Source organism: Cyprinus carpio, chromosome B12 (assembly GCF_018340385.1).
Source record: "Cyprinus carpio isolate SPL01 chromosome B12, ASM1834038v1, whole genome shotgun sequence".
NCBI lineage: Eukaryota > Metazoa > Chordata > Actinopteri > Cypriniformes > Cyprinidae > Cyprinus > Cyprinus carpio.
The window spans coordinates 22863374-22935462 of NC_056608.1; the positions used below are offsets into that span (position 1 = coordinate 22863374).

Below are 72089 nucleotides of genomic sequence, written 5' to 3' on the forward strand. Positions count from 1 at the left end.
CAGCAGCGAAATGAATTGTCAGAACAGGATCAGGTCCAGATTGCCCATTACTGAGTGTCTGCTTAATTTCAGGTGTTGTGGCTTGAGTGATATGTGTAATTATAGCTGTCAGTCCATCCTGATGTGCTGTCACCCATGTGACAGTCCACATAAGCAGACTGCTGTTGTCCTCAATGAATTGTGATGAAGGTTTGATTTAGAGTCTCGCTGCAGCATAATGGATTTGAATACAAAACACAGATGAGTGTGATCAAGTCTCTAAACAAATATTAAAAGAAAAGTTCACACAAAAATTAAAATTTGCTGAAAAAAGTACTCACCCTCAGGTCATCCAATATGTAGATAAGAACAGACTTGGAGAAATGCAGCATTCCATCACTTGTTCATCAGTGGATCCTCTGCAGTGAATGAGTCCAAACAGCTGATAAAAATGTCAAAATAATCCACAAGTAATCCACATAACTCCAGTCTATCGATTAATGTATTTTTAAGTGAAAAATTGCATGTTTCTGAAAAACAAATCCATCATTAAGACGTTTTACTTTAAACCATTGTTTCCGGCTAAAATGTGATGTCATAATAATACTTTATAATAAATCTTCTTCCAGTGAAAAAAGTAGTCTTGTCTGAATCATTTAAGAAATATGCACAGATCAAGCACTATTTACAAGCCAAAACTGCTCTAAACAAATATGTGGGTGGATTTTGATGTCAGAGGACATCAGGGAATGGACTTTTTCTCTGCAGGGAGCGCTATTATGGAATGTGGACTAATTTTTTGGGCTAGAAGTGACGGTTTAAAGTAAAAAAAAAAAACCTCAATGGATGTGTTTCTTACAAATACACAGATGTTAATTGATGGCCTGGAGTGATGTGGATTACTTGTGGATTATTATGATGTTTTTATCAGCTCATTGGATTCTGACGGCACCCATTCACTGCAGAGGATCCACTGGTGAGCAAGTGATGCGATGCTGAATTTCTCCAAATCAGCTCTGATGAAGAAACAAACTCTTCTAGAAACAAACTAATCTACATCTTTGATGGCCTGAGGGTAAGTACATTTACAAATAATGCAATATTTGCAATGCAATATCTGAATATAAAATATGCAATATATGGGTAATTTTATTATATTAGCAATGAGCAGAACAAACCTTTGTGTATTCTAAATATTTAGAAAAAGCATTCTAATGTAATGTAAAAAAAAAAAAAAAAAATCCTTTCTGCTTATATTTTTATTCTTAGAGAATTCCCTTTTAGCATCCTTATTCTGATGCCATCGGAAGGTCTTTATATAAAATACAAAGACAAATTGATATGAAACGCTAATTAAGTAAAAAAAAAATAAATATATATTATATATATATATATATATATATATATACTGCACTTAACAGTGTCTGCATTATGGGGCTTTGAGCGCCACGGGACGGCTGTTCATATTGTGCTGAAAGGGAGTCTGTTTGGATTACTGTACAGTTGTCCTGAACAACAAATGGGGTTTCCAGCAGCTACGCTGCATGCTAAGCTACACCGCTATTGAAATCCGCACTAGCTGTTTTGCCCTGGTGCCAAAAGAAATCAAGTTTTGCCCACATGGCAGGCTATGAAAGACTATGAACTATGGGAGAAACCTACTGTGACGTGTGTCGCCTGCATATGAGATCAAATGAACATGCATTCAAAAGAACTTCTCCAGGTAGATTTATCGACAGGGGGAAAAAATGCCATGATGAGACTGACTCAATCATGATCACTTTGATGTTGGAGGGGGGCGAACCATCACGGCCTGGATAGAAGTACAATTATTCTCTCTGTCTCTCTGTCTCTCTCTCTCTCTCTCTCTCTCTCTCTCTCTCTAATGGGTTTAGCATTCATGCTTTATAATGGCTTTAACAGTTTGAATAGAGTACAGGCATGTTGTTTATTCACTATTTTTACTCAAACACTCACACTACACCTCTTCATCACGATTTGTTTTTGTAGTTTCTTTGCCCTTGAACTTGTACAGTGAGGTTTACTTTCTAGACATCTAAGGATCTGATAATTATTTTATTATTATTTTTTTAATTTTTGCTTTACTAGCAGAGCAACTCCAAGATAATATACAACCATCAGAATACATGATTATTTCACCAGTACAATATTTCTTTAGTTTAGCTAAATATTTTTTCATAAAACAGACTAAAAAATGCCACACTATTTTCCTAACAATCATATTGGAGAATCATTTATTCATCCTTTTTTTTTTAAACAAGAAAACAGATTCAATAAATCAATAAAATTTTCCACTGCTTATCGTAATTGGTTGTAGTCAGTGTTCATTTAGTATTATTTATTATATTGATATTTTTTATTAATTAATTTTTAATTGTATTTATGTTTAATTTTTAATTTTTTTTAAGTTAAAGTTTTAAATTATATTTGCGTTTAATATTTATAGTTATAGTATAGTCATTTTAATACTTCACCATCAACATTTCATTCAATTTTCATTCAATTTTTCTAAAGTTATTTCAGCTCTATTTTTCTATTTGACAAAAATAAAATAAATTAAAAAAATATATATTTAGTTAGTTTTTAATAACAAAACTAGTTGTTTTTAAACATTTTAAATCAATACCAATTAGCTATTGGCTATTTTTATTCTTAAACTGATCCCTTTAGATCACAATCAAAGAAAATCTTGAGGTTCTTGCTAGTATGACGTTCTTATGTCTGCTTAAAAATATGATCATTCAGCATAAATGTAATGATAAGTGAAAAGATATTAATTTGCCAGGCTTTCGTCTGAGGTTTAGTCTTGAGAGGACTACCTTTCTTGGGTCAGGGTAATTCGGAAAGCATTTCTTGTGTGGCTTCTCCAAGCTGCTTTAGATCAATAGCATGTACTTGCTAGAGGTTAACGTCAGGTCTGCTCTCTTTAAAAGCCATAAAACTGAAACTAAACAAGCCTCGGAAAGCTCTAAGCGCTACTTCGCCCTCCTCCAACCCGACGCTTCCAGGTGTTCTCGGATCCGAGCAGTAATTGCGATCACATCAGTCCAGCCATAAAAAGCAGGCCTATGTAATGAAGCTGGTCTTAATAAGGTGCTTATGTTTTATTCTGGCCTATTAGAGGCACTGAGACCATCTCTGAGAGCAGAATGACTTTTACAGTTCTCTCCTCTACCTGCTGTTTGGCAGAGGTTGGAGAGACGGCATGCAGGCCAACACTTTCTGACAAGGTTAACACCCACAGAGGTTTCCTGCAGCTGTTTTTTACCCGACGCCCACTTCTGCTCCAACTTTCACGATATACTCGCTGGACAATGAATTTGGCTAACCAGAACCAGACGGCTCTAGATGCCTCATTGAAACACTGGCCATTAATGAGGGGACAACGACATGGTCAGAACGGCTGTAAAACTGCAACCCTTTCAGTTCAACTCTTTCGGGAATCCATGTAATAGTTCATTACTTGAATTTTAACAGGTGTAATTACGTTATCATATTTATTTAATTATCCTGTGATCGGGAGCATCCGGTGTTGGTGGTAACATTGTAGAAATAATCATTTGTAAATTAAATGTCGTAATGACTAGCAACATAATTAGTTACTTTTGCCAAAAAGTCTAGTAGTGTAAAAAGTAACGTTTTTGTTTTTCTCATGAGGTCTGTTTCTGCTATTGTATAACTTCTGTGTTTTGTTTTATTAATTGGATTTTATACTTTCTTACTGTATTTTTGTTGGTGTTGTTCCTTCCCATCTGTTTACACTTGTCCTTTTTCTGCATGAAAAAACAAACAAACAAACAAAAAAACGTATAGAAACCATTTTCACTCAATAATTCCTAGTAAATTTCACAAATAGAAATTGCTTAGAATAAATTGCTTGAAATGCCAACAGAATGCTACAAAGAAATAATGTGAATGTAAAAATCTAATGTAGAAAACCTGAAATAGTATTTTTTTTTTTCTTGTAAAGCAGTTTTTATTGCCACTAAATAAAATAAATATAAATAAATGCCGGCCATTGTTCTCTCATATTTTCTCATATTCCTTTACTATGCTTTATAAAGTGACCTTGAGGTAAATAACAAAACATATATATTATATATATATATATATATATATATATATATATATATATTATACAGAGTTTTGTTTATAGAATTGTTTGTATATATATATATATATATATTTTGTTTTTTATTTATTTAATTAAAAACAAAAGTAACTTAAATAAATTAAATAATTGATAATGATAAAGAATTGTTTATTATTTTGTTTATATATATATATATATATATATATATAATTGTGTTTTAAAGTATATCTATAACACATAGTTTTCATTATAAAAAATATCAATAATGTAATATCGCTTTTAAAAGTAACCCCAACACTGATCACTGTTACACAATACTATGGAATTATCCTGTAGAAATGAGCTGCTTGTGTAATATTTCAGACATATACTGTAGTCTATTCTAAGGTCATCATTTACATAGGAGGAAAGTTGACTGATATTCTGAATGATTTATAAGTATGCTAACACACTTTCCTCCTGAGGTGTGTGTGTGTAAGTGCTGAGGCGTTGGGGGGTTCATCTGACACTCAGGGGTCCAGACCCCAAACTCTGGTTCATGTCTTAACAGCAGGCAGAGCAGCAGGTCAGGCCACCGATGGGAGGCAGTCCTGGGCCACACCTCCACGGACCAGAAGCCCGTACAAATCTCTGAACGTTCGTCAAATGTCAGTTCTGTGGCCTTGGACTTACACGGCCGCTCTGACATACAGATTTACCCAGAGCTGCTTACATTGGCAAGACCCAGACCTTCTGAGAGCCCAAAACCAAATCAAAATATGGATTAATGCTGTATTTTTTTGAAGGCCGTATCTGCGCTAATGCTTGCACGTCATGCTGAAAGATGGATCCAGTGACAGTCTTAAACATTTATAATGGTGTATTTGCCTTGGATCATTTTGTCTAGATGGTTTTAAAAGATTCATGTTTGCTTCTGCAGACTATTACAGGAGCATCTCAATGACACCGTCAGTAAATCCACAAAATCGTGTTTGTGGTTTCCTCATGTCAAATTCAAAATACTCCAGTTCATCTTCACTCCTTGAGATATTTGCAGTCGTTTTCACATGCCACATCAGTCTTGTCTTTCCTTTTTTCTTTTTTTAATATAAAATGTTTTTAAATATTTGAAGCCTATTTTCTCGGGTTGTACTGTCACATTATAACAGCAGAAGACTTATCCTCATGTTGTAAAAAATGCAAAGCTTTTTTTTTTCTGTTTTACAGTCATATTTTACATTTTATATTTAACAATTTTTTTTTTTTTTTTTTTTTTTTTTTGTTTGTTTGTTTTTTTGTGCATTTATTTCACATTGCTGTCTTTTTTATGCAAAAATGTAAAGTGTTTATTAAGGCTAGGTTTGGGAATTGGTAATTCAGAAGAACGGCAAAAAAAAAAAATAAAAAAAAATAAAAAATAAATAAATATTGTAGTAATGGTGTTTTTTTCTTTTGTTAAATGGCCCTTAAAAAAAAGAAAAAGAAAAAAGAAACAAACACAAATGAAATAATGTAAAAATGTAACAAATGCAATAAATAAACAAAATTATTAAGCAGCACAACTGATTTTTACACTGATAATAATAGCATATTAGAATGATTTCTGAAGGATCATGTGACTCAAAAGACTGGAATAATGATGCTGAAAATCAGCTTTGCATCTCAGGACTAAATTACTGTACATTTTAAAATATAAAGAAATAGAATACTGTTATTTTAAATAGTAATCTTTTTCCACAGTATTCATGTTTTTACGGTATTTTTGATCAAATAAATGCGGCTGGTGAGCAGAAGAGACTTTTTTATTCAAAAACAAAACTCTTTCTAGGCCTTAATATACTATATATATATCTATATATATATATACTATATATATATATATATAGATTATATATTATATATATATATATATATAAAATAAGGACCAATGACTCCCTCAAAAGTGCTAAGAGAATTGTTATAGTTTTAGAATTGCTAAATCCCTGCATGCAATGAATTGGCAATGCATGAGTGAATGTGGGTCACAGGACATCGCACTAGAACTGTTACGAGGTGCTGATGTTGAGCAGAGATCATCCGTTCAGCCCAGATGGTAATTGACTCGACACCAGACCCCTGCGTCTCGTTCTATTTCTCTTCCTGGGACATCAGAACTTTTCCTTTGCAGGTTTTTGGAGGCTTTGAAATCCAGACTCAGAAGTGGAGGTGGATCCCAGCAGGAACATGGCCCATCTCTCTGCCCCAGAGGAGACGTACTGCCACAGGGTCCAGAGATGAGCCTTTGCCTGTCCGCTCTGGTAGGTGTTCATTTACGATAAATATTTCATTTCCTTGCAAAACAAACAGCTACACATCATTTCTTCCCTAAGCTTTGTTGTCGACGGAGACGTGGCGGGTAGTTTGTGATGGTTGTGGTGGAGAAAAATGGCTTGTTGAGAACAATCATAACTCAGCACGTCACAGAAAAAACCTGACCGCAGCGGTCAGAGTCCCTCATTGGGAAGTGTTGTGACAGGGAGTTTGTGCCTTTCTGAGGCCTGATGGATAACTCAAATCTGCAGTGCAGTCGAAAAGCAAGCGTTTTTATACTGAGTGTAGAAATTACCATGATACCACAACTCCCATCTCTATTTCAGCTGAATGGAGACCATGGAGCAACATGATTTGTTGAGCGTTTCCTAAATCACTTTCCTTTGCCTTTTTAGTTGCATGTGCAGTGTATGCATTAAACACGCACTGTTGATATGGAGCAATTCCTACATGATCTGCACCTTTTATCAGACCTAAAAAAAGAAAACAGTGATAATATATATACAGTACAGGTCAAAAGTTTGGAAACATTACTATTTTTAAGGTGTTTTTGAAAGAAGTCTCTTCCTGCGTCTGCTCATCAAGCCTGCATTTATTTTGATCAAAAATACAGAAAAAAACAGTAATATTGTGATAAATATTATTACAACTTGAAAATAAAATAATAGTTTTCTATTTGACAATATCCTAAAAAAAAATAATTATTCCTGTGATGCAAAGCTGAAATTTTGCAGCATCATTACTCCAGCCTTCAGTGTCGCATGTAACATCCATTCTATCACATGATCATTTAGAATATCATTCTGATATTCCTGATTTATTATGAGTGTTGGAAACAGTTCTGCTGTCTAAGTATATTTGATGCGATAAAAGGTTAAAAGAACTGCATTTTATTAAAAAAAAAAAAAAAAAAAAATCTAATATATAGATTCTAATAATATATTTTATTTACTATAACTTTTTTATCAATTTAACACATCCTTGCTAGAATAAAAAGTTATTGAGTTTATTTAAAAGAAAGAAAGAAAAAAAAATTACTGACCCCCAAATTACTGACCAGTAGTGTACGTATTGTTATTACAAAATATGTATAGTTTATTCTTCTTCTTTTTTTTTTTTACTTTTTATTCATCAAAGTATCCTAAAAAACGTATCACATGGTTCTGAAAAAAATATTAAGCAGCAGAACTGTTTTCCAACTTGATAATGAATCTATCAATATTAGAATGATTTCTAAAGGATCATGTGCTAATGATCCTAAAAATTCAGCTTTGCATCACAGAAATAAATGATAATTTAAAGTATAATAAATTTAAAAACAATTATTTTAAATTGTAATAATATATCACAATATTACATTTTTTTTTCTGTAATGTTTTAATCAAATAAAATGCCAGCTTGATGAGCAGACGGAAACTACGTTCAAAAACATTAAAATAGTAATGTTTTCCAAACTTTTGACCTGTACAATATATATATATATATCTCTATATAGCTATATATATATATATATATATTATAAACTGTGATCATGAGTAAACAGTGTAACTGATCATAGAGTCACAGCGCTCACTATACTTCAAGCTATAGATGACATATGAAGCTAACTGAGGGTGGCAATGGCATGTCACCCACGGCGGCGGCGGCTGAAGATTTTTTTTTTGTTCCTGCCTGTATTTCATCAAGAGCTCCTCATTACTGCTTCTTTTGCATGTTTTAGTGTGTGTGTGAGGTGTGTGTCCCTTTAAACCTGTCAGTTAATGAGCGCTTCTCTCTCATACATTCCGTGCCTGTGTTTTAATCACAAAGATGAGAGACCATCCGAACATCAGCATTACTTATTACAAGGCTTCTTTCATCCAGACCGTCCGTCTGATACTCGCCTAGCAAGTCAAGGAGGTTAAAACCTGCCAATTATATTATCCTCTCCTCGCCTCCTCCAAATTCTCACACATTTCCTCCCCCGCTAAGTCTCTCCGCAGCGACAGGCCCCTGCCTTCGTGCTTTTGAAGTCCGAACTTCTTAACTCAGTGTAGTACAATGGTAAGGAGAAATTAGACGAACGCTTCTGAAGAGAAACAGAGCATGTGAGAAGGAGTGAGATGGACAGATGAAGGACAGTTTTTTTTCTCAGTCGTTGCTCTTTCAAGGCTCAGGAAAACTACTGAAGTTTGCAGCTGTATTTCATTTAGGTATTAACTTTGTCTTGGATGTTTCTCGTAAAAAGTCCTTAGGAGAAATAACATTTCTGGGTTTTGATTGTGGACTTTGGGGTCTTTTTTGGAATTGTCAGGAGAACTTTTTTCCACCTGAAAAGCAGCAAAATTTTTACACAACTCAGACATTAATGAGATGTTCCTATGGGTTCTTTGAAAAGTCAAGGATTTTTTTTTTTTTTTTTTCTGTTATATTTTATTTAAAATATTAACTCGATGTTCCTCCTAAATTCCTGAATGAAAGTTTAAAAAAATGGAAACATATGAGACAAATTCTGACATACAGGAAGAATTTAGATATAAAATTAATGTTGATAGTGGGTCAGATCTTTTTTTTTTTGTTGTTGTTGTTGTTGCTATGTTTATATCTTGGTAAATGTGTCCCCACTTTAAGACATCACTTTCTGAATCTCTAGATGAGATTTATTTGTTTTTATTCTATTTATTATATATATAAATATATATATATATATATATATATATCGTATATATAGATATATATATTATATATATGTATATATATATATAATATATATATATAGATAGTATATCTATATATATATATATATATATATACTGTATATATATATATATTTTTTAAGGATACTTCAATTTCAAGTTTTTATTTGTATAGCACTTTTTTAACGATACAAAATCATTGCAAAGCAACTTTACCGAAAATTAAATTTCTACAGTATTTAGTAGTAGCTTATCAGTGGTGACTGTCAGTTTATGTGCATACGGCAGAGACTGTTCGGAAAAATCAATAAAAGACGTAAACAAAACAGAAGATTAACACTATTAACAACAGCAATTATGCAAATCAAACTTAGAGCAAAATATGTAGTAGTTATGTAGTGTTGTTTCAGGGTTAGCATCATCTGAGGCTCCTCTGAGGGTGTTGGCAACACATCTCTTCTCAGGTGGTTCTGGATCCAGACTGGAGCTTGTGTAAGTCCTAGTTACATCCCGTGGCAAACAGAGAAACAAATAGAGACATAATTAGCATAGCTGTGCTGTTCCAGCCAAGTAAAATTAATTAGTTTAACCCAAGCTAAAGAATAATAAATGTGCATTTGATCAGATATACGGCAGTGCAGTCCAAGATTATGTAGATGCATTATTTGAATGCTTGGCCAAAGAGGTGTGTTTTTTCATCTAGATTTTAAACAGGGAAAGTCTGTCGGTGACCCCGAACATTATCAGTGAGGCTATTCCGAGTTTGGGAGCCAAATGCGAAAAAGCTCTACCTCCTTTAGTGGACTTTGCTATCCTAGGTACTATCAAAAGTCCCTTCTTCTCTGGTTAATATCTCCATTGAACATCATTGCCACCTAGAAAAAGAAATAACTGAGATATTATATTGATATATTTGAATTCTGAATAAATATCTGTGTTCAAAAAAGATGAGTATTGTGTAGAACAAGGAGTTCATGAACTCAGCCACTTGATTTTGAGCAGGTTACTTCCAAGCCTATTCTTAGAATCAGCAGGTTAAATAACTTGTCTAAATCATCTTTATTATATTTTATGAAGGATGTTTATATCCTCTAATCTGCTTTGCTGCTTTTGTAGTAATAGGCCAAAAAACTTTGCCTTAATCCGGTTTCTGCCATGTGGCCTTACCTCCAAAATATGCATGTCATGATCAAATCACTTCCCAGCAAAGCCATCATTAAAATGAATTTATGCACTTTGGAATTGGACGTGATCCCTGATGCACTGGATGTAGGTAGCCCAGTTTTCTGGCTCAGCCCTGGATGTTTTAGATTCTGTGGATAGACCAGGCTTCTCTTCCACCACATTTCAATCGCTCTGCTCCCAATTCTGAAGCCCACATTGACTGGGGCCTGGGGATATCCAGTCCCAAATTAAGAGGCACGACTGGTCTGGCGTTCCTCGCTTGTTAGGAGTCTGAGGCCAGACTTCAAACTCTCAGACGCAGGAAGCAGCTCCATAAGTTCAAACATATATTCTCTTTCCATACAACCACTATGTCCCATCAGTGTTGAGATGTAACAATCGAAAAGTAGAGACGCTAACTTTATTGCATTTTTTCAGTGTAGCTGTTCAAACCACAGTAGCTTTTCAGCAAGGTTTACTTTTTTAATGAATAGAAAAAATCTATTTATTTATTTAGTTAGTTAGTTAGTATAGTCTTGCACTATTTAGACCAAAGCAAACTGAAGTAAATATCAAACACACTCCTTATTTTCTCTCTCCATTTCATTTTGGTGAATTGTTTTGTACAGGTTAAAAAATCCATGTCCGTGTTTTCTTTCTTGTGTCAGTATAGTCAATCTAGTTCAATAAAATGATTTACAGTAGCATATGAATTCATTTTATGCATTACTGTATTTTGTAGTTTTAGTGTGTGTTTTACAGTAAGTTTTATGCAATTGCCCTAATTAAGACCCTCGTTATTTTGTGCAAATAAATATTTTCCTGATTGCAATAATCAAAAAATAATAATTATCTGATGCATGAATTATTATACCACAAAGAAAAATCATTAATTAATTTATTTATTTCTATTATATTAATCTTTATTATTACAAATGGATAATAATGTTTTAATACAGTTACAATTAAACATAATGGTTAAAAATAATATATATTCTTTTTCTTTTCTTTTTTTTTTGTAGTTTTAGAAAGAAAATACTTTTTTAGTGTTTCTGTGTAATAATTTTAAGTTTAATAGTTCAGTGTTATTTCCATGTAATTAATTGGGAAATTTACTAGCAATTTCTGTATGAAAATTGTTTATACACGATTTGTGTGTGTGTGTGTGTGTGTGTGTGTGTGTGTGTGTGTGTGTGTGTGTGTGTGTGTGTGTGTGTGTGTGTGTGTGTGTGTGTGTGTGTGTGTATGTAAAAATACAATTATGCTTACATCACTTCAATTATGTTTACATATGTAACAATATGGTGAAACAATCCATATATATATATATATATATATAATGCCATGAAAAGGACAGTCCTATGGAATTATTGTGAGGTTTAGCTGTGGTTTTGGATGCCATGTTAAAGATCTGTCCAACATGCATTAGAAAGATTACAAAATATATTACTCGCTTAACAGCTACTTCTTATTACAAACTTGTAGCGCAGCCTACTTTTTCAAAGCAGTAGCTTGACTGTCGTTGAACTACTTCAAATAATATAGAGCACCTTGTAGCTTGGCAGCCTGCAGTTTCAAAGTAATTTCTAACCCCAGTTCCCATGCACGTCTGCTAGCCGAGCCGATGCGATCGGAAGTGGCACTCAGCAAATACGTCTGACCTTACACCTGTAAGTGTCCACCTTTGTTGTAGAAAATGACAAGATCTCCGTAGGACTTCCTCTTTAGTTTCCCTTTCATTTGACAGTGCGGCATTAACTCCTTGTTCTTCTCTCTCTCTCTCTTCTCCTCTCTCTCTCTCCCTCGCTGTATGCTTCAGGCAATTACAGCAATGTTGCATTTGTCAATCACATTCAGTTGTGCATGGTTTCCTAAAATAATTATCAGGTGAGTGGCATCTCGTTGCCTGGAGTACCAGTCTGGTGAAGGCAAGCCCCAGAGTATTAATTACTGCGTGCAGAAATTTGCAGAGAAGCAAGTCTTTTAATGGTAGAACTGACGCAACATGATTGTTCTGATTTTTTTTTTTTTTTTTTTTTTTCTAACATGACAATCATCGCCATCCCTGTGGTCATCAGCATAGATTAGCTGGAATCATCAGGGGAGACCATTACCAAGCTGTGTACCATTTGATAAAATGAGGCACACATTGCCAGGTTTCTGTTTGTAGATTTTCAAAACAAGGCCTGCTTTTCAAAAAGGGGAAAAAAAAGGCAGAGAAAACACCCCAAAAGTCAAAATTCCTAATAAACATGGACTGCTGCCAGAGAGCTCGACTGTAGTGCTATTTACCAGGGTGAAGGAGCTACATTTCTGGAGAATTGCGCTGAAAAGGAATCTCTCAGGAAAGCGTGCTTCAAATAGCAGCATAAAGGATGCGTTTATTCTAAAGGGCATTTTCCTGTAGGGATGCAGGGTGATGTGTGAGGATGCTGAGGAAAGCCGCATCATCTCGGCCCTGGAAAATGGGGAATGAGAGAGAGATAGAGAGAGCACAGGTGACATTTTCACACAGCTGAACTAGCTGGTTATTGTAGTTGTTATATGTGGTTCATTCTTGCCCTGGATCACAGATGATCTGCTCACATTGTCTTCATCTTATTCCTTCCAGCAAGAGTTCTGACGGCATTTCTGCTCTTGTCTGCACATGAATAACTGTACAGCTCCATATGATCTTAAACAGGGGTTTTCTAACAGGGCTCCGTGGACCCCAAGGGGATGCTAGGATGTCTGTGTGGAATGAAAGCAAAATATTTACAAAATAAGATTTAAAGGCTGTCAAAGTGTTCCTATTAACTTTTAATGAATTAAAATAATCAATTCTGTTTTTTATAGCATTAAAAATATTTTTAAATATATACATTTTTTATATATTTTATAAAAAATATTTAAATTTATATTTTAGTTTTTTTATTAAAAAATTGCTATTTAATAATAATAATAATAATAATAATAATAATAATAATAATAATAATAATAATCTTATTTTATTATTATTATTATTATTATTATTATTATTATTAAATATTTCTCCAAGCTATGTGAAATGACCGTTACTATATATAATGTATATATTCATGTTCATTTATGGCAATAATAAGAATGACAAAAAAGTAACTGAATGTGTTATGATTAATTGTTATGAAAAGTGAAAGTAATGCAACCATTTTAAAATAGGCTTCATTTCATTTATGCATTTTAGGGTTAAAAAAAATGTCTCTGTTTAACACGCGTGTCAGCAGCATCAGGTAAACCGCCTTGTCTGCATATCCATTTGTTAGGGTTGCAGCGTGAATGAAAGTTCCCAGCCGTCTCCATTACAGCATTAGCAGTGTGGGAGTTCTCATGGCTTCTGTGTGTTAAACGCTTCAGTCTACGGCACACACCTCCCCATCTGATTTCCGCTCTGCTTTTCACACTTCACAATTGTGCGCGTTAAACCAGCAGGCAATGCCATGGCACGTATTGCTTTCGCCTCCACACCCTGCTTTATTGTGCTTTGCTGATGAAGTAGGTTAATGGCGGCCTTTGAAAGGCGAGCATTCTCTGCAAACGCAAAGGTCTGTTCAAAGAGCGCTGCTACCTTTCCTTCAAGCTTACAAACGCACAATCGAAGCGCATATAAAGAGGGAGCGATTCAAGGAGAAAGAGCGTTGGGGGGAGTGAGCCGAGCTCATTAACATCCGTGTAGTGGCAAACGCTTTCTCTCTCTGTCCACGGAGCTGAATTCTAGCTTCAGATGAGCCAGGCCTGCTGGGAGTTCAGCTGCCAGTTTAATTAGTGTTTCAGTAATTTTCAATAATGAGTGACAATTCATTGGGGCTTTTAGGTTGGTCTCCTCGTCAGAGGCGAATCAATAATCTGCTGTTTTCCACCCTCCTTCTTTCAAGACTAAAAAGTGGCACGTAACTTCCATCAGAGGGGGAGAAGGAAAATGAAAGACAGCAGCGGGTCCCAGAGAAATGCTGGAGACAATTTGTCGCTAATGGCAGATGCTAGCCTTTCCTCCGCCTTTTGTTTTGATGTTATTGGATGAAAAGGCAGGTCTTTAGCAGTGAGCGCGGGGCCGGAGCGTGAAAACAATTTGCCCTGGCTGTAGAGGGAGTGATGTGGGTAAGTGAGAGGAGGTTCGGGGATTACGGATAATCCCCCGCTCCGCACCTCCAGGCGGAGAGGAAGCACCCAAGCTAATTTTCACCACGCACACGCGCCTCATAGCTGGGCCGCCGCTCCATCCCGCAGTGACATCCGTAATTGATAATAGGATTTTCGACTCGAGCGGAGTTGAAATGTTATTATTAAGGCATATCATGTTAGAATGAAGAAGAAAAAGTAAAAGACGTTTGACTGGAGTGCTTGAAAAGTTTACTTACAAATCACTTTGTCACCAAATAAGAATAAGTTACGTGACCTGGATGTGTTTTAGCAGTTTCTTCAACTGCAGGCCGTGGGGATGATATTGACTAAATCCAAATACTTTATTTGTTTTTCAGTTATATAAAGGTCACATTAAAACTTTCTTGGAAGTTTTTAAAATGTCAAAGAAATAAAATAAAATAAAATAAAATAAAATAAAATAAAATAAAATAAAATAAAATAAAATAAAATAAAATAAAATATTATTGGATTTTGTTTTAGTATGTTTTTTAAGATAATTAAAAAATCAGACTTTCTACATAAAATAAACACACAGTTTCAATATCTATTATGTGGAAACTGATAAATTTTTGATTCAAATTACATCCCTCAATTGCATCCCTTATTCCATTACAGCCAACAATTATTATATTTTTGTCATAAGTTAGTATAATTAAATACCAGTGTAATTAGTGTAATTAAATACCATAAAAAATATTTCTGTAACTTGAAATAAACATTAACTGAAATGAAATAGTTTATATTTAAATAAAAAATAAAGTTTTCATTTCAGCTAGTTCTCATTTTCAATGTTTAACTTGATTAAAATAGCTCAAAGCAAAACTGAGATAAATAAGTAAATTTATATATATTTATATATATATATATATATATATATATATATATATATCTCAAACAAACACAAAATTACTACAACTTTCAGATTAAACTAAAGCAGAAAATATTAAAATAAATACTGATTCAGAATAATTAAAAAACTACAATAATGTCCCAATTATACTACAATAACACTGGTTGTGTTTGTATAATAATAAGGATGCATAACGTGTTTACTACAAAACTACAAAATTAGTCTATATATATAATATATATATAATATATATATATATATATTAATCTATATAATATATATATATATATATATATATATATAATATAATATCATATTATATTTATTTATTTATTTATTTGTTTGTTTTTTTATCTCAGAATGAATGGTCTTTTGAGATGTGTCATTCAGGAACAAATATCATTTCTATCACAATTCTCTTGTGATGTATATAAATGCACTATTGGACTTTATTAGTAGTGCAATCAAATATAGTAGTGTGTGTTTTTAAGGGAGCCCATAGTCGAAGAAACCCACCTGCTTTGCATAAAAAGTATTATTCCGGCAATGTCAAACCTAAATATGAATATGCACCTGTGAATTATATTCAATGCATATTTAGCATGGTTGCAAAACCCTGATAATTGTTTGTTTGAGAGTGCATGTGCTTCCTGTACATCTCGAGTCAGCATGCTTCTGCATAGCATTATGCCAATGATGTGCAATTAGAGCCGCACATGCCAGGACTGGCAGACGGCCTGTTCCTCTTCCTACAGACCCCGCTGTGAACTCCTGAACCTGTGAGGAGCGGGGTCTACCACAGCCTCTGGGCCTGAGAGAAAGACTCAGACAGAGAGAAAGACAGGAAGAGTGGAAAATGATGCCTGAGGCAATGTTACATTCTAAGCAGTGATGTGGTGTAGTTTTCTGGGTTAAGGAGAATATTCTTAGTGTTGTCTCCTTCATCTTCGGACGGATCACCTTTCGCAGTTGGAGCACCTCGGATCTTTAACCTGAGATGGCCACTCATGGATTCACTTATAGAAAAAATCTGATTCAAGTAGCGTCTCTCAACTGGTCTTGCTGCATAACCCAGATTTTACACTGGGGCCTTGTGATATCTGCAATGCAGACAACATGGACAGAATCGCATCATAAAAATAGAAATTTACTGTATAATGTGGAATGTCATGAAATCTGATGAATAATCAAACGTAGGGCCTGTAATAATTCAAAGTATGTATAGGACTAGTGTCTGTGAAAGAAAGACTAATTAAAGCAGCAGTCTCTGAAAGCGGCCGGCTTAGAGGTGTGATCACAGCAGTAAGGACAGCGTTAATGCAGTCTGTATTCATTATCATTGTAAAATTTATATTGGGCATAATACGAAGGCAGTTGTCTGCGGTGCGGTCCGTGGAAGCAGCTCTGAGGGGGAAGGAGTAAATGTGAGGCCCGGGCTCCTTAATGAGGAAAAGAGGTCATCTGTAGGGTGTGCAGCGCTTGCTTTTGCCACAACTGTAAGCTCGCCTTCGTCCCCAGGTACCCCACATGAGCGTCGACACGTAATTAGCCACAAAGACGGGGAAAAGAGAAGCATATAATATCTTAATGAGATTATGAATATCAAACTTTATTTTTTTTCTTGTTCCCTTGCTGTAAAAATGCTATAATTGCACACTTTTAAGAGGTACGACACCGGTTGGGTTCACTTGACTCCTGCCAATAATACGCACAAAGCACAAAAAAATAAAAAATTAATCTTGAAAAACGCTTGAAAATCAAGTCAGTGAATCTATATATGTGTCACTAATATAATAACACTAATAATAATAATATAAATAATAATAATATATCAACTATATACTTATATAATATATATATATATCTATATATTATTAATATAATATATCTCTATATATAGTTTCTATATATACATTTAAATGTAATATTAAGTTATATATAATATAATATAATATATATGGTATAATAAATCTTGATTAGATTCTTGAAAAGTAGACATGCTCAGGTCCCAGGACTTGAATCTGAATTTGCTACATAGTTAGTGGGTCATTGGTTACACAGTATTCAATAGTCTCTGGCAATGTAAGTCGATGTCACAATTCTTTTTTGTGTTTTTTTTGTGCATGAATTTCATGTGTCAATGATTTGAAGTTTTAGACTTTAAAGTTGACTAATTAAATGGCGATGCATTAAAATAGACAGGTCCCTCCATTAAACTGGCCCTCTTATGGGATTTAATGAAAGTGCAAAAAAACCACATACACGGATATTTCCCCACCCCCCATAACAGCCAGCCGTCAGAACCTTCAGTGGCAATGTGAGATAAATATTTACCTGCCATAAAAATTCTCTTCCCAGCATATCCACTGGTCTTTGTTAAATATTCCCCATTAAAAAATCAGCTCTCACAGCCGAATAGGGCCTTTCTGACTGGCGTATGACGCACCCTGCTGGGGAGACTTCGCTTCAGGGAAATAGCTCCCGCCCGAGACAGTCTGGATATCAGCAGGGAAACCTGCAAACACACACCCCCTCCTAATCTAGACTTTTTCCGACACGTAATGGGGTAGCCGTTGTCCCTGATGGGCCCAGTTATTTATCTTAAAAAAAACGTCATTCAGGTTCGCTGTCTTAATTGATTCCAATTCCTCCCCGTGAATCTTTTGGCCCCGTAGTGTTTCCACTCCAATAATCTAAAGATATGGATTTTTTTTTATTAATACTTGCAGTCAAATACCTGAATGGTTTTCAGCTGAACCTTACTTTGATGATTGACAAACAGAACTACACTATATGTGTTTTATTTATGATCCCCCCCCCCCTTTCCCTGCTCTCGGTTTCTTTTCAAACTGTCATATTACAGGAGGAGTGTGTCGGCGTGTGAATAAGGCAGTAATGGGGTGGAGAAGGAAAAAAAAAACTGAAGAATAAACGTGACACCGGTTATTAACGTGCTCCCGGGGGACCTCCGTGTGTTTTGGTTGTATGTGGCGTGGTGACGAGCGATACTCGTATTTACATGTTGTTCCACGCATCCCCTCATTCCCTCTGTCAAGAGAATTGTCCAGCCATATTGCTGTGGCACTTTGGCCGTGAAATGCTCGGCAAACAAGTGCTGATGACCTGACTATCACACCCATGCTAACGCGCTTACAGCTAGTTCGCCGGCTTGCTGATTACAGAACGTAAACGTCAGTAAAACACGCTTTGAAACAGCCTCATGCGATTGCTGTCGTTTTTAGTAGTTTTCCATTTCTTTACACAGAGAAATTGTGATCTAAATAACAACAGGCTTCTTAATGGTGCAATCATGTGTTTTTATGAAAATGCACTACGGTACTCATCAAGATTTTAGGGTTCGTTAATATATATATATATATATATATATATATATATATGATTTATTTTTTTTTTTTTAAGTGGCTTCTGCCCCATAAGGCTGCATTTATTGATATTCTAAAATAGGAAATAAAATGCCTGGGGCTTGGATCTGTGAGGTCAAGTAGGAAGTCATCAATGTATATAGTATATATTATATAAACTATATAAACTAATAATTTTTTTAATTTTTGATTTCTTTTTTTTTTGTGTTAAGTTGGTCTTCTGCCCACTAAGGCTGCATTTTTATTTTTGGCCTTAAAATAAAACAGTAAATATGTTTACAGTATGTCATAACTATTCCTGTTGTATTACTATTTTAAAAGTGCAAAGATGCAAATCTGGATTTTTTAGATATCGTACTAAGTCGTGCAGTTGTCACGATAATCCTTCCAGAAAATCATTCTTATATGCTGATTTTTTTTTTTATTTTTTATTATTATATATAAAAAAAAAATATTAAGGTTTTACTGCTTGCTTATAAATCCCTTAAATGGCCTAGCACAAACTTACCTTTCTGAACTTATACAATTGCATGTCCCATCAAGGTCTCTGAGGTCTGCTGATCATATGCTGCTGACAGTCCCTAGAGTAAGACTGAAGCACAGAGGTGATCGTGCCTTTGCTGTAGCTGCCCCTATACTCTGGAACTCACTACCTTTGTCTGTGAGGATGGCCCCGAATTTATCTGCTTTTAAACTAGCTCTTAAAACATATTTTTATTCTTTGGCGTTTAATACAGTCTGAGAGGCTGTGGGGGTTTTTGTTTTTTGTTTTTGTTTGTTTTTGATTTGTAATGTTTTGTATATTACCCCTTTTATTGTTGTTTGTTTTATGACCATTTTATATATACAGCACTTTGGTCAACTACTGTTGTTTTTAAATGTGCTTTAGAAATGAATTAAACTTGAAACTTGAAACTAAACAGTTTAGTTGGTTAATTTTTTTGCAGAAACCATTTTTCCCTCTAGGATTCTTTAAAGGGGTCATATGATGCTGCTAAAAAGAACATTATTTTGTGTATTTGGTGTAATGAAATGTGTTTATGCAGTTTAAGGTTAAAAAACACATTACAGTACATTATTGTTTCTCCGCCCGCCTTCTGAAACATGACGATTTTCACAAGGCTCATCGCTCTGAAAAAGGGAGTGTGTACTGTGATTGGCCATCTATCCAGCACATTGTGATGGACGCCGAATGCCTCAGCGTGAGACAGAATGTTACGCTTCTTATATTGTGACGCGACCTCCCTCTCCCTCCGGCTGGGAGTGATGAGACAAAAACATAAAACCAATTATAAACGTGATATAAACATGGATTTCTAGTCGTGTCTTCTTTTGGAAGGCAAAAACAAAGTAGTTTCCAATTTCACTTTCTCAACGATACAACGTCAAACACCGCGGCCTTGAGTGAGCAGAGGCCGGAGGCCTAGAGTGAGCCGCGGCTGGCTTGAGTGAGCAGAGGCGGGTGGCTTGAGGGGGATTCTACGAAGGATCGTACCTTGGTCCTTGCAGCACCACATGTGACGACCCCGGGCTGGACACCGCATCATCCACGGTAAAAGCCGATTCAGCGATCCACAGTGCAAAGTTGATGTGTTTCCTCAGCGACCAGCACAGATCAGCCCCCAGGCATGACAAAGCTGATATCATCCTCTTTTGGAAGTCCAAACAAAGTAGTTTTCACTTTAACAGTGAAACACACAGCGGTCTACACGACAGGGCGGCGGCGGCGGGCAACAACAATACTACAACGAGAAATAAAAGATAAAAGGTATGCCTTCTTTCTTTGCATGAACATCTGGGCGGCGTTATGCAAATCCTTCCCACATACTGACGTAGATATGTGGGGGCATGTTAGAACGGGCCGTTTCAGGGGGTCGTTGGACGAGTGTTTACCTTTTATGAAGAATATCTCTTTGATTTGAGACTTTAGTCCCTTGCAACTTCACAGATCTTCTTTTATCACCAAGAGCTTGTAACACTCCCAAAAAGAAAGGAATATTTGAAATCGCATCATTTGACCCCTTTAAAGAAAGTAAAAAAAAAAACATCTATTTTTTTTTAAATATAAATATTCTATAAATGTTATAAACGTCTTTACTCTCACACTTGATCAACTGAATGCATCAAAGTAAAGAATTTCGTAAATAAATAAATAAGACTACTGTTCAAAAGTTTTAGATTGGTAAGGTTTTTTAAATGTTTTAAAATAAGTATTTTCTGCTCACCAAAGCTGATTTTTTTTCATTGCAATTAGTATTTTTATTATTTATTTATTTATTTATTTTTATATATGTTATATTTTTAAACCTAATATTATTATTATTATAGATTTCCTGCAGACATTCCTCAAATCATGTGGCTTGTTGAAGCAAAGTGTTATATTACTTTTCAAAATGATATGATTTATGAATTTGCCTGGTAGGTGTTAAAACAGGTGGAAAAAAAATACACATGGGCTCACACAACATTACATTATGGTGGCAACTTTTCCGTAAGCGTCACTCTAATTTTCTTCAGAAAATGTACAAATGTTGTAACTTTTTTATCATATTGCTATTGCAGCCATTTTACATTACCAATAAGCCACAAGAGGCTTATGTTACAGTGGATTTACCACGGTCAAAAGATGTTGTTATGCATAACGCACAGCTTGCTTTATTCTACTCCACCAGTGCTGAGAGCTTGGCTCTGCAGTATGCGTATGGTTGCATAACTGCGCTGATTTATTGCAGCTAATGCTCAAGTTCAAGTCAATTGTAAACGTATACAGTGTTTATGTTGGGGTAGGATTAGAACCACGAGCATTTATTGCTCAAACATGAGCCACAGCTGAGCGACTTTGGAGAGCTTGAAGGAAAAAGCCAAAAAAGAGAGCAGGGAATTCATCATTCGATCTTTTTGTCTCCGAGTTTTCTCTCCCATAGGTACGGGGAAATATCAAGTTACCAAGCACTCTCTCAGACTCGCTCGAAACACACAAAAAAGGGAACATATGGTTTTTCTGAAGGCTTACACAGTGTTTCATATCTTTTGTGCTGTCCCTATTGACGGAAAATGGTAGTAAATAACCTTGCCATGTATCTATTAAACTGCAGATTTACAATCGGCTAACGTGTTAACCAGGTGTGTGCATGTTATTGTATGAAATCCGACCTGGTTTTAAATCACCGTTCCAGGTCCAGAGTTGAGAAGTGAAATTCCCTTTGTCTCTTCTATCAGCAGCTGAAGGATGTTAGTTATATTTTTAAGAGCGCAGAGGATACCTGTATCCCATCCCATGCCTTCCTCCCATGACTTTTTCCGTTTCCACTCGTTCTCGTTCCCTTAATCTTATTTTTTTCTCTCTTCCATCCCTCCTTTATGGATTCCCATTGACTGTAGGCATTTCCTCTCACTGGCTCCATGTGAAGGAGGATAAATCCAGTGTTTCTGGCAGAAGCCGCCATGCATCCTGGCGATGGTGGAGGCCATTGACAGCTGAGTGTCGTCGGGGGATATTAAAGTCCAACAGCGGGCCCATTTCCCTTATTATTACATGGGTTATCCTATGATGGGTTTCATGCACCTTTCCTTCGCACTCCGCCAACATGTGTCCAATGCTGTGTTTAGTAGTTCGGTGACAACAAATTTATGTTGCTAAGCTCCAGAAAGTAAACCTCACCAAAATACATCTCGCCAGCCACCCTTCTACGACGTCCACTGAGTTAAAATGGAATTTACTTGTTTTTGAATCTTTCGTAATTGCTTCCAGATTTTGGTCTTCCCCCAAAATATTTCTGAGCGAATCCACATTTTCTCACGATGCTGGCATCCAAGAATATCTCCAGCCTTGCTGTGGTTATTCACTGCTGCTTGTCAAACATCCTCCGGCCGACCGCAGTCATTTGTTTTCATGTTAACCTTGCCTGGGAGCGTAGAGCGGGATTACAGCTCGCCGTGGAGGGAAGGAGTGCTCTGTTATTTCGACATTTGGACATGCATAGTCATGGGATGATGGTAACCTCATCTTCTATTTATCACATGATGCTTAAATTAGAATGACAGCATTAGTATCTAGTTTCTATCCACCAACCTACCTAAATTGAACATGATATTTATTTATTATTAAGGCTCTTTCCCAAAACCTAGTAATCTATTGTCGGTAACAATTTAATACATTGACCAATTCTCACTATTAACTAGTTGCTTATTAGCATGCCTAATATCAACACATTGGCTGTTTATTAATACTTGTACTAAAGCACATATTCTGCATGACCATATTCTACATCCCTAATCCTACCCAATACCTTAACTTAAAACTACCTCACTAACTATCAATAAGCAGCAAATCAGGAGTTTGAGGCAAAAGTTATAGGTAATGGTTTGTTAATAGAACTGGACCTTAAAATAAACTGTGACACTATTGCCATTGTACTCTAATAATCATTAAAAAACTATATGCAAACACAAATATTGCCCTAAAAATCTATTTTAGTTTTATTACAATTATTTTTAATATTTATTTATTTATTTATTTATTTATTTATTTATTTATTTATTTATTTATTCTTTATCTATTTTTTTTTAATGAATTATTTTAATATTTAATTATTTTAATACATTTTTAATATAATATTTTTATTTTTATATAACCTACTATTCTGGGTTTGTTCTTGGTAAAGTATAAAGTACAAGCAGTGCTGTGTTTTATTAGTATGACCTAGTTGTATATGCTTCCATTTATTGAACTTATATATATTTACAAAATATAACAAAGTGCTTTGTTTTTATTATATTGATGTAGTATATATACTTACAGTAACTGATGCAGTGCATTCTGGGATTGTGTTCTTCATCAAGAATACATGCAGTGCCATCTATGTTCACTAGGTTTTGGGATGAGCTTAACTTTAAATTAGTTTCTATTTCACCAACAGCTGCAAACTAGTATGTCCTTAGACTCATTTTCCATTAGCATGTTAGTGTCAGTTCCTGGCGCATGCTATAAACGAATGCAGCAATATTAGCGCTGCCCATTGACCTTGCAGTTGCCATATGAATATGTATGTGTGCTTATGTCTTACGATGCAGTTCCCAAGGAGGACGGGACGCTGACCCCTCTCCTACGGTAGCTGGATTTCAACAGGAGAGCTGGTCTTCTTCTCTCACACGTCTCATTACACAGATGTGAAGCTCCGAGCGGGGTTATAAAAACCCTGGCATGTCTACAGAACTGTAGGCGAACATGAGGAACATTAATTCATAAAACATGTCCTGCCTCTTATAATACACAGCAGCAGCATGGAGACCCATCAGCTCTAATAAGGTGCCACTGCCACAGGTTTTATAAATGAACTGGATGCTGCGTCCCTTGGTACAGCAGAGCAAACCAACTCCAGTAGATTAAGCCTAATTAATCTATCATCTCTTCTTCCACTCACTCACTCTTTCTAATACACATGAGCATCTTCACTCCGGAATCCTCACTATAGTAAATTATGTATGTTTATAGATCAGCGCATCTTCTGGACTTAACACAGCACTGTTTATCCCCTTATCGGCTGCCCATGATCCACGTTGTTCGGGAACCAGTAAAGTTGTTTGCTCATGTGGTTGGTGTGCATGTCCGGAGATCCCGGGGGGATCCGATTGGTGGACCACCCTGTCTCAGCTCTGATTGGCCCTGGGGTGGTCTGTGTCCCTCATTTGCATGCAAATGTCTCCACATTGTCTGATCAGATAACGGTCTAGTCTGGAGATGCCCAGAGCTGCCAATCTCACAGATTGGATTAGATCGAAGAGGGCTGAGGGTTGGCTTGTTCTGGTTGGTTAGCGTGCCCTCCGGGGGGGCTCGGGACAACGGCGGCGCCCCCACAGAGCAGCACTTCTGTCTCCGTTTCCTACTGTCAGCCTGTCCTCACCCCGTTCCTCCTGCCCTGCTATCCCTCCCTATTGTTATGAGCCTAACAACAGCAGGCAGTGTATTAATATGTAGGAGATCAAGAGATTATTGATTAGAATCACTTGCTTAATATCCCCTTGTCTGTCATTCAGTACACCGAGGCTTCTTTCATGATTTTTTTCAGCCTCTTTTGGTGTCACTCTATTTAAATATTCATGGCCTAGCTTGCTTTGTGCCCCTACTGCTGAATATCTAATTAAACTGTCAAAAGAAATACAATTTGCCCTTAAGGGTTATTACGAGAGGGGTCAGCTAGCACTGATCAGAACTGCTCGGGCCGAGGGGGTAATTACCTATAAGCAAGCAGTGTTTACCTTTCTACCGTACCTGTGGCCTGGCACAGGGGAGCCTAAATGAGCCTCAGCGAACTCCCGGCTGCCTTTGAAGCCTTGTCACGCCACCCCGAATTATCCTGATTCAGAAGAAAGACGGAGAAGTTGAGAGTCTATAACAACATAATCAGCAATTATAGCTGGGAAATGGGGAGAAGCAAGATTTTTATCTCATTAAAAAGAGCCGTTTCCCTCTCCCATCCCTCTCATCAATCCTCGCCTCTCCCACACTCATTCCCTGTCACTTGTGCTTTCTTTTGAATTCAAATGATTTGGCTTTAAAGGTGAGATTTAATTCAGGAGACTAGAGCTTGAGCCAATTAGCGGAGTTCGCTCGCTAAAATATGAATGACATTTGGTCTGGTGGAGCGCTAATGGAGGGAGGCATTAGCGATATCATGTCTCTGTCACCTTATTTCCTGTCATTATTGTTGCCTTAGTTCTTCTGTCAAATTACAGCCGCTAATTTCTGTTCATATTTTACGAGGCCTGTTAGCAAGTGTCTTTAATGAGCTACCAAAAATGACCCGGTGCGGCAAAACTTAAACAGGAACCACCCATCGAGGCATATCATCAGAGAGAAAGTTAAACACTATCGTTCTCGGACGATTTACTCTATCCCTCGCACGACTCTTCACCTCGCTTGCATAAAGAGCTGGGATTTTTAATTCGCCCTTTTTATGTGACTTGTTAATGTGCTCTTTTAGGGCACTCTTAATGCCTTCAAAATTTGTAGAATATCACGATAAATCAAGGCCTTGCCCATCTAATGATAATTTATCTCACTCATTATTTTTTATTCTCTTGCCACATTATGGCACCTAGTTAAACTTCTCTCTCCGTGACCTTTATGAGTGCGCTTCAAAAGTTAGTTCTTGGAAAAGTTGATTGTTCGAACTTCAAGAGGATTGGTTACCCCGACTAAAATGTTCCATTTTCTACACTGAAGCGGTGCAGCCAAAATCAGTATGAAACTCTCCCAGCTGTATTACTGTATCAGTTGGGGGAAAACGTGTGAGTAATTCGATCTATGGAGTAACTTTGGATCTGGAGGTAATTTAAAAGTATGTAAAAGCATAGTAACTTCATTGTGTGGCTTTGAGCTGTGACACTGTATCACATAACAGTTTTCTATAAAGCAGCGCAGGTGTAGTTTATAGTATTTTGGCCACACGTGGAATAATTGGGTGAGGTGATATTTCTCTTTACGGCTAAGCAGTTAAAGCCACATTGCAGGAATGGATTTTGACGTACAGGAAACAGCAATCATGGTATAATGGGGTAAAAACTAGATTTGCATTTCCTGAAGGAAATACCAGCTCTTGCTAGAAGCAATAGAACAGTGTTAACGTTTAAGTACGCTTAGGGTTGTTTTAGGCTTTGGCATAAAGTTTACAAAAACCTAATATAGGGAGCATACCTAAGGCTGAAATGATCTACACAACAAAGTTTGAATGTCAGTATGTGAGTGTTTTTCTAGATAAACTGCAAAGAACAGCTAGATTTGTATTTGTTTTGTTACCTGTATATATATTTGCACGTTTGTGCTGGTTTTCTGTGAGAAATCTCATTCTTTTGGATGTTTTGAGCAACCTGATTTCATGACAAAACAGAACAAAGTAGGCATTTCTGCTGAATTTGTTAGATGTGATTCATAGGAAAACATACGATTTTTAGGAAAAGAAGAATGAAGGTCCACCCCTTAAACCTTACCGTCAGGGCGGCGTAAGCATATTTTACAAAATCGTACAAATGACATTGTGCAAGTTCAAACAAATTCACCACTATTTCATCAAAAATAAAATAATTATGAATTGCCATGAGAGTGTGTTACTTTTAAGCATTTTCCAGGTTGTTGCTCTATAGTTTCTAAAGTGTTCTGAGTAAGTTTTATTCTATAGTTTGCTTGATGGTTGCTAGTCAAAAAAAGGCCACTCCCAAGTCTCTATAACATTCTAGTCCCTAGATGTGGCCTTCGTTGTAAACCAGTGTAAGTTTGTCATCCATTTTAATGTCTACCAAAGTGATTTTTAATTTTATATTTTATTGATTAGAAAAAGAAATAGCACTTCTTCTCAACAAACTGCATGATTTGAGGTATAGTTATGTTCGTAGCACAAACATAAAAGGATTCTGTCATTATTCACACACCTTGTTGCTCCAAATCTGAATGAGTTTGACTGACTTTCTTCTTCACAAATCAGTGGCTATAGCAAATAAAGTTGTTTAAATGATCTCTAAATGATCTTCTTTTGTGTTTCCCAGAAGAAAGTAAGTCATACGGGTTTGGAACGAAATGAGGGTAAGCAAATTATGACGAAATTTTCATGTTAAGGTGAACTATCAATTTAATAGGAAAAATGTAATAAATAGACTAGAACATGAATAAATTTGCTCACTGTCATTTGGATGCAACTCCACAAAACACATAAGAAATTCAGCAAGTAATAAGCCATTATTCGCAGATGTCAAGATTTGAACTGCAGAAACTGAGCTTTTCACATTTCCCCTGACATTATAATGGCATGATGTCATTGCATATTAACATGACTAATGACTATGTTTAAGCCCACTTGACATAATTTATATTTTCCTGGAACGTTTATTCGTATGTGACTTTGGTTATGTGAGGAATGAAATAAAGACACACAACATTTATGTGTCATTATGGATTACAGCTCCATCAGTGACAAAAGAGCAAAAACTAGCTTTGATTGCTGGTATGCTTAACAGAACTAATGGCCCCCAGAACGCCCTATTTAGAAGTGCTTAATTTGGCATAAAGGAACTTAAAAGTGTTTTTTTCTCTCCGCCTGACATGAATTAAAGCCAAACAATAGCGGCGAGCAGAAAGGCACCTGACACGTCTGCAACCTCTGCTCTCGCTCTCATGCCTCATCATCTCATGATGAATGAACGTTGTGTTGTTACCAAAACAACATTCGTCATGACTCAAGTAGTGTGAGAAATCTTTAAAAAGATGTTGATCTGCAGAGGGAGGCGGGATAAGGAAAGAAAGCGATGATTTCCTCTTGTTTCCAAAGCGCCGATCGGCCCACCAGCCCCTCAGAAGCTCAGCTGAAGTTTATTGGGACTCGCCGCTATTGTGTCATCTCTTGAGAGGGCCGGTGACATTCATTGGCTCCCGTTGAGGTTTTACAGGGGATTTGGCGACAGTGAAACATGCCTTTGCCATCCCTCCGTGAGCACGGTCCGACATGTTTTTAAGAGATGGGTGAGGCGAAGAGGTACATGTGCCACCTGAGACCGCAGAGGCAGACAGAAAAGTGAGACTAATGACCATGGGCTCCGAACACAATAAAACCCTATTTTTGACCCATGCAAAGTTTGCTATGAAATGTACTGTTGACTTGAGACAGGAATTTTTTCCATGCAGATTTTATGCTCTTACTGCAAAAGAATTAGTATTTTTGCACTGGTTTTCAGAAATGTCTTAGAAACATCTGTATATAACATTGCTTTCCTAAACAATAAAAATCCCTTTATTTTTTTATAAATAAATGTGTACAGTATTTAAATTAATTTAAGCAAAATTATTTGAAAATAATAAAACAAATTTTCTGAAAATATTTCTGTTTTTTTTTATGTCAGTTATTTTCTTCCTCAGTTAGCAGTTTTTTTAAAATTATTTTATTCTTACTCATTTGGCAATTTTTTTATTGTTATTTTATTGTTATAAATTCGCTTAACAGTGTAATATGTTATATATAATATATATATATATATATATATATATATATATATATATATATATATATATATATATTATATATATATATATATATATTTTTTAATATTTAGTTATTTTCTTACTCCATTGACATTTAAAAATATACTTTACTTACTCATTTTAATTCATTTAAGCAAAATTGTTTGAAAATAATTCGTTTTTTTTACTCAATTGGCAATTATTTTTATATATATTTTTTTGTATTTTAAAAATATATATATATATATAATATATATATATATATCTATATATATATATATCTATTAGCATTAATCCCAATAGATAAATAAATAATAAAATAAATAATGTACATACATACATACTTCAGGCTATATGTAGAATTTTACTTTTCAATGAAATTTATTGGTAACACTTTACAATAAGTTCACATTAGATAACATTAGTTATTGCATTGACTAACATTAACCATCACTGTGCAATACATTTGTTACAGTGTTTAATAATCTATGTTAACATTCATTGACTGTTCATTGCTAGTTAATGATGACTCACTTCCACTAAATAATGTAAGCAGTCACAACTTTTGGTTTTAATAATGTAATAATGTATTAAATTAACAACATTTTTATTCATTAATAATTGCGTTATAAGTAATTTTTATGGTAATTAATGTGACCTTATTGTAAAATGTTACTATTTATCTTTAAAGATGGTTTAAAAACAAAAACAAAAAGAAAATACATTTTTTTCTGTGCAGTAAATATGACTGAACATGCTTTAAACTGGAAAGCCACAAAACGCTAATTTATCGAATCATTGTTATTCCATGGTGATTATTCATGTTTATCGCATCACTTTGTTCATTTATTCTTCTTTTATAGGAGGCGGGGTCTGTAAATATTACATTTCATCTGAACAATGCTTTGGTAAGCGTCCAAAAGCACTCATTCCATCTGTGAAAAACAATTTTCTTCACATTATGAAGCTTCATGTCATGGATCATTTTCTGACACCTCAAAATAAGACTTCAAACAAGCCTGCGAGGCGTTTCCTGTCTGCGTCTCCCCCTTGTCAGGTTCAGATTTCCTCATTGGCGAGTTCCAGTCTATCAGCCCATTATACATGGTAGCGCTGGAAAAATAGGATTACGGGAGGAGATTGTGAGCTTTATCCCAATACCAATTTTATCTGGCTGGCTGATAAACTGCTGTAGCCCGGAGAGCAAAGGGAGCTAATGGAACGGAGGAAACAGAGGGAACTTGGACGCGAGGAGCTGCTTGGCTGTGGCTGGAAAGGTCATGGGTTTAGTGCTCTGTGCTAACACTAACAGAAACTCATTTCAGAGAGCGGGCCGCTTGGCTCCAGGGCTGTGAACTACGCGGTGGATTGCTGTCCTAGTTTTGTCTGCAATTAGAAGTGTACTGACAAAAAGACTTTTTACAAAAAGACTTTGTAAGTCTTTGGCAATATGTCAAACTCGTGTCATAGGGTGGACTGATGTGTCAGATGATGTGTACAGGGTTAAAACTGTCAAGCTGCAGATATTTTCACTGATAATGATCAAACGCTGACCCATACAAACCTTTGGCCCGTGTTATTTTATGATATTATAGAGGTCATTGATACTGCGTAGTACATTCCAGTCTCCATCATACATTAGAAAACATATTATTATACTTACACTATTAAATGACAAAAAAAATCTAACAATTTAGTTTGAACACACTGTAAAACAAATATTTTTGTAAATGGTATTAAATATTAAAGATTATTAGGGTATGTTTTACAAAGTATTAAGTTTAAATACAAAAATTCTCATTTAATTTAATCTGTTTCTTGCTGTTTTTTTGTTGTTTTGTTTTGTTTTGTTTTGTTTTGTTTTTTTTGGAGTGAAAAATATTTCTACATTATTTTATTTTTCCTTAATTAAGTAATATTAAAAATTTTCTTTTTGAGATTAATGCTCAAAATTTAAATGAAAACAATTCTAAAAAAAAAAAGCCTATGAGTAAAAAAAAAAAAAAAAACACATATTTTCAAACAGTTTTGCATAAAAATGTATTTTGAGTGAATAACTGCTGACTGAATAAGAATAAAATAATTAATATTATGATATACAGACAATTATACATAAAGAAATACAGACGTATGTGATTTATATTGTTTAGGAAAGCAGTGTTACATACAAGTGATTCTAGGATATTTTGAAAAACGGGCAAAAATACTTATTAGGCTAATGATTCTTTTGAGCATAAAATCAGCATGGAAAAAAAAAGTCTCAAGTCAACAATTAATTACAATTTATATTCAATTTATAAGATTTCCCTATGTCCTCAATATCACTTTTCATCCTTTTAACTTACTGATATCCCTTTATCTAGTTTCATAATGACATTATGTCCCAGGAAGTGGAATCACTTTGGAGGGAAAACAACAGCACCAATATTAGTAAGCATTAGCAATGGATTTGACAAATTGTTTGAAGTTTTTCTGTGGTAATAGTTGATTTGTCTCACTCTAGAATATGATCTGGTTTGATAACATTAGAGAAATCAATTTGATAATATCCAGCCATTCATTTCCATTCCACTACATAATTTTAAGTGTCTAGCTTGACCACAGCACATTTCTGAAAGTATATCCATTTTTGATTAATGCTTCCTTTAAAAGAAAGTAGACATTTTAAAGTCCCTTATTTCTAAAGATTCTGCATAACAGGAATGGCCCATATGTTGTATGTAGTTTTGTAGTTTTGCACCTCTAATAAGCAGATGTGTTGCATCAGTGAACGTGAGATAGAGAGAGAGAGAGAGAGAGAGAGAGAGACGGGGTCGTATGAATCTAGGCCATTCGTTAATGGTAGAGTCACCAGTAGGCCGCAGCTCCACTCTGCCGCCTATCCAGACATTAAAAAGAATTTCAGATATACTCAATTTCTTTGAGGATGCACTTCCTTTGAGATGGGGCTCCTTTTGAGCATATCCAAAGTGTTTTTTCTGGTACACGGACCACTCCACAATAATTTAAGCAACAGTACACAGATATGCGTACTGACCAGAATCAGCCATTTGAAAGTGAACCTCAGACCTTTTTTAAAAACCAGATTGGTAAACTGGCACAATTTGAACTGTAAAGGTTGTTGTTTGGCTAATATTGTTATTTTGAGCAATGCAGTGTTGTTTAAAAGGAAACATTAGATATGTTATTTGACAAAAAAAATGTATAGATGGTTCTTATCACTAACTAAATGTATTGATACTAATAACATTTTTTCAGTATTATGATAACTGTTTTTCAGAAAGTGTTCTATGTAAAAAGAAAAGATACATGTATGTTATTATTTGTAAGTTGTAAATGAGAGAAAAAAAATATTGGAGTATGTTTTACAAGAAAATTCTATTTCAGTCTTTCTACAAAAAAAAAAATAAATAAAATAAAATAAAAATAAATCACATTGAGTTCAATGTGCTATTTACTGTTTTGAAATCTTTTATTGCTGTAATTACTGAGTGAAAATGGTTTCCTAGCTTTTTTCAAGTAAATCCTACTTCATTTTTTTTTTCAGTGTAGCTTTCCAAGTAGCAACAAAATGCAATATTGTTGCTTTTCGTGTCACATTGCTTTCCTAGAAAGTCTCTCTATGTCACATTAGGAAACTTTCATTCAAATGGTTTATAAATTATTCAATGAATGATATGAGTCACTTTTAGCAGTCATCCCACTTCTTTTTAAACAAACTATTTTAGTTAAATGCTACTGTTTTGCCACTGTTTCCAACTCAGTAATACAAATGAGTTTATATTAATTAGGCTTTTAGTGTTTTTAGTTGCAGTTTGTGTACATTTCTCAGTGGCTGTCACTGTATTTGAGATTTTTTTGTGCCAGATAAAATATGAATGAGAAAATTGATTACTTCATCTGATGGTTATATAATAAGATATCAGTGTAGTTGGCTTGTAGTGTAGCAGACTGCATTTTTAAAAGTGTCACTCATTTTACAAGTAGATTGCAAAGCTCCCCTTTCAAAATCACTTCCCCGACGCTGCTTCTTTTAGCAACCGAGCATCTGACGCTAATTTATGACCATATTCTTTAGTGATGCCATCATGCGTGCGTCAGGCAAATGCGACTCGCTCGTGCTGAATATGTGCCTCTTCCTCCGCAGCATGCGCCGCTAACTGCACCATATTGCGGAGAGGCAGGCAGCCCATCACGGACGTAACTTTGATTGACAGTAAGTGTGCATATGTGTCCAATCTGCTCATCGGGATACGTGCTATCGCTCATGATCTTTATTTATGTGTTCTGCTGTCGGCACAGTGCGAGCTAACTGCCCATTCCACACTAAATTAATTAGTTTGGCAGCCAGCCTGTGATGAAAATTGGATCCAATATGGTATTTCCAGGGTGTTTCAATGTGGCATTCACTGGAGGGTGAGACAGACTTCAGATAGCCTATTTGGGTCACACGGATTACACGTCTACATTTTTTGGATTTTTAAACGCATTGCAATTCATTCTCTACATGCATACATGTTCTTTTCAACCATGCGATTAACAAACACATACTTCCTTTTATAAAAAAATAACAACAACAACAACAACAGTCGTAGCCTTGCAAGCATGCGGCGGCTTTGAGCGAACACCTATCCTGGCAGGGGTTCAAACTTGTGTTCCTCTTGAAAGGTTTTATCCAAATAAATAAATAAATAAACATCCTGGGAGAAAGGGAAAAGAGAGCGAGGGAGAAAAAAGGGACTACGGAAGTGCTTCCATCCTGCGTTGTTGTGCGTAAAATAAATCCTTTGTAGTGCATGCTCTTCTAATAACACGTCGGCTAATTAATAACTTCTACACAATTATAAATTAACTTCGGATCAGGACTCCGGCTTTGCATATGATTTCCTATAATCGCTAAAGCTACTGCGAAAACATGGCTCATATCAAGCGTAACTTTCTTATTTAACACAGACAGACTGGGTTCTCATCGGGTTTAAACGTACAGCAAATTATCTCTGCTGGGACCTGGAGGGAAAGCCAAAAATCACAGCAGTAATTTTTTTTTAATTTGAAATAGCATCCTTAATCGTCATTTTTGGAATCGTTCTTTTTTTTCTTTTTTCTCAGAGTGAGCTTTGATGGAATTAATCTTAATATTTTAATATTATTACTGAGGAGAGCTGTCACTAATTCAACTCGGAAAAGCGGCCTCGGCGTGTAGGAAATGATCATAGGTGGCTCTGCATGCAGCTCGTTTCCTGGCACCTCGGTGGTGGAGAGACGCTGGATCCATAATCAAACTCCTCCGTAATTAAAGGTGTAGAGAAAGCAGACGAGAGCGGCATGACATATCGCCTGACTCCTCAAATTCCTCTGTGGCTTTTCAAAGGATACTCCTTTAATATGGAGATTATGCTTATGTACTTGTCTTCACTTGAAAGGCGTTTTCCTAATTTACTTATTAATGACATGTAAATCTATTTATACTGAGGGCCTCAACTTTGAGAAAATGCGCCCATCCCATTCCTTGTGAATCCGTCGGTTTGAAAACACAGAGGGAGGGAGGGAAGGAGAGGTAGATGAGCCCGGCCTCCCATTCTTGTTCTGTTAAAAATTTATACAGTCCATGTTAAATTTATTAATATTGCTTGCTGTCATTCACTTTGCTGCACTCTAACTGAAATGCGACTTGACAGCAAGCACATTAAAGATGTATGTCATTGTTTTCAAACTAAGATTAATGAAGCTCTGTAAAAGTAGCTGTATAGGAGAGACGGCGAGAGTGATCAGAATTTGAATTCGCTGAATTATACAAGGCCTAGCGCTGCACAGTTAAACACGCTTGTGGGATTTTTGCGCAGTGAGGAGGTTTCAGGATCGAGTGAACTAGTGGTATGTTCAACTGTAAAAACGTGGTAAAAAAGATAATAGGTCTGCTCTTAAATCCAGTGAGCTGGCGTTTTTGCATACATGTAGGCAGCTGATTTCTAAGGCCTTTAAGCTTGCATGTAAACGCAAATGCAAATGCTTGGCCTGTGCATTGCAGTTCTGTGCGTTTAATTGAATGTTTTTATTCAGGCATCTGACTTAAATTTTAACTTGCTAAGCAAGATTCTCTTCAAACTGTTGCTCCTTCAAAACAGCAATTGATCTGGAAGGGAAAACTGATCATAGAAGAAGACATGTTATTAATATGCATCATAGTGCCTCTTGTGGAAACGTTGAGAATGCAATGCATACTTGGAACTCTCTGCATAGACATCGACACTTCTCACATGAACCCACAATTGGTTCACAGTTTTTTTTTTTTTTTTTTTTTTTTGTAGCATGTTGCTAAGGACAATAAGAATATACAATATCCGTCAATTCAGTCAACAGTCAATTTGTAACTAAATTTTTATTTTAGTATTATTTATATACCGCTCTATAATGTTTGTAATTATTAATATTTTGAATAGTTTTTTTATTTTATTTAATATTTTCAGTTTTAATTTTATTATTAATTTAAATTTGAATACATTTTGTTATATGCTTTTGTCACAGTGTTGTCACTGAGATATAATTGGTATTGTATATGTTGAAACTTTTTTATTACTTTTTTTATATTTTCCATTTTAAGTTAGTTTGTAAAGTTTGTAGCATTTAGTTAATCATTTTTAATATTTTTATATTGTTTTTATATATGTAAAGTATATATAGTTCTTATTATTTTATTTTATTTTAATTATAAAATTTTTAATTTTTTATTTTTTTTTTTTTTTTTATTTTTTTGTTTTTCATCTAATATTTCTATTTTATTTTATTTCGGCTTTATTTAATTGAGTTTTAGTTAAAAATAAACCCACCATTTTTTAATTATTTTTAAAATATTTTTTGTCAGTTTGATCGAACAGAGTCAAGAGTAGCACTGTCAACTATAAGATGCAATTAATTCTGGTTGATATACAAGAAACAAGAGTCAAGGCAAAGGCATTGAATTATAAGAAACAACATTTCACGCAATGTTTTTGTATGTTGTAGAGTGTAATAGGTCAGCTATTTCATGCCATTTGAATTTCATTCAATACTGATTGTTCACATACTGGGCACAGAGTACAGTAAAATAGTATGAGTAAATAGGTTAGTCTGCTATTTCGGAAAGAGTCTTATTAATTTTATTATGGCTCATAGACATGATCATAAACATTTATATCACAGATATTCCATTTTCTTATGGCTAAGTCATAGCAGCACAAAAACGAATGACACCTAATACTTATCTTTTATTATGTGAAACAAATCAAGCATTCCTGAAAAATGGTGCTTGTATAGCCTGCATACATGACATGAATAATATATTTCCCCTAGAGACAGGACATCGCCATCGGTGTTTTCTGACGTAGTCGGGGAACAGGAGTCTTATTAAGTCGTTTTGGTGCCCTCAGCGCTCTGCCCTGATCGCCGGTGTTCTATTTTATTTTATTCAGCTCATTTAATTGAGTTTTTAGTAAAAATAACACCCACCCTTTATTTTGTATTTAAAATATTTTTGTCAGTTTGATCGAACAAGAGTTTGAAATAAGCACTGTCAACTATAAGATGCAATTAATTCTGGTTGATATACAAGAAACAAGAGTCAAGGCAAAGGCATTGAATTATAAGAAACAACATTTCACGCAATGTTTTGTATGTTGTAGAGTGTAATAGGTCAGCTATTTCATGCCATTTAATTTCATGTCAATACTGATTGTTTCACATACTGCACCAGAGTACAGTAAAAATAGTATGGTAAATAGGTGTTATCTGCTATTCTGGAAAGAGTCTTATTAATTTTATTATGGCTCATAGACTGATCATAAACATTTATATACACAGATATTCATTTTCTTATGGCTCTCATGACACGAATGACACCTAGACTTTTCTTTATATGTGAAAAATCAAGCATGTCAGGAAAATGGTGCTAGTATATCCTGCAGCAATGACATGTATAGTATATTTCACTAGAGACAGGACATCTTCATCGGTGTTTCTCCAGCAGTCTGAGTGTGTTCAGAGCTGCGGTGCTGTAGTGTTGTAGATGAGTGGCTCTCTCTCAAACACGCTCCCGTTGAGCTCTACCGCTCCTCTTTCCCCAGGCGCTCCGTGTGCTGATGTCATTTCCCCTGCAGCTGGGATGAGAAATTCACATCAGTACTCAGGTGAAGTCCTTATGAAACCGTGTCCATATCTCAGCCGTTTACCGCCCTGCATGCAGCTTGATGTTAAAAAAACAGAGGAAGGCTGGGATCTATCTATCTATCTATCTATCTATCTATCTATCTATCTATCTATCTATCTATCTATCTATCTATCTATCTATCTATCTATCTACCTATCTATCTATCATACATTAGTCTGTCCGTCTGTCCGTCTATCTATCTATCTATCTATCTATCTACTATCTTCTATCTATCTATCATCTACCCAGTTTTTAGAGGCACTTCAAATTTTTTTTTTTTTTTGGCCTTTGAGTGAAATAGTCCGTTTTTAATTACCATTAAATTACTTTCGTTAATATTTTTCTGTATTGAACAGCATGGAAGCCTGTTTTTTTGTGAAATAGTCCAAAAAAAAAAAAAAAAAAAAATATATAATAATATATATAATATATATAATATATATTCTATATAGATATATTATAAAATAAACTAGAAATAAAGTTAATTGCAAGATTTTATCTAACAATTCAGATTTTGTTAATTAACTTATATTTTCTTGTAATTCTTAGTTTATATCTCACAGTTTTTATTTATTTATTTATTTATTTATTGCAATTCTGGGGGGGTGTCTGAATTGCGAGAAAAAAAAGTCTAAACTGTGAAATAAACAATTCATATTGTAAAACATAAACTCACAATTGACAATTAAAAAGTTACAATTATCTTTTTCATTTTTATATTGTGTGACAGAAAAATTAAAAAGTTACAATTATCTTTTTCATTTTTATATTGTGTGACAGAAAAAAAAGATTTTTTACACATTTTATTTTATTATATTTTATAGTATATTTTATTATATTAATGCAACGACTCATCCTGTGTTTAAAGCTCCTTAGAAATTGCAGTATATGTTGCTGCCTACCTTGGAAAAGAGTTGGAGAGAAGGGGGGGGGAAGAAAACAAGAAAGAAAAGCCCTTTGGGAAGCAATAAAATAATTCTTCTGGCGTGTACTCCCTCAAATCATTAAACTCAAAGATTAAACGCCCTCCCTACAAACAGCTGATTGTGTTTTTGCAATTAAGATTGCACTCAAAAATCAAAACAAAGCAACATTTGCTGTTTACTCAGCACAGCGAGTAACACACCCCAGCATATTTTCATACGAGAGAATAAAAAAAAGTAAGCTATTTACAAAGCTAATTTGGTCTAACGGGAAGCAGCGTGAAGCAAGATGACCAGTATAAAGAAAGAGGGAGAGAGAGACTGTGAGAAAGAGGTAGAGATCTTCAGGGCAAGAGGGCCACTCTTTCCCCAGTGCAGATGCATAATGCAAAGTTAGTGTTTCTAAGACTTTTCCTCAAGATAGATGGATCTGATAGATCTAAAGCAAAGCCAGTTAAACAGCTGGGCACTGTGAGAATATCACCATGGATAGAGGGGTGAACATGTGAAGGAAAGTAAATTTGCTATAACCCAGGTGAGCATCTATTTGAGGTCTTTAAACTCGAACACCACTGCATTTTGCACAGTAAAATGAATGCTTTTTATTAAGCCTGAGTCTGCATTAAACAGCATGAAACATGAAAAAGTGGTGTCGCGCACCAGAATGGAGGGGAAGAAAGAATTCATGATGTCAGTTGAAAAGAGGAGTAAAATATTAAATTTTGATGAAGGATTGAGAGGCTTGATGTTTTTCTTTTAAAATGGATTGCCATTTTATTTCAAATGCAATTGCCCAACAAGAACGTCAAAGGAAAGTCTGAGTGTTTGGCTAAACATAGTGGTATATTTTCTCTGGGAAGTGTGGTTGAGTTTGGCTTTAGAGCATTCAAAATACTTTGTGGTCAGTCTGAGGAAACATTAATCACTGTATTTTTCTGTTTCTGATCTAAAAATGCGGCTGCTAAATGCTTGGTTCCCTTGCGAAGCCAATAAATTAAATATAAGTAAACTACATATTTAAATTCCTTCCCCAGGCAGTTTTTTTTTTTTCAGCATGTTTTGCTATTCTTGTGTACTATAATATTCACCATCCCATTTTCAAACTAATGGCTTGTTACAGCTTGGTTTTGCATTCCATTTGCTTTTCCTCCAGATTTCTTTATAAAACAAATTGCAGTGGAACTCTAAAGGGGGAAGAGAAAGGAAATTGAAACTTTCTGAGGAACACGTCATTTCACGAACATTCACCCTTAAGCGATCAGGAATGCCGGAATAATTTTAGTGTTTACTGAGGCACGTAGCTGTCTGCGCGCATGGCTGATATTAGAGGAGAAAACCATTGATTTCCACCTCAAATATCTCATTTGATTATTTGATTTGAATGTGGCTATGCATTTTTTATCTCAAATGTGAATAATTATTTGTCTAATATATATATATATAATATATATCTTTATAAGCATTATATTCATAGTATATATCATATCCTTAAAGCTTGCATCATATCATTATAGGATAGGATTTACAGTAGCTAAAACACATTTATAATTTATTAACGTAAACAAACTTCATCTTTAATTATATGTATTGGAATCATTGAGAAATTATTAATAACTTTCTAAGCTCATAAGATGACTCATGCAAATAGGGGCAAATCACTTCACTGAGAAGAGACGTTATAGACCAAAAACTTGTTTGAAAGAGAATGGTTTCTGTGTCCTAAAAATGCCTTTTTAGTCCTGAAAGGAAAATCATTAGGGCATCAACTGTTATCAAAACTATTTAAAAGGAATATTAATTTATTTTTGTCACAGTTGTATGAGCCTTTTGAAATTTTCTAGTTAAATTAACAATGATTTTAGCTTCCGATTATCACCTAAATAAATAAATAAATAAATATTTTGTACTTCTTGCAAAAACACTATTTCTGTTTTTCTACTTCAAAATTCCACGGAATTAATTGTATTGCATTTTTTAATCAAATTTACTGTCAATTTGAGTGAAAAGTGAAAATTGTTTTAGAGTAAATCATAAACCACATTTATCATTAATTGAGGCACCAGTTATCATCTGAATCTCACAAAAACGTATCAAATTCACATTACATCCTCAAATGAAAAAGTAAATCAATAAATAAAAAACATAAAAAGCTAATAATAATAATAAAAATAAAAGTTATATTTGAGTAAAAAATAAAATATTCATAAAGTGTTTAATACTACCATTATATATATATATATATATATATATATATATATATATTATATATATATATATATATATATATATATATATTTCCAAATTCTTTATTTTATTTTGAGGTGAAATATGACCTGGACATGACCTTGACCGGTTTCAATCATTCATCAATCCAAAGTCCAAATCTAGCATTTTATTGATTTTAGTCCCTTAATACTACAGATATATTTACCTTTCTATGCTTCTTTCCTGGAGTGAAAATATAGGAAATTTTATATGAATCATCAATGGACAATACATTCTTTTCTAAATGCCTCAGAAAGAGGTGAAACTCTGAGAGAAAGGGAAGTTTTCAGCACTGCCAGTGTGAAAGCATGTGAGCTGATTATTGGCTCAGGGGAATTTGTGGATCTGTAGTGAACTTTCAAATCAATTCTATGCATTAGTTATTATCAGCGGCTTTGAAAGACACCAGACGTCTGCTCATTATAGGGGCATGATACTGTCTGACCAAATCTACAGAGAGTCAGAGAACGAGAGCGATTGTCTCACAGGTGAAGAGGTGAGGCGGCAGTAATTATGTTTTTTGTGCTCAGTTCAAATCAGTTCAAATAAGAAATTTGACTTATAAATACATTCTTTATAATATCATGTCATAATGTTTATTATTACTGTGCATTTCCTATTACACTCAATATGATGATGTTAACCTTAAAATATACCCAAATCATAATAATCCCATGATATTCATTAAATGAGCTTTAAGTACAATTTTCAGTTTTTTATTAATCTGATATTTTATTATTCTGATTATTTTATTTTATATTATATTATTTTTTATCTGTTTTGGAAAGTAAAATAAACCAGTAACATCCAGCAGAGTATTAATGTGATTTATATTTAATTTGATACTTGTGTTATAAATGTGTTTTTGTTTTGTTTTGTTTTGTTTTGTTTTGTTTTGTTTTGTTTTGTTTTGTTTTGTTTTGTTTTGTTTTGCAAAGTAAAAAAAAAAAAAAAAAAAAAAAAAAACAGTGGCACCCAGGAGTATTAATGTGAATTATATTTAATCTGATACCTCTGTTATGAATGTGTTGCAATTTTTAGGAGATTGTTTTGTTTTGTTTTATTCATTTGGTTTGCAAAGTATTATAAATAAGTTGTAAGTATTATAAATCTGTTATAAATGTGTTGTAATTTTAAGGAGATGTTTGTTTTTTTATTTTATTTTATTTTATTTTTTCATTTTATTTCATTTTATGTGTGTATATATATGTGTGTTTTGTGACGTGAAGTTAACCTGTGGCATCCAGGAATATTTATTTTATTTTACTTAATTTTATTTTATTTTATTCTACATTTTATTTTACATTTGGTTTTATTTTACATTTTGTTTTGCAAAGTGACTTGTGGCATCCAGGTTAGCCAGTAGTCAATCAGCTATATACCACCAGTCAATCACTTAACTATATTTGTGTAATAACTGAAGTTGTAATGACTAATAATGTTGAACACCATTTCATGCTTCAAACAATCTGACTAATCTGAGTTTATTTAACATCAGGTGAAACATCAGTCTACTAATATCTAATGAAATTTTTGCCTAAAAATGCAGTCAGAAGACAAAGGTACTTTTGAAAGGTCATCAAAGGAGAAGTACTTTTTTGCCCCATCAGTGGTGTAGTTAGCATACAGAACCAGTAGGACTAACTAGACCAGGGTTCCTCAAATCTTACCCTGGAGGTCCAATGCGCTGCAGAGTTTAGCTCCAACCCTGATCAACCTCACCTACCTGTGATTTTCCAATGATCCCGAAGACACTGATTAGCTTGCTCAGGTGTGTTTTATTAGGGTTAGAGCTAAACTCTGCAGGAAAGTGGATCTCGAGGTCCAGATTTGAGGATTCCTGAACTAGACCATTCTAACCGGTTAAACCAACAAATCTTGGTTCCACTGACCTAATCAAACGTCTCAAGTCACTATAGTACATTCTGATGCTGCTACATATATCTCAAACAAATGTACACTAAATTGTGTCCACAAAGAGTTTTTAAAAAAATCAAGCGATCCGACTCCACTTTGAGGGGAAACGGCACACATCCCAGCAATTAGTTATGCAAATGCCTAGCTGTGATTTGCAAAAGTTTCCTTTCATAACATGACAGGAGATGGCAGAGCATTAACGAGGAGTGAGATATCCTCCAAGACGCCAGCATTATCTTCCAGGACAGAGGGCGCAAATTCCCTCTCTCAGGTGGATGATTAAAATCAATTAAATCACTCCAGCGATGTCAGCCTAGGGATTCTTCTGATGAATAAAAATTATGCTAAGAAAAGGAAGGGAGCGCGAGAGCTAGAGAAACGCTCACGCTCTCCCCAGGCCTGTCTCAGCATCACTCTTCCCCACAAATGAGATTAAAATGTGCAGCGCAGGGATTTCAAAGGGATATTTTCCATAAGAACATGAAAAGTCCTCAGAAGCCAGTGTAAAGAGACCTGAAAGCCTCTAGCGGGGAGCCCTGTCAGCCAACCCCCTTCTCACTCCACCGCTGCCAAAAGTTACACGAACACGCGCTCGTACTCCCTCTCACAGCTTGTTAAGATAGAAATAAACACTAACCCACCCGACTCAACAAACATTACCATATCCACCTCTGTCTGAGTCAAACAGCCGTGACATGGAATCAAACTGGGCCGTGTCGAGGCCACTTCCTCCCCGTGTGTTGTTGACAGTCGTCTGATTTCCCTCCGTCACTGTTGTTCTGTTCGTCCAGGACGCATCCGTCGCTGTCAGTTGAGGAACACAAGCACAAGCTAAAATGCTGTGTCAGTGCGAAGGTCGTTTCTGCTCAACAAGCAGAGATTAAAGTCAACAGAAAGCACAAAAACATTCCTGCTCATATTGTGCGTGATTTAGCATGGCAGATTATTGCAGAGTTAAAGGGATAGTTCACCCAAAAATAAAAATTATGTTGTTAATTACTTACCCTCATGTCTCGTGAATGGTGGTGGATGGTAACAAGAAAGAGAAGAATTGTTTCCATGTTGTTGTTGTTGTTGTTTTTTTGTTGTTGTATTCTCATAGCTTCATAAAATTCCAGTTGAACCCTGACCTGATGTCACATGGACTGTTTTAACGATGTTCTTACTGCATTTCTGGGCCTGTTTTAGTTGCATTGCTGTCCATGAAGGGTCAGAAAGCTCTCGGATTTCATCAAAAATGTTAATTTGTGACCCTGGACCAGATTTTTTGCACCTTCAAATTCCAGATTTTCAAATAGTTGTATCTCAGCCAAATATTGTTCTATCCCAACAAACCATACATCAGTGGAAAGCTTATTTATTCAGAAAATGGACCCTTATGACTGCTTTTGTGGTCCAAGGTCACATTTGTGTAATGATAGAATTTTCCCTCATGTTGTGTTCTGGTTATTTAGACTAAAACTTACTGATTATGCTCACACTGTGAAAAACAACTTCCCCCCAAAAAATATTTTTTTGTACTTTTTTACTTCTTTCCCCACCTTGTTACACTTGTTTTCCCAATCAAAAATGGCTTGCCTTTTAAAAATTGCTTGTAAATCTCTCATTATGCTATATTACTGTATCACCAAAACTTGGATTCAGTCTTTTTGTCTACTTGTTTTTGTTAATTAGCACAGGCTATGTATTTCTTTTTGGAACTTGATTTTAGGCATCATTGATCTGAGTTTTCAGTATTTTGGTTGAAAAAGAATTATTTTTTGTTGATTTTTTTGTTGTTGTTTTTTAAAGAGGAGGTGCATAAATTCAGCTCAGTGAGGCCTATATGATCAGTCACAATGAGAGATTTACAAGCAGGTTTTTTTTTTTTGTTACAAATCCCTGCATTTTTCACCCACTCCACTTCAGCTACCTGCCTCCATTTAAGTGGCCACTTTTAGGATCCAATTAGTTATCATTTGATAATGTTTATTTTTGTTACCTAGTCATTTTATGTTATTTACTTTTTTTCTTGTTAATATGTTTTATTGTGTTTGTGAATTGTTGTGTTAGTAAAATGGGTTTTGGGGCCTCAAGGTCAACATGGAACGGCATTTCATGAAATTGCAATATAATGAAGGTAGTGGCAGATCTTTTTTTTTCTCTCCATATTGTGATGAAAAACACTGGAGTTGCTTCTATCTTTAGGTTGTGTTTTGGATAAAAGCAGATCTTAATGCAAGCTTGAGGCTGATTTTGTAAGGAAGAGATGGGGTTTAAGCAGATTTAATGATTGGAGAAATTTGGGATACTATACATCACCAGAGAGAAGTTGTTTCACCAAAAGATTGAGTTATTACATTTTGATTCAAATTTAAGAGGTCAGTTTTAAATTACATGGATTAAAAAATAATTATAATAATTTCCATGTCATTTCAACATTATGCAAGTTTATATTGCTTGCTTTCTCCATCTATAAGCAAATTCTGATAAGTTATAACTGACCAAATTGACTCTTTAACCAATTCTGCGTTGATTTGTTCATCAACTACCTGTACTCCTTTTTCTATTCTTGTGCAAACATAATTCCAGTGTATTTTTCCCAGTAAATGTAATGAATCCCATGCCCTACGACAGTTTGAAGAAGTTCAATCATCCCATAATGCTTGTACCATCTTAAAGAGAGGCATTCAGACTTTTCATTTTTGCCCAGCAATTAGAAAAGTTTCATGCATTTTCCATGCATCCTGTCCTAAGGATGGTCTTTTCTGAATTACGCTGTTTAACAACCGCAAAGCAATGCACTAAACCCCTCAGAACATCTAAGCAACACTCTGATATTTTCTGGCAAATGGAAAAATCCCGTGCACTTTCAAAGGACCATAGATGTTTCTAGGATCCTGTGGATGGGTTGTTTTTTTTTTTTTTTTTTTTTACTTTTTTTATTTTTTAACTTATAAGAGTAATGAACTACAAAGCCATGCAGAACATCATTGCAAGCAACACCTTGACAACCACCCACAACAGTTTTGCATGTTCAAGCAGCCCTAAGAAAATGTAAAAATCGAGTTGTTACACATATTATTTAAGTTAAAGCTTTTGTAAAGCAGCACATGCAGCATAGCCACTGAGATTTTATAGACCTGTTTGGTTTAAATTGTGGCAGAAGCAGTAGGCAGTAAGACAGCGCCGTCATTTACGGCTAGGAAGAGAGAAAAAGAGCACGTGCCGGGGTCTATTTCTCAGCAGGCCCAGGAATCTTTGCCCTCCTGGAATAATGTAATATATGATGTTCTGTAGAGTGCACTGAGTGATCACATTTGGACATAGAAAGATGATAAATGTGTGTTGAAACAAATGTAAAACTGTCTGAAACAGGGTATTGTCAGGGATTCTGGCTGCCGCCGCTTCTGCAATAACTGCCCAGATCCCTCTTTGAGCTGTTCAGATCTATGTAATGCCTTATTATCTGAAAAATATACAGCACGTATTGCCTCAAACTCTGGCAGGTCTTTGTCTCCTGACAAATTTACCTATTCTCCAATTCTGGTGATGCGTTTCAGGAGCGAGCCTCTGTCAATCCCAGTTAAAGACAGCATCCCCATCTTTCGCTGGCGCAAAGCTTTTGATATAGAGCTGGGCCGTAAAGCTTGAAAGAGAAGAAATATATTCAGGTACCCACGCTCGCCTAGAAAAGCCTGTCTGAGAAATGGTGTATTGAAATGCCTAATTAACTGACGTGTCCAGTCAATTCACTTTGCTAAACCTGCAGATCACCTCAGCTGTGGAGCCGTCCCTGGGGCTCGTTTGACATGCACACTTTTTACGGCCCCTAAGAATGATTCTAGCAGACGAGGCTTTGTGCCGGATGGAATCTCCCCACCTCCGATAAGTCCATGTATCTTCTTTTATTGGAGTAGGAAGGGGAATGCCAATGAAATTTTTATTCCGGCTGATTTTCAGACGGACAGTGCGAGCTCCCGCGGGGTGGGCGGAATGCGGCCCAGACGCGAGCGGCGCAGGCAAATGTGATTTCCAGACGGATCGGCAAGGGAGGAATGGGAGGGGATCGGGGGATGTTGGGTTTTCTCTGTTTCTTCTGCCATTGGGAGCTGTTACTCTTGTATTGTGAGGAGTTTTGCTTCACCCGCTGTTTTTGACAAACAAAAGCAACTGACAACTTTTCTACCTTTCTGTTTGTTTATTTATTTTCTTTTATTATTTGTCTACTATTTATATCTGTTTTGTTACTTTTATTTCTTGCAAATTAGAACACATGGACAGAATTGCATGCATTTATTTATTTGTCAAATTCTATTCCATATTTTTGCAACATTTATATATATTTTTTTTTTTTTTTTATGCTTGTTTTCTAATGTTTATATCTCTTTTTATCTCTTTTATCCATTTCTTTTCCACATTTTTGCAGTTTATTTAATGCTTTTGTTTTTTAATATTTTGTCCTTTTTTATCATTTTTTAATTTCTATTCCATATTTTTGCAACATTTATTTATTTGTTTGTTTGTTTTATGCTTAAGTTTTCTACTGTTTATCTCTTTGTATCTATTTTATCCATTTCTATTCCACATTTTCTTTCAATATTTATTTATTTATTTATTTATTTATTTATTTATTCATTTACAAGCTTTCTAATATTTATATCCCTTTTTATCATTTTTTTCTATTCCATATTTTTTGCATCCTTTATTTATTTATTTAGTTAAATAACTTAAGTAATGCTTAGATTTTCTACTATTTTTTCTACTTTTGCTGTACCTGAAAAAAAGATTTACAATTTTGAAATTGTTTTTACTTTTTAAACTTTATATCAGTATGGCATTTATGTTCCATATTTTTCGACATTTTATATTCATTTTAGTTTATGTTTTCTAATATTTATATCCCTTTAAATATTAAAGAAATAGTAAAATAAATCAAAGACACTTTAATTGAGGAACGTCTGAAGTATGAATTGAAAAGAGAAATATAGGAAAAGATGAGTGTTTTGACCCATGTAAGTGTTTCAGGTTAATAAGGATGTTTTTTCCAGTCTTATCTGCTGTATTCTTTTTACTAACTGACAGCTTTCATTTTATATATCTGAGTGCAGATTTGATTATTACTTAAACCTGTCACCTTAAATTATCATTTTAATAGTAACATCAGTATGGCAGGAACATGTCATTAGTCTTAAGAGCAAAGTACGAATCAGGTTTTATTTCTTCCATCTTAAGCAAGGCGACATCACTCCGTTTGCATTCAGACGGTGATTACATGTCTAATGAAAACTATCTCAGTTGAATTTCCAAAGTAAATGCAATTTAAATATCTATTTATCTGTCTTTGAGAGTGGCTTTGAGCTATTAGTTCATGTGAACAGGTCTGGCCTGTTAATTTTCTGCCTCTCCTTGAGCTCAGACGCAGTCGGGGAGGGACAACGTTCCCCCAACGCCACCCTCAAACTCAGCAGTGGAGATGAATAATGCAGTCAGACCAACCCCCGTCACACACACACACACACACGGGTGGCAGGGCCTGGAGCGCCGCGGGTTCAAGTGTATGCACTTGAGGGGCACCGCCAGTATCAGCGCACAATTATCTGGTGAATTTGTACACTTTATTACAGGAGCTCCACTGGGCAAATAGTGTCACAACACAGTGACTGGCCCTTCAAAAGCATATTTAGCTAATAAGTGCAAATTAATTAGACTAGAATGAGCTTAGTAGGGGGAGACTGGCGGGCAGCGAGTGTGTGTGTTTAATACAACACAGTCTGACACCTGAAATGCAATATTAGACTGATTGAGAAACTTTTTTTTTTTTAGAAAAAAAAAGGTACAAAATCTGTCACTGGGGTACTAACATTTAAGGTACTAATATGCAACTTTTAGGGGTAAATAAGGTACAAAAGTGTACCTTCTGAAAAGGCACTGCACCAGATTTTGTAGCTTTCAACTCAACCTTAAAAGTTAAAATATATTTTCATATCCAAACTTAATATGCGGAGACAACTGTAAATAAACCATTTTAGATTGATTTAACCACAATGTGTAAACTGTGGTGCTATAAAAACATTTAAGAAACCCCAAATATCCTACAGATGTTCTCTCTTTTTGCGCATGCAAGTCCATGAACCATCAATGTGAAGATGAATCCTATCTTTACCAAATACTAGCTTATATAATCATAAATACATAATTTTTACTACTTTTTTTTTTTTCTTTTTTGAAGATGCAAGTTTCACTGCTATTTCATTGCAAGTTGTGTTCATTTGTAACCAGTGACAGGAAATGTTTTTGGAAATGATATTTATTTTTGCTATTTCATTTGATGCTAATGGTTCAGAAATGACCTTAAACATGAACAAAACTAAAAAATATTGTCCTCTAAAATTGATTGCAACACAGTCCATGCAATCTTCAACTATAAGTATTATTCAAAAAGATATATTATAGAATATTTACATATTACGTATGTGAGTTCAACATTGGTAAGGAAAGATTTTAGAAATTGTCAATCATTTTATAAAATAATGGCAAAAGCAATATGGTTAAAGACACCAATGTTTAATAAGTAGTTGCGTTTATATAATTAGAATTATATATAATTTATAAACAATTATAAAAAATTTATAAACATTAATATTTGTATTACTTTTTTTATCCTTCTTTTTAATGCTGTAACCCTGCTTTTTAACCGCTAAATGCAATGTTTTATAGTCGGTCATTTTAGTTGCCCCGGGGAATAAAACCTTTTATATTACATACTTTATATATCATGTATTGGATGGATGGATGGATGGATGGATGGATGGATGGATAGATAGATAGATAGATAGATAGATAGATTAGATAGATAGATGATAGAAATAGATAGATAGATAGATAGATAGATAGAAGATAGATAGATAGATGGATAGATAGATTGATGGATAGATAGATAGATAGTAGATAGATAGATAGATAGATAGATAGATAGATAGATAGATAGATAGATAGATAGATAGATAGATAGATAGATAGATAGATAGATGTTAATGTAGACGACTTGGTATATTAATGCGGAATTCAGCTGGATATGCTCTATTTTACAGTGGCTTCTGGTGGCTCATCTAATCAAAATTTAGAGATTTTTTACTTTTAGAATCTGCATTTGAGTTCTATTATTGTTGCATTGAACTTTAGAGCAAAACCTACTGGTTTCACATTATGTTCAAAACTCTTTGTCAAATGCCAGGCTTTGACATTTGGTATTTGCATTAAATATGCGTTGTGGTTTTTCTGCACCCACAGGGTCCCGGGGTCTCTTCCTGATTGGTCTGGACTTTACGGCTGCTGGGACTTTTGCTTAAAACTCTTAACAAACAGAGGTAAAGATGTGATGGGGACGCTTGGGGCTTCCAGGCGCCCTCCTGCCTCACCTTCATGCTTTATCATGTGAAAGTCTGCTAACCTCATCAGACAAACACACAAGCACACACACACGCACACCACCCATCCCGTCTCGCTCACAGGCAGCACAGTCTTAAATCAAAGTGCGGCCGCATGGCTGATGGCTGTTTGACACCACTGAGCTCTTGTCACTACTGAGCCAAAGTTGCTGGTCTGGTGTGTTTTTTTTATTCGTGTATAGTGTATTATTATTTAATCTGTGCACGGGGTGCGGATCTCACCACCGGGACGTGCATACTAAACACGGCCTCAACAATTACACACTCAATGGCACGATTCATCACAAATACACTTTACAAACATTCAATTTGCTACTTATGTTTCCAAAACTGCTATAAACTTTTTTTTTTTTTCTGCCAGTCTAAGATATGATTAGCTGACTTACAAAATGTCATGAAAATTACAGTAGGTGAATCAGAAATTGAAACGATAAAGCTGTTTTGTATCAAGGTTATTTTAGTTAACTGAAACTGAAATTAATACTAAAAACATGTTCTTACTTCAAATAAAATAAATGTTATATAAACTGAAATGATACCTAAGTTAAGTGTATAATAATATATCTTTTTTTTTAGCAGTTGCCCAGGCAGCATTTCTTATTTTAATTTAATGTGCCACTGTGAATACTAATTTTAACTTTTAACTACATTTTAAATTTTTTATTTATTTATTTATTTATTTATTTATTTATTTATTTATTTATCTTTCTTTCTTTCTTTTTGCTTTAGCTGTACAGTATCACAGAGATGTGAGTTGCTCTTTGAAGGCAGTTTACGTAGAAAGAACCATATGTGATATTGCATGACCTGCAGACCCAAGTTCAGAAAACACCTCTCGTATCAAACAAGCAAACCATACCCAGATCTGCACCAGAAGTTTTAGTGACAGTGTGGAGTTTAGTGCCAGTGCACGTAGAAAGGTGCCGGTACCGTGTAGCGATAAAGCAAGATCCACTTTCTTACAATTATTCAATGCATCTGGAACGAGTTCCGATTAATGGTCTGGCTCTGGAATGTCATTTAATCAACATTTGTGACCTTGACTCTTGTTGCAGTGGCTATGTGAGGGATGCAGAAGGCCTTAGTCTTCTGCGTGATTCTGTCTCCACTGAAAGATGTATCAAGCTAAGGCTGTTTCACATGCATACAGTTTTGCTCCTTTAAAAGAAATGTGGGACAATATAATGTCATTGTCTTGTCAAAGCATGAATTATTCAGCCCCTTCTCCACCACAAAGCTTTCATTTTCCAGCCTTCGCTCTTAAAAACCCCAGAATCGCTTTGCCGTTTCTTCTCCTTTATTCATGACAAACTTGCATTGAAACTTTAAATTAATTATGAAAACAAAAAAATATATTTAGTTCCTTTCTGAGAATCCCCTGTAATGTAACAATGCCCTCAGTGCGCCGTTCTGTCACAAAATCAAAATGAAAGACAAATGGAAAGACTGAAGGCAGAGCGTGGAGAGTTCCTCTCCAAAACTTAACCTCATCATCTCAAGAACAAAGGTGACGGAACATCAAAACAAGGACGGGACACGTCACTGATGTATTTTTCCACTTGATGAGCGAGTAAGAAAAGTCGTCTTCTGACTATCAAACATATAGATAGATAGATAGATAGATAGATAGATAGATAGATAGATAGATAGATAGATAGATAGATAGATAGATGATGATAGAAGATAGATAGATTAGATAGATAGTATAGATGAATTATGTATAGTTTATTTAGATAGATATTTATTTATTATTATTATTTTGCGTGGGTAGTGCGATCGGACGTCAGCGGGGAGGAGGGGTGCATTTTGCTTTTTTAGTTTGAGGCTTTGCTGCTCAGATGTTTCCTGCATCTCAAAGCCGACTTCAGCTCAAATCCCACGTGGTCCGAGGAAAACAATCAAAGTGATGAGCAAAATCCGAGCATCCAGTGTGACGCTGTGAAACTCGGTGCTTTGATGGAGGCAAATGACAGATATTCCCCAAACATTGTGTGATTTCTGTAGCACCTGTGATTCTGATGTAGTCTAGCATGACTAGCGCCAAGCGCCAAGCTTCCCTGAGATGATTGCTTAGATTACATCTTTAAAAAAGTTATGTTACATTGTTAGTTTTTAGGCAGAGTATCATGGTACTTTTTCCTAGCACCAAGAAATGAGCTTTCGCTGTTGTCGGTTTGACTGAATCCTCTCTTGTTGATGTTATTCAGCAAATGCGTGTGATCAAGTAAACTTAATTTTAGTGCAAATGTCTTGTCAGCTTTACTCGACAAGTGTTCGTTCAGGAAAGATTGCTGAGTGAAAAATACAAACTGATAAATGCAATGCAATTTATTATCATTACATTGAATTGTTAAAAACAATTTATTATTTATTTTTTATTTGAATTCATGTAAATGCAGGAAACCAGAAACTCTGTGAACTCTGACCTGCCGGGTTTTTGTTTTGTTTTTTTGGGCAAATCATGACTCAAGAAAATAAAATTGTAAAACAACAACAACAAACAATTTTTATATAAATTATTTTCTCACAATAAGTATTGAAGTGTTTTTTTATTCACTCTTTGTTTAGATGCTAATAGTTTTAAATTGATTGATTGTAATTTTTTTATTTATAATTTTTTTTGATTTTTTTTTTTATAATATATATTAAATTGTTTTTAATAAATTTAATATTATTTATATTATTTTATTATAGTTTTTTTTGTTGTTGTTGTTGTAAAGCTAATAAAACTTTAAAATGTGTTGGATTTCCATAGTTTAAGATTAAATGTTTGGGTTTGGGATGTGTGTGTATTGTTCAAAATCTATTAAGAATTAATAAATATTAGTAATTAAAAATAAGCAATTTCCAAGACATTTTCCATGTGCTATGCAGTTGGTACAGTAGATGGATGATATGATGATGTGGGTTGTTGCTAGGGTGTTGCTATGCAGTTGCAAGGTCAATGCTACAGTGCATATATGCAGTTGCAAGGTGGAAGCTAGAATGTTTTGGGTAGGTGGTTGCTAGGTTGGTGCTATCTACTGTAGTTGTTAGGTGGATTATTAAAAGTTAATTAAAGTAATCCATTAAAATTAAGTAATTTCTGAGACATTTTCAGTGTGACCTTATATAACTTTAAAATAAGTTAAAATAAATAAAAAATAAAACACTGGAACATAAGTGTCAGAAGTTGAAGAAAAAGACACTGGATTTTGATTGCAATATATATATATATATTTTTATAGCTGGATGTTAGGATTATATGTGGTTGTTGCTAAGGTATGCTATGTAGTTGCAAGGTCAGTGCTACAGCGTATATATGCACCCTAATATATATATATATGTTGCCTTTGCTGGTCATTTGCTGTATTCTTATTGAGTATTCCCTCCACTTTCACATGTTTTCCATCCCAGACAACCTATCTCTCCTGCACAAGTCAGCTTCAAATAATTAGCCTACAGTAATGCAAAGTCCTGTTCTTGAGCAAGGAGCAACTTGAAAGCAGCAAACATGAATCATGTATAGCATCATTTTAAACTGCTTTGTAGACAAACACACTTGCAAAGTCAGCTTCTGAGAAGAATGCAAATCCCCCTTCTGCTGCCCTAAGCTCGCTTTTAATGTGCTAAAAGCAATGAGGACCGGCCTTCTTAAACGGCTCTTTAAATGTGTCGTTACTTGTCATGCCAGGCCGCTCGTTAAAGCTGAGGTATTTTCTGTTTGTGTGCCTTTTTTTAGCCCTTCTTTTGTCATCCTGAAAAATAAATGACGCAGAGAATGATGGAGAATGTTTAAAGATTGAGGCCACTCAAGCAACAATTAAATGTGACTCTGGGGGAAATTATCTACAGAAATGGGCCATGGGCATGGTGTGTGGTCAAATGGCTGTTCCTTGTTCTCGTTCCGTGTTCTTCTTGTGTACCACTTTGTCACACAAAAACTTTCTGTTAAATAAAAGGAAAAAGCATCCCACCTGACCACCTTTTCAAGCCCTGCTAAATGAAATCCACAGATTTCATCACAACACCTTGATACACATATGAAGTACCAACATAGTGAACTGCATCTTAGATTTTCTGAAGAAATGATGAGTGGTATTTGTCGGGTTGTTGCTTGGGTATCGCTATGCTATCGCTATGCATCCTATGCTAGGATGATGTGGGTTGTTGATAGAGTGTCGCTAACATTGCAAGGTGAATGCTACATTGTATATATGCAGTTGCAAGTGAGAAGCTAGAATGTTTTGAGTAGATGGTTGCTAGGGTGTTGTTATGCAGTTGCTAGGTGGCTGCTAGGATGATGACGGTGGTTGCTAAGGTGTTGCTATGCAGTTGGTAGATGGATGCTAGGATGATGTGAGTTGTTGTTAGGGTGTTGTTATGCAGTTGTAAAGTGGAAGATAAAATGTTTTAGGTGGGTGGCTGTTAGGGTGTTGCTATGCAGTTTATAGATGGATGTTAGGATTATGTGGGTTGTTGCTAGGGTGTTGCTATGTAGTTGCAAGGTCAGTGCTACAGTGTATATATGCAGTTGCAAGGTGGAAGCTAGAATGTTTCGGGTGGGTGGTTGCTAGGTTGCTGCTATCTAGTTGTTAGGTGGATGCTAGAATTTTGTGGGTTGTTGCTTGGGTGTTGCTATGCATTTTCGAAGTAGATGCTAAGATTTTGTGGGTGGTTGTTAGGGTGTTGCTATGCAGTTGCTAGGTGGCTGCTAGGATGATGAGGGTGGTTTCCAAAGTGTTGCTGTGCAATTGGTAGATGGATGCTAGGATGATGTGAGTTGTTGTTAGGGTGTTGCTATGCAGTTGTAAGGTGGAAGCTAGAATGTTTTGGATGGTTGGTTGCTAGGGTGTTGCTATCTAGTTGCTAGGTGGATGCTAGAATTTTGTGGGTGGTTGCTAAGGTGTTGCTATGCAGTTGGTAGACAGATGCTAGGATGATGTGAGTTGTTTATTGTGTTGTTTTGCAGTTGTAAGGTGGAAGCTAGAATGTTTGGGGGTTGCTAGGGTGTTGCTGTGTAGTTGCTAGGTGGATGCTATGATTTTGTGTGTGGTTATTTGCTTGTTGCTATGCATTTTCAAATTATATACTAAGATGTTTTGGGTGGTCGTTAGGGTGTTGCTATGCAGTTGCAAGGTGGCTGCTAGAATGGTGAGGGTGTTTGGTAAGGTGTTGCTATGCAGTTGTTAAGAGGGCACTAGGATTTTGTGGATGGTTGTTTAGGTAGATGGATGCTAGGATGATGATGTAGTAAGTTGTTGTTAGGATGTTGCTATGCAGTTGTAAGTCGGAAGCTAGAATGTTTTGGGTGGGTGGTTGCTAGGGTGTTGTTATGTAGTTGTTAGGTGGATGCTGGAATTTTGCAGCTGCAGTTGTTTGGGTGTTGCTATGCATTTTTTAAGTATATACTAAGATGTGGGTGGTTGTTAGGGTGTTGCTATGCAGTTCCAAGGTGGCTGCTAGAATGATGAGGATGGTTCTAAGGTGTTGCTATGCAGTTGCAAGGTGGCTGCTAGGATGATGACGGTGGTTGCTAAGGTGTTGCTATGCAGTTGCTAGATGAATGCTAGGGTGGTGTGGGTTGTTGCTAAATTGTTGCTATGCAATTGCTAGGTGGATGCTAAGGTTTTGCTATCCAGTTTAAAGGATGTAGGCAATGATTTTGTGGGTGGTTGCTTAGATGTCGCTAGGCATTTTCAAGGCGGATGCTAAGATGTTGTGGGTGGTTGCTAGGGTATGTATTTGTAATTAACTATGTATTTGTAAGGTAAATGCTGCAGTGTTGTTCATGGTTGCTAGGGTGTTGTGTTGTGTATGTATGTATGTGTGCATAGATACATTTATATACCGAACAGAAGTGCAATACTTAGTGTTGGGGTTTATACAAATTGCCAACCATGACTTTAAGTAATAGTGATGCTCGCCTTAGCATCACCTCTAATTAAAATTGCAGTAAAAAATGAAGTTTAATAACAGGCTGATGCACAAAACAATATTACTCAGGATGTGCCATTTAATTACACTAAGGCTACTAATGTACAACATTGCTGATTTGGTTATATCTTTAATGGGCAGTCGCAGCTTTGGATGTCCAGGGTGCAATGGTTGCTTTGGGAGTTTTGAAAGTGGGCTAAGACTGTTTAACATGTGAAGGACATTTTAATTACTATTTTTGTTTTTGGCTCACACAAAAATGTTATTTGGGCACAATATCTCTAGCTTTACAGTATATCACCCTAATAGCCGCTGTTAAATACACAGGAGTATTATATTGTCAAGGTTGTATTTGGTACTGTAACACATAACAAAACTGTTTTAGCAATTAAAAGTCAGAAGCTAAATTAACTTCCCTTTTTTCCGGAATATCAATAACTGTGTGTGTGCAAGAGTTTGTGCCGATTAGAGTGAGGGCTGTTTTTATAATTGCTTTTCTCCCCGTGGCAGCGAGGGCCCAGAGGGTCAGATCTGAAGAACCGGAGCGGGTTCTCCAGGGGAACCGCACGGGACCTGCAGACGCAGATTAATTGCGTGAGGTTCTGGGGCTTTAATTTGCAGGAGAGGAAATGACTGTGTAACCTAATTAAACACTGACTTGTTTCAAATATCTGTCCAGCTGCAACCCGAACGCAGCGTCGCACAATGTCGCTGCCTGTAATTGCCTTGTATGCCGTCGGAAAGCGAAAGGGTGGGATTCAGAGGGGCAATGGGGTGCGAATGGCATGGGGAAGGGGGTCGAGCCTGATTTCCTCAAGTGATCAATTTGAGGGAAAACTCTGTTGCTCTTAACAGCAACATCTTTAGCGCAGACGGCAACCCATCACTAATTACGATCTGCATTTATAAATGTACGATCATTGTGCACAGCTGGAAATCTTTTATAGGAACATCCTGGTCTGGGATTATGGGATGCAGAGAATAAAAATATCTGTAGTGGTGCATCCTGGGATACCTGTAATCATGATCAGGTCAAATAATGTCCAACCTCAAATATTAATATGAAAGTTCAATCTTAATGAACATTCTTTTTCTAATTGCAAAAAAAAAAAAAAAAAAATCAAAATTGTAAGATATAAATTAAGAATTGCAAGATAATAATTACCTTTTTACCGTAGCTTTTTATTTTTAATTACTTAATTTTATTTTTTTTTTTTCCATGGCAGAAACACGCTTGCTGTTGTGACTTTTTATCTTAATTGCAATTGTGAGTTTATATTTCACAATTCTCAGAATTCAGAAATGTGAGATATAAACTCACAATTGTGAGGTGGGAAAAAAAAGTTTTTTTTTTTTTTTTTTTTATTCCATGGTGGAAACAAGCTTCCATAGAAACCTTATTTGTGTTTATGTTCTGATTCAAAAACATTTCAGTCTAAAAAATATTTTTTGGTCATAATTTATTAGTTTAATTGCTTGACTATCAAAAGGAATGGCATTTACAATGTTAAATGATTTTTATTTTGAAGTGAATTATAGCTTTAATAGTGGCAGTCATCATAGTGAGTGTCCGACTGTGTCTGATTATCCTCTCTGTATGTGTGATTCCAGCGTTAGCTGCCTGGCTCAGGGCTGGCCCCCAGCTGGACGCTCTAGACTGGTCCTCGGGGACACAGAAGGACTCTGTTCGAATCCGTATCGATCCGTGATGCTGATGAAAGAACCCACTGGTCACCTTGAGCCCTGTGTATCCCGCGGCAACACTGCAGCCCACCCGTGTCACTTTAGTCAGACCATGAGGCTCCGGGGCACGAGAGGTGTGTGTGTGTGTGTGTGTGTGTGTGTGTAAGAGTGAGAGAGAGAGGCAGAGGTGAGGTGGTCTGTGAGGAATAATGATACATTGCATTTCATAAAAAAAAAAAAAAAAAAACTTGTGAATATATACATTGGATCTAAATTTGTGTTGTTGTTGTTTTTATTATTATAATGTTTAAAGCCTGTATAACATCTGCAACTGAATCAATTCACTTTATGAATTAACTAGTTAGTGAACTGATGTGGTCACACTTGAGTTTGGGGACCAATTCTCACTTTTACCTAACTATTAGCTATTACGTTTGCCTCAATAAACTCCTAATCTCCTTATATTATTAATAGCAAGGTAGTTTAAGATTAAGGGATGTAGAAAATGGTCATGCAGAATAGGGCATTAATATGTGCTTTATAAGTACTAATAAACAGCCAATATGCTGCATGCTAATAAACAACTAGTTAATAGTGAGAATTGGTCTTATACTAAAGTGTTATTCATTGAATGGTTCAGATTCCAAAGAATGATTGTCATATGCACCATGGTCAGCATGAAACTTATACCTGAGAAATGATGAAATTGAATTAATGAAAATAAAAAAATAAAAATTCAAAAAGTTATAATTTGCACTTAAATTTGTCTTATCATGTTTAAAATTTCTATGTAACTTTTTTTTTTTTTCTCACTTCTCCCACTGGCGTTAGAGTTCATATAGTTCATATTTAGGTTATATAGTTGACAATAAATAAGGAAAGAATTTTCATTTATTTTTAGTGTGCTAATCCCTAAAATATAACAAGAAAAATGACAGTGATCACTTATTTGATTTTATTGTTATTATTTACAGTGCATATAAAATATCTTAAAAAGTTTCAATGAGACATTTGCATGAGAATGCAATGCCTTAGCATAAAACTTATACTCAAGGAAGATGATACTGGATTTAAAAAAAAGAAAAAAGGAAAAGTTTGCAAAGTTATGATAAACTACAAGTAATATAAGTTCCACTTTGCATCTGTTTGTGCTGTTGAGAAACAAAAACAAAATGGGTAAAAACCTCTGAGAAGCAGAGTAGATCAGAACACCATCAGATCAGTTTTCCCAATGCCACATCTCCAGAAAGATTCCTGATCACATGCACCAAGCCGCTCTACAGGGAATATAATTACTTTTTTCCACCAGTGACGAGTGATTTCCCAGGTTTAAACAGAGGTGCTGCGAGAAACGTGGACGATTGATCAGCGGTGATGCCTCCCATTTGAAGATCACATGCAAGACAAAGGAAAGCTAAGTAGGACGGCGTTGGACGCTCCCAAAACACAAGGCGGGTTAAGGAAAAAAAAGAGTATAAATGAAAAGGAACAGAGGGAGAAGGCTTGGGAATTAAGTAAAATATAATTAATGACAGCCGTCTGAAACTTAACTGTATCAGAAATGTGTTTTAAATCGTGCAAAGTACATCAGGAGCGTGGTTGGTGGGGTAGTCATATGGCTCTGGGCGAGTGAAGAATTAACTACCAGCGCTTGAGTACAGCTGGAATATCTGCCTCCTCCCCAAACGTCGTCCCAACTCTGGGAGTTTGTTGTTTGCGGCCTTGTGGGAGCGCGGTGGAGAGGAAAATACTTCATGTGCTTCCGGCTGCTATAGTCGTGCCTTAAAAGAGGAAGAGATGGAGAGATTGATCTGAGGAGCGTAACATGGGACTCCGGTAAAGGAGTCAACGGCGAGCTATTGGACAGCTGCGAGATCTCCTCTGAGATCACACACCATATTGAGGTGGAATAAACTCCCGTCTTTGTGCTTTGTCACTATCAGGACCTTGTCCCGCAACCTTGAACACATATTCCCTTGGTTAAGTCACCTGGGAAAAATTACAGAGGAAAAGGTTTGTTCTCTATTCCTCTTTTTGTTGGAGCCGAGGTTTAATCTACTTCCTGATACTGGAGACTCATTTTTTAATATCTCCCCGGAGCACCGGCGGGTTAAAGGCTTCCCAAAATACACCACATGACCAGCAGATAAAAAAAAAAAAATAATAATAATAATAATAATAAAAATATATATAGAGAGATTTGAGCCTTCCAGATAACTTTTATGTGGTTTAGATTTGATTTATTGGTCTGAAATGGTTCTTAAAATTGCCATGATAAATTTAGAAGTGTCATACACGTTCTTTATATTAATATTAGATTCACAATGAATATAGGAATGGTCATTTTTTTGTGAAAATAGTTGGCATCAATCTAGTAGGATATTAGGAGTGATAACTAGATTTGCATTTTCAAAGGAAATTCAAAAATTCAGCAAAAATAGTGCGTTAGGTAAGTTTATGACTGAAAACTAACCATTGCATCAGTATCATAACCAAAAAAAAAAAAAAACTGCTTTAATTAATTAGACAACAAAACGAAACTTTTAAAAACATTTTTAATCTACAATGATTTAATTTATTCATTTAAATTTTCTTTTTACACTTTCTGAAGATACTCCTATTCAACACCACAATGACAAGTTTTCTTTTATTTATATTTTTTATATATCATATATAATATTACATTTTATTTTACTATTATTATAGTACTTTTTTAATAATTATAATAATTTGTAAGAATTAACAAAACATTGTGTATTTTATATTTTAGTATGATCTTTTATTATAGTATAATATGTACAGATATAATTATGTATGTATATTAGAAATAGTATTAAATTATATATTTAATTAGATTAACACCATAAAAATAGTACAGACTACAGACTATAAAGTATATATATATATATATATATATATATATATATCATAGTACCAGTAAGTACAATGAATTAATAATATAATCAAATATAAAATTATCATTTTTGCCAAATGTAAAGCAAACATTTTCTGTGTAGTTTTCAAAATACTATTAGTTAAGAGTACTATTTTTCATTTTTTACAGTATTAAATTATATATAGTATTATATTTTATTATAGTATTAATACAATTTTTATTGTAGAATTATACTATTAATTTGTATTTATTAACACTTTAATAGTAACAGTATAGTATCAGTAAGTAGGCTACAATAAATTTGTGTGTGTTTTTTTTTTAGGACAAAGCAGATGCATTGTCAGAAGAGGCACAAAATGCAACAAATCCCCCCTCACTGCTAACCGTGATCTTCCTGACACTCTGAGACAGGCGGCCCAGCTGGGACTCTACCCAGGATCGCGTCTCTTTCATGGGCAAACGCTGTTTCACCTGCTCCCCCTCCCATCACAAATCCCACAATCCTCCCCCCGTCTCCCCAGCCCCTCCAACCGTCCCAGCTGAGCTTTGCTAATCAGTATGGCGACGAGAGACAAGACTTGGTTAATTCGGCCAATTAGGCCCGAGCGTTGTTTGTGGCCAGCGACATTTTGTATTCGTGAAAATGTGTGGAGTGCAAAACGTGCCCTGGAGCAACGAGATGATAGTGCCGTGGCTACAGCCACATGTCAACAAAACACATACGGGCTGAAGGGGCGATCCTGCTTTATGGAGTGTGTGTGTGTGTGTGTGTGTGTGAGAGAGAGAGAGACAGAGACAGAGAGTACACTTGAATACATGCATGTGCTTTCAGAGTGGATTGTGATTTTTACAATATAAACTATCTGTAAAAATTTCAGAGTGGATTGTGATTTTTACAATATAAACTAATCTATATATAATTTGCAATAAACTATCTGTAAAAAGTTTGGAATAATTTGTTTTATATGTATGTTTGTTAGATTTATTATATTTTGCTTTGCAAAGACATAATATTGAAATATTGAAATAGTGAAATATTATCATTTAATAGAACAAATTTCTATTTAAATATATTTTAAAGTGTAATTTATTCCTGTGATCAAAGCTGAATTTGCAGCATCATTACTCCAGTTTTCAGTGTTACATGATCCTTCAGAAATCATTCTAACATGTTCTTATTATGATCAATATTAAAAAGAGTTTTTGCTTCTTAATTCCTTTTTGGAAATCGCAATACAAGACTCTTTGATAAATAGAAAGCTCAAAAGAACAGCATTTATTTAAAATCTTTACTGTCACTTTTCATCAATTTAATTGAATAGTACTTAATAAGTATCAGTTTCTTAAAAATGTATAAATGTAAGGTATTAATAAATAAGAAGATTGATAGTTTTTTTTTCTTCTTCTTTATCAGAAAACCAGCATATTAAAATGATTTCTGAAGAATCATGTGACACTGAAGACTGGACTGAAAATACAGCTTCGATCACACAAATGAACTACATTTTAAAATAGTTTTTTAAAGGCATTTTTGAAAAGTATTTTAAAATATATTACAATTGTAGTAATATTTCACAATATTATAGATTTACAGTATGTTTGATCAAATCAATACAGCCTTGGTGAACATAAAGAGACTTTATTTTTATTTATTTTTTCAAAAACATTAAAAATGTTAAAATTATTCCAAAATGTTATTTCTTTGAAACGTTATTAAAGTTACAAATGCCACTATGGGAGGAGCACAGTGATAGTGAACAGGTGAATTTGCGTGATAACTGTTACTATATAGTGTAATTTAGCACGTCTGAACTCTGTACTGACCAATCAGCACTCAGGACCTGAACTCTCTGTTTTCTAATTTAGTTTCCGGTGCACTGCCTCTCTCTCTCTCTCTCTCTCTCTCTCTCTCTCTCTCTCTCTCTCTCTCTCTCTCTCACACTATCTCTCTCTCTATCTCTATCTCTTTCTATCTATCTATCTCTCTCTCTCTCGTCTGTCTTTTGTTCGGATTTGGGTTAGCGTGTCGGATCGGGGTCTTGGTGGCAGATGGGCAGGAGTATCAGGGATTGACTAATCCCAAATCTGCCGTCTCCTCACCACACCGAAACCAGGGGAGAGGCACGAGCCAGCTGCCACATAGATGCCTTTCATGCTCGTCTGCACACAACAGCTGCAGCAGGCCTGCCTGCTTGCTTCTAAATTATTAAACATCTTTTTAGTTTGTTCCAGATGCAGAGCCCGATGTGCTTATGGAGGCCTTTGTGCATTTTACATACCGTTCCTTTTCCCCTCCTCTCATCAGAATGCTGTTTGTAAAAGTCATTATCCCATCTGTGCCGCCAGTTTGGACAAAACAGCCCAAGACTGATCCAGCCCGCTTCTGTTTTCCGGGATAGTCTAGGAGTTGAGGATGAAGATGATGATTGGGGGTGCGGTCCACCTGTAAGCCGTCTCGGCCGCTGCTTCGGGGCGGCAACAGGAGTTTTGCAAGTAAGATTTCATCCCTTGCGAGGCGGCTTAAGAAGGAACAAGCCTCTTTCACACACAGGTTGAAATAATCTGCTACTCGTGAAGTCTTTCCCTAAAGGCAGGCCGGCGATGGATGGCCCATTATTGCCATGAAAAGGCACAGGAGTCCTGAATATTCATCAGGGAGATGGAGGGGGCACAGGAAGTCATTCCAAAATCCCACTGCACTGATGGTCACCTTCAAATCATCAGAACACAGAATGGATCAGGGAAATGCAGATCCAAGAATGTCACGTGCAAAAAAATAAAATAAAAATAAAAATGGCAAATGGTCTTTTTGGCAAATATTTTTTATTGTTTTATGGAAATGAAAAATGACCCTTTTTAATGCCCTTTTTTATGATTCACTGGTGCATGTTACTACTTTTCTATATTGATGTCACCAGGTCCGCTTGTTTTCCAAGCACTTGTCGATTAGTGACCACTTTTCATAATCCAATCAATTCCCTACAGATTAAAGTCCTATATTTTTAGAAATTTCCTATTTCACTTGGAAATAAAGCAAATTGCAAAAGTAAAAATGATTGCAAATGCCAGTACAAGTTGAACTTGATCTTCCATGATATCAGTCAGTTCCCATTTGATAAGTTTTACATTTTTCATATTGCTATTTCACTTGGAAATACACCACATTACAGAAGTACAATAGATTGAAAACGCTAATTCATATTAAACTTGTTGTTCATTAAAAAGTCGTTATATTTAGAGCATATACATTTTTTTTTACATTTTTATCAACCAATTCCCAATTTAATGTTTTTTTTTTTCCTATTTTTTATTTCACTTGGTTATACACAACATTACATAAGGAAACAATTTAATCATTCTAAACTAGTGCTGTCAAACGATTAATCGCATCCAAAATCAAAGTTTTTGTTTGTATAACGTGTGTGTTCTGTGTGTATATAAACACACACTTATGCATGTATATATTTCAGAAAAATATGCTATTTTTATATATTAAATAATTTATTTTTATAATATAAATTATATAAAAATAAATATAGACGAAAATACATGTATACATGTAGTTGTATGAAAATACAACTATTTTCAAAATATATACTGTATGTGTGTGTGTGTATTTCTATATATATATACACATAATAAATATACACAGAAAACACATATATTATACTTGAATGATTAATTTCACAATTAATCATTTGACAGTACTACTCTAAACATAATCATAATTTCACTGAGGAGCAAGTTATACATGAAATGGCGCTTGCAATTAATTGGAGGTTTTTTTTTTTTTTTGTTTTTTTTTTACGTTTATCAGTACAATCTCAAGAGATAAAAGTCATATATTTTTCAAAACTTCCACTCTGACTTGAAAATCCATTACATTACAGAATTAAAATGGTTTGCAAATGCCTTTTCATGTGGAACTTGCTCTTCAATGAAATTGGGATTATGACTGCTTAAGTATGTTTTTGACATTTTATTTTTACCAATCAATTCCCAATAGATAAGTCCTATTGCACTTGGAAATAAACAACATTACAGAAGTAAAATGAATTGCCTGTTCATGTGGAACTTGCTCTTCAATGAAGTTATGATTGTTTAATCAAATTACTGTTATGCGTGCTTGTTTCCTTGTTATATGACACTACTTTTTTTTTTTTTTTTTTTTTACATTTTTACCTAACAGAATAGAAGAATAGAAAAGAAAACAGCCCAGTGAGTGCAGGTGAGGAACACAAAGGCAGTGCAAATGTTTTGAGTGATTTGGCATGAGTTTGTTGCAGCCAGGCTGCTGGATCGAAGTTAATAAGCATGCGGAAGGCCCAACGAGAGAAGCGCGACTCTCAGCGTCTCCCCCCGTCCAGGCTGGATCTCCAGATGAGTCCTCCATGGCCCACACACACCAGAGACGAGTCTGGATCCTCCACTGGAGCCGCTGCACCTGTTGTTTTCAGGAGTTGGGGAAAGATAGACACTCGTGCTCAGAGACTGTATGGAAGGATGAGAACAGGCAATGTGTTTTGTCGCTAAAGCCAAAAAAGGTTGGTGCACTTTGGTTGAAATATATAGCCAAGTCATCAAGTATACTTAAAATTGTCCCAATTATAAGAATGTACTCTTTAAAATGCACTTCCATTAAAATATATGGCATTGCTTAATTTTTTTAAATGTTTTTGAAGGACATCTCTTGTGCTCACCAAGGCTGCATTTATTTGATCAATAAAAACAGCAAAAAAATAAATAAAATAAAATACAATTTAAAATAACCATTTTCTATTTAAATACATTTTAAAATGTAATTTATTCCTGTGATGCACTGCTGAATTTTCAGCATCATTACTCCAGTCTTCAGTGTCACGTGATCACATGAAAGTGTCACGTGAAAAGAAACATTTATTATTATTATCAATGTTGAAAACAGTTGTGTCGCTTAATATTTTAGTGGAATTTTTGAATGAAAGCAATCACTCAGGAAAAAAAAATCACTCAGAAATCAAATGTTGACAAATCTATATTACAAACTCAATTTTTTATTTTCACTATTCTTTGCTAAACTACGATGCTGCAAAGAACCATGAAAGAGAACCCTCATTTTTAACAATGCTGATTGATTTAATAGTAATGTTTTGGCTGCTAGTTTATAAATACCAAGTCAAAAGAAATACCTGCAGTAAGAGACACCAAACTATTTAGACATCCTTGTGCCAGAACAGTTGAGCAGCATTTAGGAATGCAATGAAGAGCAGACTCACGTCACATTTTTAACCAAGTTTCGCCTCATCACTTCCTGCCCACAGATGGCACTCATTCTTCTAATGTCTCTCTCGTTTTGCCTGGCATGAGCAGCTTGCACTTCACAATTAGTTTGTGCTACGTTAAAAAAAAAAAAAAAAAAAAAGGTCATGTAATAGTAAAATGCATGCTAAAAACGCCCTGATTCTGACACACATCACACTTTTAATAGCACTTCTTGAGAATGCATGATAAATTGTCAATAATTGACCTTGAGTTTTCAGGATTATAATTTATGACACCAAGTGCTTTGCATCCACAGATACTGACCTTTACATCTGCTGTTGATAAATGCACTTTCCCTCTCAAAAAGAAAAAAAGTCATGCTGGCATCTCCTCTACCCTGGATCTTTGAATATTCATCAGGCTCTTGAGAGGTGCTGAACCATCCAATCACATCTGGATGAAGGGAAGCCCTCGGCTTTGGACTGCCTTAACGCTCTGCGCTTGAACCGGAGCTGACGGGTTAATCAATGCTGTGATCAATTGGCAACGTACAAATTGTTTTATTCGAATGGAAAATGCAAACTGTTGTTTCTCAAGTCTTGATTAATTGCATCGTTCCTGACCCACATATCGAATGCTGCTCGGGAAAGCCCAAAGCTCTGAGCAGACCGTACTGGTACAAATTTTATAATAAGGTTATGTTACAGTATACTGTAAATTAACCAAGGCATAATGCTCAGAAGGGCTTTTATTGGAAATTAATAACTGAGAATGTGAAAAGGGTTACATTGACTTAAAATTCTAGTGTTTAATCAGAGTCATGCTTTATTTTTTATTTTTAATGCTTGCTCTGTAAATTGTTTGCTAAATTTATTGTGAAGTTTCAGGAAATCACTGTTGACCTAGAATTACTTCAGCTTCTGTATGCATGCCTCTTTTATATTTTTATTCCCTCAACATTGTTATTGCAGTCAGTGTTGTGTACAGCAGGTTCAATTGTGATAATGCAATAGGATTCAGCCACACGTTAATTAGCTGAGAACGACCCAAGAGAGCCAAACTGGATATGCTATTACTGAGAGAAATACAGGAACACTCAAAGACAAATTATACAGTGCTTGATAAATTAACTAATGCCTCTCTGATTAAAAGCCTGAAATGCAATCTATTTTTTTTTCTCTTCAAATTACCAATTTGTCAGAACAAATGAATCCAATATGCCTTCCGTTTCCGTTTGCTGAATACAACCTACATCTAATTCCATATGACAAAAATTCTCACCTTCCGTTCCAGCATTCATGTGCCGTTTTCATTAGAGTTTGGCTTTATTGCGTGCAATTTATCAAACTAATACACCACTATAAGCGAGCGAAACTGTGAGAGCGAAACTAATCATTTCAAAATGCTATTATTTTTCATATACATGTATATGTTGTTCATCCATTTATCTGTTTAGATGAAAGCATTTTTATTGTTGTTATAAATATACTGTGGGATCCAAAAGTCAGATGATTTGCTTTATTTCTTTAATTTAATACACAGATTTCATTGCAAATTATGTTAGCAGCATAGCAATTTGAATAAAAAGTTGAATTGAAATGACAATATCATTTTAATATGAATTTATATTTATTTACATAAGTACTGGAGCTGACATGCACAAAACCTGGTGAGAATGAATTAGATTTAAACTTTCCATTTTAAAGTTTGCAAAATGCAATTAGAATTCATATATATATATATATATATATGTGTGTGTGTGTGTGTGTGTGTGTGTGTGTGTGTGTGTGTGTGTGTGTGTGTGTGTGTGTGTTTCTCCATTTATCTGTTAAGATGAATACATTTTTATTTATTGTTGTTCTAAATAAATACATACACATTGGAATCCAAAAGTCAGATTATTTGTTTATTTTTTTTCTAATTTAATGTATTTTTTTATTGTAAATTCTGTTAGCAGCATATCAATTTGAGATCAGAGATGCAAAAAACCTGATAAGCATCCAGATTTTGCATGGTCTATGATATGAAATCATCATAAGCATTGTTATAAAGTTTTCTAAAGCCTAAAACATGTTTATTTCTAGGTTAAAATGTGCCAATATGGTCTCAGATTTTGGAGCTCACAATTATTGCATTTTTTTTCACGTTATAATTCTTTGTGTATATGACAGATGCACATCTTGCCAAAAATCTTGAGATGTTTCCTATAACCCTTAACTGAAGTGTTAATTCAGATCTTTAGGTTGTGAATTACTAAGAACAATTCCTTTTCTAACTCTTCTCACATTTTTAATTTTGGGCACTTGCTAATTTGCCATTTTCATACAGCGTAGTGTCTGAATTTCAATCTGCACCTCCGGCTTGGGTTAATTAAACAAGCCAGGTTGACACCACATCTGTCCTTCAGCTAGATCAGTGAGGTGGGACGTATAGCCTCTCTCTTGTGGATTTTCTGTCTTTCTTTCTTAAAACAGGTTTTTTGATAACTTTCCTGCACAATGTAAATGAAAGAGGTCACAAGTGATGTCAACATACGTGTCTGTCTGCGTGAGACTCCATGTGCGCAGACATGAGGATTCACACCGTGCCAGTTGCATGCAAGACATGAAAATTTTCTGCAAATGAGACAAGAGCAGTAAATTCATTTTTATTCAGATTACTGTCAATGGAAATCAGCACATCCTCCCGTAAACATTTCACCACGACAGCGTGACGAGTAAGCTGAAGATGCAGGTCGAGTGACACGACCATCAGGTTCGTGTGTAATTTATTAAAGAGGGTGTAGTCACCACCTTGTTTGAGTTCTGCAATGCAGTAGTTATGTGAATTATTGTTTGGGTCAATTCTGTTTCTTCAGGAGGATGGTTATGACAAAGATAAATCTTGTTTTGAGGATGTTGATGACAAAGTTAAATCAATAGATATGACAGATTTTATAATAGTTGTCTGAGAGATTTTTTTCTGTTTTTACAGAAGATATTTACAGAAGGGGGGGGGGTGTAATTCCTTAAATCAGGAAAACATAATATATATTGAAATATTAAATGATTGAGGTCTAATGTGTTTTTTTCAAACCCTGAGCCCGTTACAGAAGAGACAAATAAAAAATGTTAAGCTTATGAGGATGTCATAAACCAGACCAGTGTATACGGGTTAAAAAATAGATAATTCATGTTACGTGTCATTTTTTTGTAATTGTTTGTGAAATTTATTAGCGATTTCTGAGTGAAAATAGTTTCTACTACAATTTTTTTTTTCCTCCAGTGTAGAAGATTCTATTTAAGTCTTTCTACTTCAAAACTTGATGTTTAATTCAATTTGTTACTTTCCATTTATTTGTAAATGTTTCAGAAATTTACTAGGAACTAAGACAATTTTTTTTTTTTTTAATCTGTAAAATAAGTGCTTTTTGGAAAAATTGTAACAATGAATAAATTACAATTGGTGGCCATTTAAAAAAAAATAGTAAAGCGAAACAAGTAAGTTTTCAACAATATAGTAAAATAATGTATATTTTATATATAAAGAAATAATAATAAATATGTGATTATATGTATTAAAAATCTTATTTTAACTTTTTTATCTATACTTTTCTTATTTATTTTTCTCTATTTTACTGTATTCATTTAATTTTCTCTGTTTGTTTCTTTTTCTGTTCCCTTGGTGATATTTTGGACAGCAGGTGTATGGCATACCACAACCAACCCTCTTTACCACGTTCAGTCGGATTCCCCACAATCCTTTGGAAATGTGTTTGGCATTCCAGCTCTGGGCATAAGTGGCTGAAGACCTCATCTCACCGCATCCAATACCTGAGCACAACCCAAACCAACTCAACGTCCCTGCTCTCTTCACTCGAGAAGGGCCTCCGTTAAGTAGGTAGTTTGGGACAAGGGACGGAGAGCGAACTTCTCTTTCCACAGCCTGCGCCTTTGATGCTGGGTTTAATTCTAAATGGCGCAGAACCATCCCATATAATCGCCGTTCATGGATTTCAGGCCCGCTGGAGCATGGAGAGGCGGCAACAAAGGGATGGACCATCTTAATCCCGATCAAGACGTGCTTGACTCGGATGGTGAACGCCGGCCCAACTGGTATCTGCATGTGGATTGCTGATCAAGGAGAAGCATTTTCTGGTCCTGTTTTGTATAGGACACATGGAGCGACTTGCTCCATCAGTCAGGACTGGGACCCTCGAAATTAAGCGTTTCTGGAGCTCAAGTTGTGCCAGAACGCATTCAGTGTACTTCCAATCAACGACACACTCTCAAGCATCATTCCTTTCATTCCAGCATGCACGTCTGTGGCTCTTCCAGCCTGATGGAATAAATGGAAGAGACTATTGTTTCTGTAGATTATGAGCTAATCCCATTTAGGATGGATGGAGCAGTACTATAGTGCTTTTTTTTAAAATGTCATAATAACAAAAAAGCAGCTAAAAGTGCATTTTTGAATCAACATTTAGACTATTGTGTCTTTGTGCACGTTTTCTTAAGCAGCCATTTATCACTTTTGGTATGTACAACTGTTGCGCTCTAAAAAAACACCACTGATCGACAACATTCATATGTTCTTACAACTGTGCTAGAAACTTAAATTATACACAAATAAATGTGGTGTAGAAACAATTTTCACTCAGAAATTGTGAAAGTGGCACAAACAAGTTCAAAGAAACAGGAACATGGAATTAAACATGACAAGTTATTTTCTAGTAAAACATTATCGTTGTTTTTATTTACAACTCAGAAAAATATATTATATAACATACATTATATATAATATGTACTGTTTTTTATATATATATTTTATATAATTACATAATGTATTATGTAAATAAAAAAATGAGAATAAAATACTAAATGTTTAATTCTAATTAATTGCAAAATACCGTTTTTTGTCTGAAAATAACCCTCAAACGGAGTGAGTATATGTTAGGTAGATGAATGCAATTTTTGGTCCGGTAGATGAAAAAGTATTAGACATTGCCAAATTGTAGCTTTAGCGAATAAATATTTTATTTGATTCAATATAAAATCTATTTCACATAAACATTTAGCCTACAACAGCCTAACGTAAACTGTGGAACACAAAAGAGATAATTTGAGAAAACATCTCGTATTTTAGTTGTATTTATTATTTATTTATTTTTTATACAATGAAAGTCACAAAACAGCTTTTTGTTACCAACAGTCTTCAAAATACCTTCCTTTATGTTCCACAAAAAAGAGGTTTGAAAACGACATGAGGGTGAATAAATGACTGACAGAATTATTATTTTAAAGTTTTTTTTTATATTTTATTATTCATATTGTATTCATATTAATATTTTATTATTGATATATTTTATTATTTATGTTATTGTTAAATGTTACTCTAAATAAGAAACTAAATCTGCCAGGAAGGTGGCGGTAAATGTCTTTATGAGTCTTCATTCATTCACGATTCAAACGGCTGATTCATTCAGGAATGAAGTTAAAGGGCTCTGCATGACGGGCCTTTGAACTCATTGGTTCACACATAGTTCGTTCAAAACGCAGATTCATTTAGAAACTAAACACCGCTGTGTTGCTCACAGACACACAGCAATTCTGTTATGGCTTTAAACGTAATATGTTCTCTGCAAAATTGTGCAAAACACATAATATTGTGTTTAAAATATAACGTAATATCAACTTATTTACTGAACTGTTGTATAAATCATATTTGCACTTGTGGTATTCGGATCTAAAACAAACAGGCACTCGTAAAAAAAAATGATTGCTCGCAAGGCTGGTGTGATACTGATATCGACCTGTAGTTTGAATATATAAATGAGACAAAAACAGTGTACAGGGGCATTTTTGCATGGGGATAACTTGAATTTTAGGGCATAAATGCAATTTATGGAGTTTGTTGCCCTGCATCATATTTGCCAACAGTGAACGGTAGAAATGTATGATAACGTACAGGTCTGGGGGCGGGGATCAGTGCGTTAACGTGCATTAAAAATTAATTCAATTTATATTAGAACTAATTAATTAACCACATAGTTATACAGTTCACACATGTAGTAATGGTATTATTAAAATCAAACTTACATCGTTTTAAAAATCACTCCTTGAACCACAATGAGTTGACAATATAAGTGGCGCTTCTAACATTAATAAAGATTAATCAATACTGTAACAAATGTACTGCACCTTGCTAGTAAATTATTAGGTCATGCGGCTAACTCCTTATGTTACGTGGTTACTATTTTCTTCAGTAACCAATAAAAGGAAGATAATGTTTACAGTAAGATTTTATTCATTAAACCAATGCCATTAAATGACAAAAAATAAGACCTTTACTTTATTATTATTATTAATTATTATTAATTGAGTAATGTTAAGTACTAAACACACAGTACTCCTATTAAATTTTTACATTCTAAATGGTATAAATTACATTATAAGTATTGTAACACAACCACAATGAAATTGCACACTACTAAATGTTAATTGAATAAATTTAAAACATTTGCCTAGATTAATAAAAGGTATACAGTTGTAATCAGTCATCATGATGAAAAGCACCTAAACTAGAAAATGTTAACAGGCACATTATATTATAAAAAGTATTCTACTAATTCCTTCATTTCTTTCCCAAACAAACCATGGTTTCTTGAGAATATCGTTTACAGTACATGTGAGTGAATTTGTTATTTCACAGACTTCCCTGTGTCCTCAGTGTATCGCTTTCCATCCTGTCTTTTGGCAAAACTGACAAAAGCCGGACTTCCTGAAGCAATGACAATCATCGTCCCAGGAAGTGACAATCCTGTTTGGTGGGAAAGCAATCCTGCACAAACATTAACATATTAAGTAATGAATCTCGGAAGTTTTTTCACTCACTCCATGTAATATACTGACTTCAAGAAACCACTAACTTGAGCTCACTGGCAAGCGAGAGTCCGGTCCACAACACAGCTCGTCAATCCTCCCAAGCCGTCCCGTGGCCGTCCGTACCTGTCAAGGTAGTTTTGATGTCACGCAATCGC

The 72089-nt window shown here is 35.0% G+C and overlaps 1 long non-coding RNA gene across 3 annotated transcripts; it reads left to right on the forward strand.

The window, feature by feature from the left end:
* Nucleotides 1-6151: 6151 nt before the first annotated feature.
* Nucleotides 6152-60619, forward strand: LOC122139283. Of its 3 annotated transcripts, XR_006156180.1 has the most exons (4): nucleotides 32700-32834; nucleotides 49178-49254; nucleotides 56863-57068; nucleotides 60153-60619. It is a non-coding gene; the product is annotated as an uncharacterized LOC122139283 (long non-coding RNA). The 3 variants fall into 3 exon arrangements; XR_006156179.1 differs by lacking the exons at nucleotides 32700-32834; nucleotides 60153-60619 and adding an exon at nucleotides 6152-6369 and having other exon boundaries at nucleotides 56863-57690; XR_006156178.1 differs by lacking the exon at nucleotides 60153-60619 and having other exon boundaries at nucleotides 56863-57690.
* The last annotated feature ends 11470 nt before the right edge of the window (nucleotides 60620-72089 follow it).